Genomic DNA, 57,901 nt, shown 5'->3' with positions numbered 1-57,901 from the left:
ATAAAGATACAAAAAAAACATCTTAGCACCCCCCTAATAAAAATTGTATGGTTAATTTGCTTAACGACGTGTGCTGGGTATCATCCAAACCATTTATGGAATAGTTCAATGATTTGAGTTATCGTTCGTTTATGGTTATTTTTTATTAGGGCCCTCGCAGGCAATTTGTATCTGAATTGGAAATAAGGCTGGCGCACAATGTATAAGTTTCCGGTTTTTTTTTTACAGATAATGCATGGGCTAACTGTCAAAAAACCTGAAAACTTATCCATTGTGCGCCGGCCTATACTCGAAATGGTTGTCAAAACAAATCCAACGTTCAGGACCAACCAGCGTTGCCAGATTGTTTTAAAGCATATCGGTATCGAAGGTATTAAAAAATCGGTATTTATCGGTATTTACTATTTAATTAATCTTATATGTTTGCCGTTTTTGAAAGCAAAATTTTCAACAATGGTGACGACTCGGACTTGAGGGAAATTGCTGTGTTTATTGGCTTTCTCAGCCTTAAAACACTCTTAATTTTTTTAATTTTTTTTTTTGATTATTGTTGTCCTTAAATGGTGATCGAAATTGTGATCAAGTTGTTTTTTTTCAATTAAATATCATTAAATGAAAATAAAATATGGAAAATCAGCCACAATAACGACTAAACTATTGACAATAACAACAAACAATATTTTCCCTTGAAAAAAGATACAACTCATGGCCGGGCAGTTATATCGTAGAAATTTCAGGGAGAATTAATTGATCTTCCTGGAGAAGACGAAACAAACTTCCTGTAGACGCTGGCAGAAACTTCCTAATGTAGATTGGAAGAAACATCTGAAGAAAGTCGGAAGCCAGAGTGCTTACGAAACAGTCGAAAGAAACAAGGACATAATTCCGGAAGAAAAAGATTCCTGGGGGATGTTCAAATGATCCAAAAAAAAATCCTGATATATGTATAAAACATCCCTGAAGACTTCGCAATTTCCCTGAATTTTTCGGAACATTCCTGAAAAGCACTTAGGAATATTCTATAATTCCTCGAAATTCCTTAAAAGTTCTTGTAATTTTTTCTGAAATGAGGGGCTGTTTTAGAGTTCTCTGGTCATCCTCGAAGCGCTCGGAATTTCCCTAATTATAATGAGAATACCGGAATATCTCATCCATCGGAGGCATCGTGTTCGGAGTGTTAAAAACCCATAGAACTTCCCATAAAATGTTCTCACAATGATCTAATGTTCATGTAACTTCAATTACGTTTCCTAAATTTTGCATGAGCCCTTCAGGACATTGCTAAAGTTTTCGGAAATTGCCTGAGTTTCTCGGAACTGCTTTATAATTTCAGCAATTTCATTGAAATTCATTGATCTGTCCTGATGTGCTCTGAGCTTCACTAAAGTTCCTGAAAACCATTAAATTTCCCTGAAGTTCTTTGAACTTGTAAACTTTCCAAAATATTTATGATGTTTCCTTAAGTTCACTGGAGTTCGCTGGACTTTTCTGAAATGTCCGGGTTTTCGAATTTCAACAGAAATTTATGAAATCTTTAATTAATGGAAACTTACACAAAAGTCTGGACTTTCCTGAAGCTTCAGAACTTCTTAAATGTTCCTGCAGCTAGTGTGGATCCGCAATAAAAATCTGATAGCATCCTTAAAGTTTCGGGAAAGTTGAAAAAACTGGCGGGAGAAGATAAAAGAATCATTCGAGCGAAGGTTGAAGAAGCTTCCAAGGTAAGGGGGAAGAAAATTCCAGGGAAAGTTGAATGAAGCTTCAGGAAGTTAAAAAATGAATTTAAACGTCCGGAAGCTAAATAATGTTTGAAAAATATTTCTCGATTCCCTAGATAAAGGGTGATACGGTCAAAATTTGGTCAAGGGAAAACGCGTGTAAATCGGTGAAATCGTTTATTTAAAAAATCAAATTAAATTTCTTTTTCAAGTTCAATTAGTATAAAATTCAGGAAAAATATTCAGTTAGGCTTCCGCTTTTCCAAATCCGAATTGCCGGGCCTTACGCTTGACCCCTGCCATCAGATTTTGTACAGCCACCTTGTCCACCTTCTTCGCCGCAGAAAACCAGTTTGCCTTGAACTGCTGCTCGCCCTTAGCAGTTTTTTTGGTCTTCTTTAGGTTCCGCTTGACAATAGTCCAGTATTTCTCAATTGGGCGGAGCTCTGGCGTGTTGGGAGGGTTCTTGTCCTTGGGAACCACCTGCACGTTGTTGGCGGCGTATCACTCCATGGCCTTTTTACCGTAATGGCAAGATGCCAAATCCGGCCAAAACAGTACGGAACAACCGTGTTTCTTCAGGAAAGGCAGCAGACGTTTATTCAAACACTCTTTCACGTAAATTTCTTGGTTGACAGTCCCGGAAGCTATGAAAATGCTGCTTTTCAAGCCACAGGTACAGATGGCTTGCCAAACCAGATATTTCTTTGCGAACTTTGACAGTTTCATGTGCTTGAAAACATCTGCTACCTTTCCCCTTCCTTTTGCCGTATAAAACTCCTGTCCCGGAAGCTGCTTGTAGTCGGCTTTGACGTAGGTTTCGTCGTCCATTACCACGCAGTCAAACTTCGTCAGCATCGTCGTGTACAGCCTCCGGGATCGCGCTTTGGCCGTCGTATTTTGTTTATAATCGCGATTTGGAGTCACTACCTTCTTGTAAGCCGATAGTCCGGCTCGTTTTTTGGCTCGATGCACGGTTGTAGACGATACACCCAGCTTATTTGCGGCATCTCGGAGAGAGAGGTTAGGGTTTCGCTTGAAACTACCGGCAACTCTCTTTGTCGTCTCAGCGGCTTCCGGTTTTCGATTTCCCCCCGATCCAGACTTCCTGGCTGTCGACAACCGTTCCCCAAACACTTTAATTACATTTGTAACGGTTGATTTGGCAACTTTTAGCGATTTTGCCAACTTTGCGTGCGAGTAGCTCGGATTTTCGCGATGCGCGAGCAAAATTTTGATACGCTGCTCTTCTTGCTTGGACGGCATTTTGACAACTGAAGAGTGAATTCCAAAATCAAAATAGGAGCAACATTCTACACACACACACCTTCAAAATGAGGGGTGTTCAGGTTTTTTAAATGCAAAATTGAAAGAAATACGTCAAGTTGATATTGACCAAATTTTGACCGTATCACCCTTTAGTACCGGAAAGAGCCATCGACTTTTTCTCGATTGATGGGTAACCAATGAAAAAGAGGAAATGTTAGTCGAAAGAGTATCAAGCATAAAGCATATTTGGAGATGATTTTTTAGAATTTTGAAGGCTCAAAAAATATGAGGTATTCAAAAAGATACTAGTCGCTCACAAAAATTTTCTCCAAAATTCGAGCGCGGGCAGGCCATAATAATTTTGATTATGTAAAAAAAAATCGGTATAAATCGTATAAAATCTTAAAAATCGGTATTCTGAGGAACCTTATCTGTATATCGGTATCTAGTTCGGGATCTCATTTTTGCTCTGAAAATAACAAAATCAAAGTCAAGAAATTTTATATATTTTCAAGCAAAATAAATTGTTAATTAAAAGTGATCGACTCCGCACCACTCAGCATTGTATAAAAAGAGCTGTTGACTAAAAGATTTAGGTTGTGTACCATTCGAGGTACCATTTGGTGAATTTTTACTTAAATTTGAAACTTCGAAAATAAATTTTAATGTTCGAAAATCCCTCTGTTGTTGATCTTCCGATTTTCGTGAAGGTTTTTGACAAAATTGATTCCTGGTCTGTCAGAAATAAGTCTGGCACAATAGCAGGTTTATTTGAAAAAAAAAAAACATCTGTCAAATTTAAGTAAAAATTGACCAAACGGAACACAGCCTTATTGCAACAAATTATAAATTTAAATATCGGTACGTTTCTCAAAATCCAACAACCCAATTCATGTAAGCACATAAATTGTAATGTGAAATTCTGATAATTTAATTAATTTTTGGATGAAAATTTTCTCTAATAAAAAAATACCATACTCGAACAGTAACCCGAATGATAGAACCATAGAGGTAACTCTAATACCAGAAGGTCCCGAAGAAACGTGTTCAACTTTTTGGCTCAGCTCTAGCATAGAGGTAACTCTAAGACCACTGGGTCCCGAAGAAAATCATTATTATTTTTGGCTCACTCAGTACCAGAACAACGGTCCCAAGCAGTCCCAAGCTATTTCACTCACCCCTGCATGTTCTGCATGAATCCACACACCCCTGATGTTATCTGTCAAACTTTCATAGCGAACCAAAACAAACATAGTGTAGTAATAGAATTTCGACTAGAATAGGGTACGTTAATCGTTTGCTTGGGACCAATAGGCTACTAAAGTGGTGAGCCAATTTAAAATCGTTAGTTTCGTATTGATTGTTGGCTCTAGTACGCTCTTCGGTCCCAAGCTAATCGATGCTCCCCTCGAAACATAGGAAAATCCACGAACCCCTCATTTTATCTGTCAAACTTTCATAGCGAATCAAAACAAACATAGTGTAGTACTATAATTTCGACTAGAATGGGATACGTTAATCGTTTGCTTGGGACCAATAGGCTAGTCAAGTAATGAGCCAATTTAAAATCGTTAGTTTCCACCGGGTGATAGAACTATCGCAAAAATGGTTGCATATGTTTATAGTACGTTCAGGCTACAGAGTTCTAACAACAATCAATACGAAACTAACGATTTTAAATTGGCTCACTACTTGACTAGCCTATTGGTCCCAAGCAAACGATTAACGTATCCCATTCTAGTTAAAATTGCCTTGTTCAGACTACAGAGTTATAACATGTTATAGCGCTATCTTGATGGTGGTTTATGTGTTGCAATTAGTTGACAACCGTTATAACTTGTTATAACTCTCCAGTCTGGACAACGTTTTAGCAACCGGTGGAAACTAACGATTTTAAATTGGCTCACTACTTGACTAGCCTATTGGTCCCAAGCAAATCGATTAACGTACCCCATTCTAATTCGTGGGGTTCATGGATTTTCCTATGTTTCGAGGGTTGCATCGATTAGCTTGGGACCGAAGATAGTACCAGAGCTGAGCCAAAAAGTTGAGCACGTTTCTTCGGGACCTACTAGTCTTAGAGTTACCTCTATGGTTTTAGAGTTACCTCTATCACGGATACGAATTTTGTTCATTTAAAACAAAAATATAAATGTTTATACTCTAAACATATGAATTATTCAAAGTAAACTGAAAGCATGTTTAAAACTAAAATATTTATGTTTGAATTAAATTCAAAAGCATGTTTATTTCAACAATATAGGATTTGGGTAAACGGTTTTTAGCGTGTCATGCCTTTTTATTTCCTTCTTGTTACATTCGGAAAAAGTTGCCCCAGCTTTGCTCAACCTCAACAGAAAACGGTCATCCATTCCGAATCCATTCCGGATCCTCCTCCGATATCGAACACGGAAAGAAACCGGTTGAGGACCAGTGGCAGAAACCGAGGCAGAAACCAGAAACGGCAAAACACAAATACAATAACACAAATTTGCACCGGTTCCACTGAACTGGAACCCCCGGACACCCACCCCGACGGGTCCTCGCATCTCGGACCAGGACCCCAATACCCACAGATCACCCTTAATCGCACCCGAAAAGAGCAGGAATTAAGATGCCCTGCCCTCGGCCCTGCCCGAAGATCTTTTTTTTTTCTTCATTTCTTTCCGTTTTATTTTGCTTTACCCTGCACTGAACTACTCAAATAATTCCAAAATATGTATGTTTATTGTAAACATGAGAAGCATGTTTAAAATAAACATATTTATTATTGTTCGCATAGCTGTAACAGAAATAAATACGTTTATTTTCAACACGAATATTTTTGAAATAAACGTAACATCATTTTTATTTTAAACATTGATTTCACATGACTTCAAACATGCAATACGTTTGAAATCAACCTAATTTATGTTTGTGGCCAGAACAAACTGAGTTTACGTTTAAATTTACCTCAAATATTTTTGTTACGACGATAGTTTTTTCTGCGTGATGGTTATAACATGTTATAGCGCTATCTTGATGGTGGTTTCTGTGTTGCAATTATTTGACAACCGTTATAACATTTTATAACTCTGCAGTCTGGACAGCGTTTTAACACAAACGAAGTGACAGACGGAGCGGCTCGAAAACTTTGGTGACGCACGTGCTATTGCAATTTTTCAGTGTACCACATGGCAACACCACTACTACTGGATTGCACCACATGGAAACACTACTAATGGATTGTACCACATGGCAACACTAAATGTACTAGAATATTTTGGTTCTATCTCTTTCACTCTACTCTAAACTGAAATGCATAAAAAAATGACAAAATGATACACTCTTTGCACACTGTCAAAGATCATATTGCACACAAAATCAACTATGTTCAAATCAAAACAAAAATACTAGCCCATCTGGTGGCTGATGGCACAAGCTTCTAACAAAATTCTATTACAGCGAACCACATTATTTTAATTGATGTCTTCGCCAGTTAGGCGTCTGTCACTTCGTTTATGGTTTTAGAGTGTATGAAAGACTTGATGAAAGACGATTACGCGCAAAAACTGAAGCCAAAAGAACCAAACGAACCGTCAAACCACAGACAAACAGACGTAACTCTTCATTGTGTATCTTCGTTCATGCATTTAACGGTTGATTTGAATATTATCAGTTCCGCGAACTACTCGCCGCAGCGCTGGCATCGGATTACTTTGACATTTCTATATATTATATAGAAATTTTATGCAATATTGTTTACGAGTTAGCGAGCAAGCTTGTTTTCCGCGAGAAGCCAGATAGATGTCGTTACTGAGGTTATATGTTTTGATATACTATGTTTTCAAGAACAAGTTTTTCAAAGAGTTACGTCTGTTTGTCTGTGGTCAAACGCTGAACCAAACGATAAATGTAAATAAACATTATTGTTCACAGAGCCGATGATCTTTACAGTTGCGAAACGGAACTGGAATTCTACTACCAGTTCCAATGTGGATGTGTACCAAATGGTACTATTATTGGGTTTTTGCACAATCTTGACGGGCTAGGTAACTGAGGCTATGTTCCATTTGGTGAATTTTCCCTTAAATTTAACACTTCGAAAATAAATTATAATGTTCGAAAATCCCTCTGTTGTTAATTGACCGATTTTCGAGAAGGTGTTTGTCAAAATTAATTCCTGGTCGGTCAAAATTAAGTCTGGTAGAATAGCTTAGTTTATTTGAAAAAAAAATAAAATTCAATCTGTCAAATTTATGTGAAAATTCATCAAATGGTGGTAATGAAAACTCGGTGTTCTATTTTACTGAGTTTTAGTCATTCACCATAATGCTGTTAAGTTACCGTAAATCCAGTAATTGACCACTTTGTCAAGCAGTTTTGGTGTGACATTTTACCAGCGGTTTCACAAAACTGGACCAACTATTTTTTTTATGAAACGCTCAAATGTTGACTACTTTTCTTGTGGTTCTAGAAGACAAAATCTCAAAACAATGTTTTATTTCAAAGTTCGAGTGGTAGTAAACGTCATTTTAACTGCTCGAATGAAGTAGTTAATTGCTATAACCGCATTCAGTAGTTTGTCGCAAAAGCTACTGAACATCAGTAGTTTTATTGAAAACAGCTGAATATTTGGTAGTTTTTATGATTTGCAGTTCAAAAACTGTAAATAAAATTACCGAACAGAGAAACCGTGATTAAATGTGTACATCTTCGAAATGCTTTAGTTTGGGGAATTTTTACTTAAATTTGACATAAAGCAAATTTTCATATAGTCCTGCTATCAGACTTATTTAGGACAGGCAAGCAATCAATTTTGACAAACACCTTCTCGAAAATCGGACGATCAACAATAGTGGGATTTTCTAACATTATATATTTTTTAAGTTTAAAATTTAAGTGACAATTTACCAAATGAAACACAGTTTAAGTACTTAAGCTTGAACTTTAAATCCGACATATTGATCCTGGGTACGTCGTGTTCTTCACAGCAAGGTACGGGAGAGAAGTTCTGAGTCCAGCTCAAGGTTCGAGTCCAGCCTACCTATTTTGAAATACTTTTTACTCAACCGGAGCTTCCACCCCACCTGCGCTTTCATCATACTGGCACTCGCACCCCAATGACGCTCCTGCTCACCCAAAACTCATGCTCCTTAGCCACTTTCGCCCACTGCCACTTGAAAGAGCTACTGCTCATGTTTAAAAGATGTAAAAGTACTCGATGAAATATTCCTTCACTCATAAAATTCGACACATTTTTATTGGTAAAATTCCACATGATTTTCATGTGTCCACACATAAACAGAATCCACTCAGATGTACATATGAAATTTATATGTCAAATTTATAGTATGTGTAGTTACACGTGAAGTTTATGTGTACACATATCATTTACATATCATTTGTTGGTCACATTGCAAATAATCATGTGTACCTATAAAAACAATCTTTGAAATTTTATCAGTGTAAGAAATAATCAGGAAAAAAATACTCCAAGTACCAGGAAAAAAGTACTCCACTCCATAAGAATAATATCATTCGAAAATTATGCTTCACTTTATTTATTCATAGATTTTGTGTCAAGCAATGCATTAGGTAAAGGAAAAACGTCACGATACACTGATAAAATTTCAAAGATTGTTTTTATGTGTCCCATACATGATTTTTTGCAATGCGATCACATACTTGATATGTGTACACATAAAAGCCATGTGTAACCATACATACTATTCATTATTTGGTACAAGCAATGTAAATATTTACCTTATTTGACAAAAACCCAGGTAATCATGACAGCAGTACACAGCAAACAAAAATGTAATATCGATCAATGTAATTCAAGCTGGTGTATGAAATAATGATGTAATAGCAAAAAGCAGGTACAATATTACATCAATGGATGTAATTTTGTTCGCAAAATCTATGTACATCGTACATCGTGTTATATTACACAACCGATGGATTGACCTGGTTGCAGCAGTTTGGATGTAATATTCAACAACTTTTTTTTTCTGTGTAGGTCTCTTTTCTTCATTCAAATTGTTTTCAATAATCAAACGTCATGATTACCTGGGTTTTGTCAAATAAGGTAAATATTTACATTGCTTGTACCAAAAAATTTGACTCATAAATTTCATGTGTGCTTCTGGGTGGATCGAAGGGGGGATTCTGTTTATGTGTGGTCACATGAAAATCATGTGGAATTTTACATGGAAATTCGTCAGTAAATTTCTCCTCGATTTAGCGTGACATAATTAATGCTTGTGATTTTGAAAACAATTTGAATTAAGAAAAGATACCCACTGCTGTCATCATTACCTGGGATTTATCAAATAATGTAAATAATTACACTGTGTTTGTTTTCTCGATTGTGTACGACGGTCGAAACATCTTCTCCGTAAGCGGGGGCTCATTTCGCAAGTCGAAATAACAAACTTTTTCATATAAGCGTTTTATGCGTCGTTTCAACTTGCGCAATGAGGCCTCAGTTCATTTAAAATTTTCAGGGAAATTTCCTTCGTTCAACTTCCATAATGAGATCACTGTTTTAAAATTACCTTTTCAGCACTTTTTTGGGTTGAATTTAATTCATTTCCATGGTGGTAGCAAATTAAAATAATTAATTACCTGTTTAGATTGAATTTGAAATTTTTTGATACTTTGAAGTCCATAGTGCGAACGTCAATTGATTTATAATATGCAAGATATTTAAAAAAATCGCGAACAAATTTTTTATTCTTTTCGGGAATAAATTATGACTGATCAGTAAATAAATTCACAGCCGGCTGAGGTCTCTTCCCGTTTTTGTCAATGCTGGTACAATTGCAGCGGCACGCTTGTTGTCCTCATCCAAAATGGCGCATTTTCTCTCCACGGCCGAACGGGAGCGCCACTGACTTTTCGATCGAATCCTAGGTTGGATTTCTCGCGTAACATTTGAAAAGGGCCTATGATCAAAATGTAAACAAACCGATTTTTGATACCATTCTGTAGCACTGGTAATTAGCTACCAGTCGTATAGGAATGTTCCGCATTATCGATAAAAATCATTAAAAATAACTTGATTTTAAAAACGGCCGATCCACGAAATTTTTCCAATCATTCATGCTAAAACGGCCTAACCTCGGGCCTAACATATATTTTTTTTCGTTCGATGAGGTTCCATTCATAAGCCTAGCGACGTAGAAGGGCCGATGATTGAAAAATTTCAAATCAAAGCTAGGCCCTACTGCTTGAGGCAGGGCCGATGATTTATTTGACGTTAAGAAAAGGCTTAGCAAAGGGCCTATAATTTATGATGACAAGCACAACGGCTTAACAAAAAGGGCCTAACCATTTAAGGATTCACAAAAAGGCTTATTACTGTGATATTAAATTTTTATCGATTTTCATGTATTTTTGAAAACGTTTCGCATGTTTTGGATGTTGTGTACTGAGATATAGTTACTATTGTTATTGTGAACAATATAAATGCTTAAAATACTTCAATTTATTTATATAGGAATTAAATACTGGCGGAAAAATTTACAATTCATTTTCTGGATTGTTTACATTTTGGACATAGGCCCTTTTCAAATGTTACGCGAGATTTCAGCTCATGGGCGCCATCTTGTATTTTGAAATGCGACTTCGAAACATAAAGGTTTCCACGGTAAGGTACCTACGCTTTACCTGAGTTTAAATGTAGTGGTGAGTATCCAGTGACGTCCGTGTAGAGTTTTCGTACTAAATGAATACGGTGACGTCAATTAGAATAGTTGTGTTGGAGTGTATGGATGAAATATGCCGTCAAATACGTCTGCACCTTGCACGGTAGAACTTCAATCGCTCAAAAAGGGACTAATCGGATTCGGCATCGGGCAGACTGTACGTTTGTGTGTTATTATGAAGCAAATTGACAAGATTGGACGCGTCAGTTTCGAGTAAAATTTTCAATTTCTGGCTGCTGATGCAATTTAAAATCAGTTTGGATAATCGAAAAAGGTGCACTCCGACGACCGGCAAGTGAAATTGTAGCGGAAAACATCTTGCCCTCCAGGGATTGTCCGAGGGAATCCGAGGAAAAAATCTTCGCACTTTGAAGTAGACCAAGCGCTTGGGAAAGCGAAGCGGCGGCTGTGGTGGTGTGAACGAGAAAGTTGAGAGCGCGGGAACTGGCAGAGCCTGCTGTCGTCGTCGTCAATCGTAACAAAAACATTCACCTCGCAATCGCATCAAGCGTCAAGCCGGGAACGAGAAACGACAAAAGTCAGTCGCTGTGACGAGATAAACAAAAACAATTCCAAAGTGTGAAAGTGCGATTTTCCAGCTTTTGGTTGCGGTATTGCTGCACGTAGTTCTACCTAGAAGTGAGTATACGGATTGAGTTTTAATGGTCTTGTCCTTTTCCATGCCTTTAGCAGGAGTGCTAGCTTGCAATCTTTTAGCCTCAGGTCGAGTCGAGTTGAAAATTTGTAAATTCCAATGTAAGTTCCATCCAACCATTTGTGCTTCTGAAAACAAAGCTGTATCAACATTTTAAAGGGACGTAATTGCTTTTGTAAACAATGGCTTTGTTTAGTTCAGTTTGTTATCTCATGTATCCTGCATACCTCATATGGTCAACGTGGAAGATTTACATCCTGGGCGGTTGCACTCTTTTGGGCCCTGGTCAGATTCCTGTTCATGTTGAGGCTTCGCCGTCATGAGCCCCAGGGTCTGCCTCTGATGCGATGTCCAGTCGGGTACCAATCCAGCGCTGGTTTGCAGATTTCGTATGTGGTCGACCCACCTCCACGTACGTGCTCGAATTTCTGTTGATATCGGCTTCTGATGACATCGACGAAGGAGCCAGCATTTGAGATCCAGTTGTGAGGCCACCAGGCACGAATTGCATACCGCATGTATCGGTTGATGTAGGCCTGCAGCTTTTGAGTGTTCTCATCAATCGCTGGTGTATAACAACACAGATTTCTCGTTTGAATGGAGAATCTGGATTTTGGTGCTTTGAAAAATCTGGTTAGATCTAGATTTCCTAAACTCGCGCTCTTGGTCCCGCTGGCTGCCAAGATATTTCAAACTTTCGATTTTCTCCACTGATAAAACGATTTGGTCTTGTTGACGATGATAGAACCGCCGCAGAGGAGTGTTCCGCTAGGTCATTGAGCTTACTCTGCATACCCTACGCCGTTGTGCTAATAAAGCAAAATCATCAGCCAAATCGAAGTCGTTGAGATGCTCTATAGTGATAGGTTGCCAAAGCGGTGATAGTATACATTAGACTGATACATTTTTTTTAAATTTCGCTCCACAGTGCTTGAACGGTTCCAAATCAGGTCCTGTTTAGCCTCCCAAAAATTGAACTCGTTTGGTTAGAAACTGACTGTGCACAGACCATTTGAAATTTGTATGGGAATTACTATGGGAAATCCAAACTTGTTGTTCATTGCCTTCTAGGGAGCATGCATATAGTATGTCACTCTAAATTTAGGCAAAATCAAACCCCTCTTCGGTCTGTCGTCACGTTTTTCCTATACTCAATACATTGCTTATCACAGATTTGTAACCCATGTTGCACTGAGAGAAAGTTTGATGGATATTCTTGTAGGAAATTTTCTCAGCTATAACTTTCAGCGATCAAGGGTTCCATTCACCGCTCACTAAAAAATAAACTTAAAATAGACATTACGACAGGCGAATGTGAAATTAAACTCTAATAGGTACTACCTCAATAACATACAAACCTTATACCACAGACAAACAGACATAACACATTGAATATTTCTCACTGTAAAACATCGTCGATAAAACATTACCGCCATCTGTTGAGTACACTGTGGTGGGTAGTACGCTGAACAGATGGCGATAGTGTATAAACGTCAAACGCAAGGGAACTGACTATGCGCGCCACAGGTGGCGGTACTACCAACTACGATACTTTTAAATTGACCGTTAAATGCTTGTTCGATGAACAATTTGCTAGTGTTATGTCTGTTTGTCTGTGCTTATACGGTAAACGCTCTTATAGTTGCGATACGTTAGAAGCGTTATGTTCCTTTAGTTGTGTGTGGAGACTCCGTTTTACACCTACAGGAACCTAACGATTCTAACGTATCGCAACTATAGGAGCGTTTACCCTAGTATGTTGAATGGTTAGAAAAGGCAGAAGTTTCAAAAACTCAATATTTGCACTACGACATGAGCGGTGAATAGAATCCTTATTTACATATTCAAAATTAATTTAGACAGCATTTTTTGGATGCTTTATTTTCCACATTCTTAAGTTACCAGCATAAAAAGCGAGAGAAGGATTAGTCATTTCCATTTAATTCACTTACCTTAGATACCAATCTTCAAATGGGGACGGCCCCGACGTAGTGGTTAGCATCCATACCTCTCAGGCCAAACTTATGAAGAGGATAGAATTTGGTAGTTCTGTTAGAGTACGACAGTGCGAAATTTTCGTTAGAAGTTGAAATTGAGCGACGGTCATTTGAATGACATTTGTTCGACTCAAGCAGGCACTCTATTGCCAAACTCGCTAGTTGGCACTGACAACAGAAGTGCACGCTTGATTGCTCATATTGCTGGATATTGCTGTTTGTCTACATTATTTTTGATGTGTATGACGGAAATGAGTTCCATATACCGAAGTAGTGCTACACCCTATATGGTGTGTCAGCCAATAGTGGTGGAACTAAGACAATTAATTTATTAAAAATCAACCAAACGATCTGCATGCAGTTTTTATACTTCAATCTATAGTTGTCAACCTATATTTTGGTAAAAAAAATATTACATTGTGATAAGGCTGTATTTTTTTTTTAAATTCGTCCTCTGGAACACTGTTTCAATAGTTGTTGCTAATTTTGGTTCCTATAATAGTGGAACGTATTGGTTTCTAATGAATTCCACTATTATAGGAACACTAGACGGTTTTTTAGGATTCTTGCCTATGCTTCTCTGCATAGACAATTTTCCATTTTTTTTAAATTTGTGAGCCGTGGATAGTTGTCAACCCCCCCTAAACTGTCTACGTAGTTTATGAACAGCCCCTAAGCAACATTTATTTTTCGTCGTAATTTTCGGGCTAATTTCAAGTTCAAGAAAAATGAAAATTGTTTTTTTTCTGGTTTTCCACCATTATTTAGGGGTAAGCCCCAACTATCGGTGCACCGCCACCGCTATTACTGGAATACCTAACTATTCTACCAACAAAAAATAATTATACTAATGTTTTTAACATTATTTTCTCTATAGTGAGCGGTGAACGAGCACCACACGGTATAGGCGAATGAATAAAAAGTAAGAGTAGTTTGTGAACTGTTCTCTCTATATGTGCAACATATGATTTGTTTACATTTTGGCTTCTCCGCCCCTTTTAAAATGTTAGTCTAGATCAGCGTTGCCCAACGTGCGGCCCGAGGCGGCCTGCGGTTTTAAGTGTCAAACACAAACTTTATAACCTCTTCTTGTAACATACAAGCACCGACAAACCGACATGAATGACCATAGCAAAAACAATAAAATTTCTAACCAAAGCACACTCCGTGTTCGCGGGAAATATTACGTATGAGCTCCATAAGATATGCTTATGAAATTTCGACAAAAGAAAAAACTTTGAAATTCATAAGAAGTTCTTATGAAATGACGTCAGTGGCGTTGATGTTCTTTTTCATACTATGGTCTAGAATGTTTCATAAGATAATCTTATGAGCGGACATCTAATCTATTTTATGGATTTCATAAGACACTCTAATGGAATTAAGTTTATGATTACATGGAGCATGTTTAACATTCATAATACCGAACCTGCAATACATTTTGGTGGCTCGGTGTAACAAATGTTAACTTATTATTGAAGTTCATATAAAAGACAACATATTCTATTTATCAAAAATACATTTATTTCTATACAAGAACTTATTACTTATCTCGTGTACTCTGAAAGGAGCCCATCTATGGTTGGGGATTGCTGTTTTATTTGAGCGTTTAGATACGGAGAAGCTTGAAGACTCTCTACCTCCTGCGATTTCTGATCTGGCGTATCGTCAATGTAAACAATTTCTACGTTTTCCAGACCCTGCAGTGACGAATCTTCATTAATGTTGACAACTATACATTATTTATCCTAATACTTACGTTACGTACATGCCAATCTTTGACTAGCTTCCAAATATGGTCAAAATTCCAATTTACATCGGCTTGGGATAAAGCTTCCTGGAATTGGTTTTCGCTGTACGTTATCAGTTGCACCGTTCCTATTCCACAATCTGTGTGAAAAATTATTTTGAATTATCGATTATTAACTATTTCAAACAATAAATTACCTTTAAATGTGTTTAAAACGGAAGAAGTAATCGGTAGGTCTGACAACAAATTACTTTCGGTCGCCATTTTTCTTTTTCTCACGAAGCACTTATGATTTTTCACACTGATGTGACATACGGATTTCATAAGAGCGCTTATGAAATGGATGTGCGGAACGTATGGAAATTAATGTTGTGTCGTCTAAATTTCGCTCAGATCGTGTGAATTACATAAGAATCTTATGAAAGCACAAAAAATAATAAAAACTCGCTTCATACGGTGGATCTTATGAAAATGATTTGCTATTTTTGCCTGAGTTTAATAATAATTTTAGCTAAGCCATGAACCCGCATGCAAAAGTTATGAATTGGTTCGTGTCTGATCTATTCTGGATGAATTATTTTTATCTAGATCGAAAAATCCTATGGTTTTGACAGTTCGGATCACTGCACATTTAAATTGGCCGTTTACGATTTTCGGGCATAAGTCAGAATTAAGTGTCATGTCGGTTTGTCGGTGTTACAAGTTCCAATTTTTATTATCATTACAACGTCTAATGATTTCATAATTCCGAAAAACAGTTTTTTTTTATAGCAAGTGAGTGGAAGCAACCCTGCTTTTGATGCACCATCAATGTAGAGTGCGCTTTGCGATTTTTAGAGAAAATTACTCAAACCGTTTGTTCACACCATAATGACGATTTTCAAACTCCAAATAATGCATATTTTATTGCACATATTGCAAATTTCCATCCATCCAGTGGTCTTATTTTACGATTTTCTACAGATCTGAACTGATGTAGAGTTCAAATAATCTCACATTAGTAATCCGGAAGATCATAACCGCTGGGGCAGTTTTATAAATGTTTTCTCATCAAATATATGGTGTAGCGCCAGCCGAATCACTGCGAAATCGATACAGAAAACAAAATATTCCTTGTGGATGACGATTTCAAGCACCTGCGATGGATACATTAATAAGGAAAGGTGAACATATTTTCCTCTTCCTATTGACCTTTCTGACGTTTATAACACGCATACTTGCGTAATCCCATTTTCAAGTGCATAGTTTGTTATCCTCACTGTCGCTTAAGCCAAAAAATTTGGTTTGTTATACGCCTTTTTAATGCACCACCGATGTAGAGTGCGCCAGGCGAGTTGGAGGGGAAACGTCAACCAAACCGTTTGTTTACATCAGAATAAGAATTTTTTACAATGCAAATTGAAGCATTTTTCCATCAGTACAGATCTGAACTGATTTGCACCTTAACTATTCAGACATAAGAAGTCCGGAAAATCATAACCACTAAAAGACACTATTATCACCGACAAACCGACATGAAACTTAAGCTCAACTCTTGATCGAGAAGCGGCGGATTCAAATGTGCAGCGATCCCATTTGTCAAAACCATACACATTTGTTATCTAGATGAAAATAATTTGCTCGGAATAGATTAGACACGGACCAACTCATACATTTTGTATGCGTGTTCGTGACTAGGGTACACATTTTTCGCGAACACGGCGGCAGATGTCAGTTTTGTTTTTTGATCAGAAATTTGATGGTACTTTGTATGGGTCATTCATGTCGGTTTGTCGGTGCTAAAACGATCGCTTTTTTTTTCTCTGTTCGGGACATAAAACCACACTCAAAAAATTTATGACATATCTAATGGATGAAAACCATGTGAATTTCACATAGCTTTCATGTGATCACATAGCTAAAAATCCCACCACAAAATCACATGAATATTATGAGGCCGATGAAATTCATATGAAAAATCATATAAAATTAACGTGATCGCATAAATGTAATGTGAAATTCAGATGAATTCCATTAATTTTGTTTATGGATGAAAACCATTTGCGTTTCCAATTGAAGCTACATGAAAACTATTTCCGGTGCAGGCTTGATGGAGCCTTGCTCGCGAGTTTGAAATGAGCCGAGCGTCGTATTTTTCTGAGGTGTAGAATGCCTACTGCCAAATCATTCCACTGAGTTTCAGAGTTTGTGAGCGAGGGGGGATAAAATGAGAGTGAGATTTGCTGCCATTCATGTTCATGTTTTCTATCACATGCACATTATTCTCACTCTGGATGAACTCTGAGCTTTTTGCGTCGAACAAAAAAGTTCTAGATAAATATTTCAAAAGGACCTATCTGAATTGATCGATTCTCTTCATCGACTTTCTCTTTCGTCAATAATTCAGCTGAAAATCCTTCACCTGTTGTATTTGACGTTTTGGACGCTAGATAAGAACCTCCTTTATCAAACTATGTGGTAGAATTAGCGCGAAATCTGTTTGGTTATCGCATTGGTTATGAAAAGAGAAAGTCGATGAAGAAAATCGATCAAAGCATATAGGACCATTTGAAATGTTCATCGAGAGTTATCCGGAGTCTCGAAAAGTGCACCTCACGTCAAATCATCCTCTCGCTGAACTTCACTCTCCCTCTCTCTCTCGAGGAGTTTTTGCTTACTTCTTCTATATTCCTGCCGCCACTCACTCGCAGGACAAGAGTCAGGGTGGCCAGCAAACCGGGAAAACCGGGTGTACCGGGAAATATCCGGGAATTTGAAAAGTAAACCAGAAAACCGGGAAAACCCCGGGAATTCGGTGAGAGAACCGGGAAAAATAAATTAACCATACCATAGGAACAAGTTTTAACAACAGAATTTCAGAATAAACAATTAAAACATATTAATCCTTTACCAAATGAATGTCTTGCTCTATTTGCTGAATAATTTTCTTCAGTTTACCTTCTTATTGTTTATAGAATTTAATCACTCAGCAATATTGTAAATTGATATTTGTCGTTTCAATTTCAGATGTAAAGTGCTTGGTCCTTAAAATAAAATATTGAAGATGCTGGACTTTGGAAACAAACATTTGTAAAAACCGAAACTGAATTATTGTTTTGCACGGTTTAATTTTTTCGTTGTTCTAAATTCTCAAGATATGAATTCCAGAATTAACGGAATTCTGCTCTGAATTATCTTGACATTGTTCTGAAATAAGCCAGAAAAACACCCTGCGAAATAATTACCAGTGAATTCTTCTTGGAATTTCCTTGAAACTCCTTCTAATAATTTAATTGGAATCCTTCTTTAAATACGCCCTTTTAATAGAAACTAAACGATCGATTCAACCTCTGGTGGTAAATAGGAGGACGTTAAGAAGAGTGCTGTGAGCAGAAATGTTTGTCGTGAGACATAAGAAGCGGAACACTTTTACTTTTCCTGATAAATTGATTCATCTGAAATGCTCCAAAACTTGATCTACAGTTTATAAATTTAATTCTGTATCGTTTTTGCAAGGATCCTGCTAGTGTCCAGGAATATTTTTGGTGGGAAAAAAGGAAAATTATAAAAGTGCCTTAGTGGTTATTATATTCTGGATTTGTATATCAATAGTTCAAGTGCAAATCAGTTCAGATCTGTTAAAAATCGTAAAGTATGGCAATTACTGATGAAAATTGGGGCGACCCCGGCGTAGTGGTTAGCATCCATACCTCTCACGCCAAAGTCACGAGCTCAAATATCACCCCGGACAAGTCACGAATGATCCAAGAGCGTTAAAGTGACTATAATAAACAATAAGTAAGAATTGGCAAGATGTTGAATGAAAAATGCTATAATTTGCGTTGTGAAAAATCCTCATTCTGATGTAAACAAATGGTTTGGCTGACGTTCCTCTCGAATTCGCTTGGCGCACTCTACATTGGTAGTGCATTAAAAATACCTATTTTCTTTAGCCTATCTGGACATTTCGATTCCTTTGAAAATCTTTTAACTCTATTCAAAACAGCAAAACTCTTTCGAAATTTTTATTTAGAAACCCTTGGGAGTATTTTAAAGAAATTCTTTCTAATTGTCAGCATTTTTTTTTGCAATCAATTTTGTTGGAGTTCTGTGATGAATCTTTCCGCACTAGGGTTGAAATTATTGCCAGAACATTCTTAGAACTCTGTTTCTTGTTGAATTCTGATCATAATTCTCTTGGAATACTTCTTAAACTTCATCTGTCATTTTCCTCACGATCCCCATACAAATCTCCTCAGAATCACGTAGGAATTTTCCGCAAAGTTTTGTTTTTCACAACTCCTTTTGAAATCTTCTAAAATTACATAACAATTTAATTTAGAACATTCATTCTTCTCCACAGAAATCCCTCCAAATACATCTAAAAATTTCTAAGGATTTCATGTCACAATAATTCTGGTATTCTGCTCAGAACTTCTCATTCGAAAGCTGTGTGGGAATCCTTCTCAATATTTGTTTGAAATCAACACATTGAATTCTTTCAAATTTTTGTTCACTAGATTCTAAAGATTGTTCTGTAATTTGTTATAACCCTTAAAATGCCCCTTCAAATATGTGATCTTGAATTTTTTCAAAATCTCACAAATTTTCGCCAAATCTTGTATCACGAAAGTTATTATTAATCACAGATTTTGAAAAAAAAAAGTTCTAGTTTCAAACTCTACACAAATTTAAAGCCCCACGATCTTGGGAATCTTCTTAAATCACATTTCAGTAAATTCCTTTCAGCACGTTCTTAAAAATGCGTAAAATTTCGTTTTTGTTTTTTTTTTGTTGAATATTAACAACCGGGAAATTTTTAAAGATTTAAACCGGGAAAAAACCGGGAATTTCAAAATGAAAATTCACTGGCCACCCTGAAGAGTATTTTAAAACTTCCAGCGAGTTTGGGGTATTCCAGCAAGCCTGCATAAAACCGAAGACAACAAATCAATAAGACTGGCAACTCTTCCATTTTCTCATACGAACGCTATGAGACAGGTACAATCGCGTCATCTGCCGCGCAAAGGTAAATGCTTCGAACGAATTTAATAGCAAAGATTACATCCTCTATGCGTTGCTTATATCTTCACTCAAGCACAGCGCCATTGTATCTGTCGCTTGGATTCTGGCAAAGTTGCCAGTCTTCTTGATTTGTTGTCTTCGATAAAACACTGCGTTCAGTAATTTGATCTATTGTCGTATATCCCGTGTCCTTGGTTTAGTGAATGCAGGGCTGGTAGCAGGTCACTTTTTAGTGACTTGGTCACTATTTTCAAGTCAGTCACTAAAAAAAAGTCACTTTTTTCATCAAAAAGTAACTAAAGTCACTATTCCTTAAAATTTAGTCACTTTTTTACGACCAATGTTGAGAGAATTTGAGTTTAACAACTCAGAGTAAAGTCTGACAAGAAAAGCTGCGAACATATGGAAACGTTAACTGTTGACGGAATCTAGTATTTTATTTATTTTTATCTTGAAATTGTCATAGACCTATCATACATCTTCAGAAATTTCGAAAAAAGTTCTAGACCCAATATTCTGGATATTTTACATTATGATCTTGAAAATTGTCCAAGCCTACACTGCAACACAAAAAGGTAGGTAAAATTCACCTGAAAAGGTACGTAGATATTTTCCATCGCATTTTTCAGGTGAATAATACTTTTTTTTTGAGGGAGAGATTACATTTGAGTGATTCACATAGAAATCAATTGATTTTCACGTTAATTTTATCTTCAAATTGGCATCACTTAAAAGCTACGCGAATTAGCAAGTAAATGTTACTGGATTTTGTAGTAATGATAAAGTAAATTGGTGATAGACTATAGATATATATTTCGCTTTAATTGAGTAATCTTATGATTGCATTCTAGGAAAAAACACTAATTTACATTATTGAATAATTGTCACTGATGATCTCATTCGTCAATTGATCATTTTGTCAAGCTTCTGCATTCATGTTCCATCAGATGTCACTGCTGTTGTAGGCGGTGACATCTATCGAAACTAGACAAATCTGTTTTCCTATAATTGTTCACAGAGGACACTGCAGTGCAAAACATGTCTGGTACCTCTATATATGCATTTATATTATTATTCGAAGTCCCTCCTTTTTTACACATTCTGCACACAAAATAGCTCACCCCTCACAGAATTTCCCGCCGAATTTTATGTATGCGGGGCATAAAGTATCTTTTGCGCAGAATATGTAAAAAAGGAGGGACTTCAAATGTTAAAGCAAATGCATATATAGAAGTACCAGACATGTTTTGTAGTGTCAGGTACTCTATTTTGTAATATGTGAAAGGGAAATCACAAATCGATTGTCAACAAAATACATGGCATGTTGAGAGATTGAGGTCGTGAGAGCAAATTTTCTCTCTCAAATTTGAATTTTTTGGCTCTCTAGGAGCTGGTAGTAAAACAGGTAAAACTGTATGGGGAAAAATCATTTTTATTTAATTGTAGCTTGTTTAACAATAATTTCCGGAAAAAAAACTGAACTACGAAGTCCCTGATTCATTTCTTTAGGTTGTCGGTCACTTTGTTTGACCTGAATATGCACCGAAAGCGAATTATTCCCACTTCTCTCAATTTCTATATGGGGATTTTTATCACTTCCTACCAGCGGAACAGCGCCATCTCTGTGGAAAATGGTCGAACAAAATGATTAATTGTTGATTGTTAGCACCTCGAACCATCCGTTCCCGTATTCTGCAATTTCATTTTTAATTTATAAATGAGTGTTAATTTATAAAAATTATAAAACTTACTTACTTACTTCATGTTTTCAAATGAAGAAACCTGGGAATTCCAACTCGTCCAACAACGACGAAAGGGCACTTTCTTCTATCGCCCTTTTTGAATTTCGAATACGACAAGAAATTGTTCATACCATGCAATGTAATCACGAAAAATTTACTTGAATTTCACTTAACCTTTACCAGCATGACATGTGGACTGGTCCAGTGAATCCAGTGGAATTCATTACCATGTCATTGCATTTTATGTCCGGCACGTGAACCTTATTGTATTCCTATTTTGAAGAAGTTACCTGAATTTTCAGGTAAAAATTACCTTTACCGTTGGTTCAATGTATAATGTCAAAACATGGTCTAGGAAAATTTTCAAGCTTCAAAAGCCAGACATTTGAAAAATATTTGACCCCCGGTAGCTTCAGTATTTGTCCAAACATCGAGGAAAAAAATCATGTCACAGATTCTTGAGTTCCTTTTTAAGTCCATTAAATTGTATTGTATTTTTTCCATACTAATATTCCGGTAATACAAAAACAAAATTCTGAAATGTATTCCTAAATCTCTAATTTTTCCCGATCGAGATTTAAAATCCTAGACGCATTCAATTTTGTTTTATGTCCGTGATCATTGCATCTGGGAAAATTTTACTCGTGCCATAATAATTAGTTTTTTTTTCTTAAACTGCGATCTAGAAAAGATGTCTTGATCCCAGAGTTATGATTCTTTTTCTATGTTTGAGGTGTTACAGAAGATTATATTCTTGGGAGGAATGGAGCAAAGTGAAAAGACGACCAGTTCTTTATAGCGACTACAAAGAAGAGAAGGATCTTTTATTAATATGCTCATGGCTAACTTAGATCTATATACATTTAATTCTAGACTGCAGTACTTTATGTTGCTAAATGCATCTAAAGGATATGTATGATTCTAGATCTTCAAAAATTGTTGTCCTAAAATTGTAAAAAATTGTCTAAAATCGGTACTTTGAACATTTTTCTCTGTGCCTCAATTTCGCGATCTAATAACAAATTCGTGATCTGCAGAGTGAGGAAATGGAGGTTAGAATTGGACTGTGCTCTTGCTTATTTAATTCGTACTTATTTTTTTATAACAAATTTATGTGATCCTCAAATCAAACTCAAATTTGTTTTATTTTTAAAAGTATGAAAAATATCGGAATAACTGAACCACAGACAAACAGACATAACACTCGCAAGTTGTTCATCGATCAAGCATTTAACGGACAATTTAAAAGTATCGTAGTTGGTAGTACCGCTACCTGTGGCGCGCATAGTCAATTCCCTTGTGTTTGATTTTACACACTACCACCATCTGTTCAGTGTAGTGCCCACCACAGTGTACTCAACAGATGGTGGTAATGTTTTAGCAACGATGTTTTACAGTGAGAAATATTCAATGAGTTATGTCTGTTTGTCTGTGACTGAACCATAACTTTCCGATCAATAAATGTCACTATTGGTCACTTTTTTAATGGTTGAAAGGTCACTATTTGGTCACTATTTTCGTGATTTTAGTCTCTAAAGTCACTACTATTACATCACATACCCACTACCAGCCCTGTGAATGTCGTATTACTCCATCACTATTAGGGGCTGTTCATTAACTACGTAGACAGTTTTTTGGGATTCACGACCCCCACTCCCCCTGTGTAGACAATTGTCCATACATTTTTTTAAAATTTATATGGGCCGTGGATAATTCTCAACCGACCTGTGGCCACCTTCGCGGATAGTTGTCCTTTCTTTTCTCGGTCTAAAACCCTTTTGATGGTCCACCGGGATACTCCCACAGCGATTGAAATGTCTTTTTGCGACATTTGCGCGTGGGACAAATCACGAATACGCTGCCACTTCGTCATGGTGCAACTGTCAAACTAAGTAAATCATTTTCTTTTATACACAGCCTACCAGCCCAGTGGCAGGCGCGTAGGCAACTGGGGAGGGACGTGCTGTCAAATCAGCCTACTGATCATTCTTGTATGAAATTGGTTCCAAACGTAAACAAACCCTGTAGGTTTCTTTTGGCTTGTTTACGTTTGGAACCAGTTATGCGAGGTAGGCGACGATTGTTCGTGTTTGACAGCCACCTCCCCCCCTTGGTAGGCAACATATTATACCGTGACAGCGGGCCCAGCACAGCAAAATAAACGATTTGAGCCCGGGACATGCTGCCTACTGTCAAACGCTGCTGTTGGTATAGGCCTTGTCACTGGCCTGCAGCCTACGGACGAGTGCACCGATGGATTTGAGTTCACTCACTCGAGAAAAAGTAAAAGAATAATAAACATTTATGGCGGTAAGCTCCAACTCGGATTAACTTTTAATACCGTCCCTGTTTGTATGATCTGAAAAATGTTTGCTCAGAATTATGTTGATTAACTCTGATGTCGACATCAAACCAGCCGGACATTCTTGATCGGGATTTAATCCGAGGATAATACCGGTTGGAGCTTACCACCATTAGTGTTCATGATTAGTAAACATTGCCCGCAGCTTGTGTCACTTTTTCTCAAGTGAGTGAACTCAAATTCATCGGTGCACTCGTCCAGTACGGTATGAACTATAGGTTAGGGGCTGTTCATTAACTACGTAGACAGTTTTTTGGGATTCTTAACCCCCCCCCCCCCCTGCGTAGACAGCTGTCCATACAAATTTTTTAAAATTTGTATGGACCGTGGATAATTGGCAACCCCCCTAACCTGTCTACGTAGTTTATGAACAGCACCTTACGTGCATGCAAAGAAAACCAAGGCATTGGGGGAACCTTATTTCTAGATAGAGCCGGAATTAGGGCGTAATAGCTTTTGTAAACAATGACTTCTCTCGATGATTTCAAGGAATTCAAGGCACGACCACGGAAACCAACATAACCATGGGTAGGGGAAGTCTTCTCCGAAAAGATGGTGATGTAGATTTGACGGAACGAGCCTTGAATTTCTATAAATCATCTAGAGAAGTCATTGTTTGCAAAAGCTGTTACGCCCTAATTCCAGCTCTATCTAGATTTGTACGATGGTGGATGGTGCAAACATTATCACGCATACGGTAGTCTTCTCCAGCTGCATATGTATTGTATAGAGATTGCTAAAGTATGATTGTGTCAGTGATTTGTTTTCATCGGGAAAATTTTCCGCTATGAAGTTTTTTTTCGATGAAAACATTTTGCGTATACGTATACGTGACGTAGTGTGCGTACGGTAAACGTCAGCAATCTCTATAAAAATTACAGATGCATTACTGTGAGAACTGTCAAAACCCTATGATTTTACACGCTAGTGTTCGTGAGATTCTGCTTGGCGAACTGAATTTGGATGATTTTGGACCGTCCCTGAGTTGAAGTGGGATTCAAAGGGGCGGTAAAAATCTATTTACATCTTTGAGTAGAGCTATACATTGTTGGGGTTGTGACAAAATTTATGCTCCAAGTGGTTTAGCGCGTTCTGGGTGGCGCTGTGTTTAGTTCGGTCCAACAAAAATTAAACCTCAGAAAATGGGTTGGAGCGTCTTTTTGTAAGTGCAAGAATGGCAAAAAGTTAAGAGATATATTTCTGAATACTAGTAGTTCTAGTTCAGCATTGTGTGCTTAAGAGCCGGATAAATTCAGACATTAAGCTATCCAATGAAATTTTAGAATTATGATCCTGCTTGGATGGACGGATTTTTTGATTGCTTGAAGCAGCGGATTATTATTAAATATTGTACTCAGGGTCACATGGACCAAAATTTCTAATTTTGTGAAAGCACAACTCTGAATATTAAATTTTCGATTATGTTGATGGAAAGAAAGGGGGGGGGGCAACCCCAAGTAATTAACAAGCCTGGTTAATAATAATCCGACTAATAATTTGCCGAAGGCCTTTATGAGTCGTACGCTAGCTTTATATAGCAATCCAAATTAGCGGACTTATTGGTTACCTGTAAAGTAATAAATTGGGTTTTATGAAGATTCTGTAAACTATGATATAGACTTGTAAAATGCTTTAAAACCTCAAAAAACGTGCAATCTTACTTGGGCTGGGACAAGGGGCAAGACAGCTTCTAATCATGAGCAATTTCAGAGTTGCTTTGGAGGCACCTCGAGTAAATCACACTGTCATTTGCCTTCTCACTTTTCGCATCACAGCAACATTTGGAGGTGCGAAGCCGAAAAGATGCTGTCAAACAAAACAAAAACAAAGGAAACATCCCGCGTGATGTGATAGAAAAACTCAATCCGCCTGACCAAATACTTCAGATTCTGCAAATTATATGTACCCCGTACGTCATCTGATACTAGTCGAAGCGACAACATGCCACTGGCTGACACTGTGAACCGAGCTTTGGATTTCTACGACGCCGTTCTGCTGCCAGCGGGAAACCTCCCACCTCTGGTGCTACTACTGTGCCTTGTCCGGTTTCTGCGATACACCACCGAGATTCTTCTGTGGACGTTGACGGAAGACTTCGTGGAAGTTGAACATCATTACGTACGTGCGGTAGCTGACGTGCGTATACTTATGACCAAGCGATGTAAAGCCAGAGAGGATATTTCTTTCAGAAGAAAATGAGTTCTTTTCCGTAATTTGATTATGTAATGGCTCTAATGTTGGCCTATGGATCTAAGATTGGATCCATCGCTAAAAATCTGCTATTTATCAATTGTATCTAGATGAACGCGTCATTGGGACGGTACTAATGGATATTTTTGTTCGCTATTGATAATTTAGTCGATTGCTGAATTTTTGTATGGGCCCAAATTAGGGACATTTAGGCCGACATTACATCCATTTCCCCTATTTTTCTATTATTTATTATATTCGGAGCATGTTTTGTTCTTCGGTTTCTTGACGGCAAACTCCATAGCGATGATCCTGTACTTGGTCTAATCGGATTTACTGTTGCTAATCTTCAGATCACCAAGACCTCTTTCCTTCCACGCTTTCTGAAAACTCTGCAGAATATTTGTTCTTCGTCTTCCTCACCGGTTTTCACTTCGATTTCTTCCGGTACATCGTTGATGGGATTAAGGTCCGGACCGGACGATGATCAATGATCGTAACCACCGGTTTCGGCAGTGGCGGCTGAACTGTATACTCTGACTGAACATTGCGGGGGTAATGGTTCGAAGCGTTGCCTTCGGAACTTGAATTGGGAATTGGGTGTTAATCGGTTGTTGCCTCTTATATACGGGTGATTTCCCGCAACGATTGCACGTTCTCCTCGGTTGGGATTCCCTTGGTTATTTTACGAGAACAAATAGCCTACCTTCACACACTTAAAAATTTTCGCAAAGATTCCAACAGCCGAGTAATTCCGGAGTGATTTGAGATTTGGGCGTAATTGATTTTGTAAATAAACGCTTCACTTGACGATTTCTTGCGAATAAAAGCTCAGTCTAGAAAATTAACAACACAAACAGGTAAAGGAATGATTCATCTAGCATGTGGTGTAATTTGATTCCGAGATTTGGCTTTTATTCCCGAGAAATTGGCGACTGACATGTTTGTTTACAACAGCAATTACACCCAACCGAAATGGAAATAAATACTCTCAAAGTTCTCCGGAATTCTGCAATTTATTTTGCTGAGCTTCAGTAAAACAATTGCCGAGACTCAGCTAACAAATAACATTTAGCTGAGATATCAGCTAATAAACAGATATTTTGCAGAGATATCAGCAAAAGTAAATGCCGAGTTAATCGGCTGTTGGAGATTTTACCGAGCTAGATTAAGTGTGCAGTTAATTCACATAAAACTTTTCGAGACGAAGGAGTACGAACAAACAGTACTTCCAAAATAGTTACAGCAGCAGCACCTGGCAATCACCACAGAGAATCAGATGAAATTCCATGCCAATGCACTGGTGACGTTGGCCCCTTTTGGAAGCTTTCCCAGTATCGTTCGAGCCATTTTCCGGACAAACGCCTATTGATCCAAGTGGTACTGGCATCCACATCGTTTCAATAGCCGATCTGATCAATTTTACTATGTTTACAAAAAAACTGACGTCTAATATGAGACGCATATTTACAAAGGTAGTAAACAGAGTAAGCAGAGAGAAAAATTAATAAACGTCGAGTACATTAAATTACTCGTGAGTTACTCGCTGTAAAAAAGCAGCTCAGAGTAAAGTTGTCTAACCCCTTAGGCTGGGATGTGCAATACGTGCTTGTGAACGATTTCCCACCGGAGGTATCCTGCTGCGATCAAGCGTTTGGTTTAACGTGTTATCCATAACATGGTGTGGCGATAATGGCATGCGGGTCAATAACATAAAGTGCAAAGTTATTACCTTCGGTCGCTGCAATAATCCCATTCTTCATCAATACAGAATGGAAGCTGCATCATTGGAACGTGTGTCGTCCATATGTGACCTTGGCGTTACCATCGATTCGAGGCTCAGATTCAACGAACACGTGAGCATTACCACTGCCAAAGCTTTTTCTGTGCTGGGATTCATCCGTCGCCACACTTCCGAGTTTACCGACATCCACGCTTCAAAAACTCTCTATTGCTCGTTGGTTCGTAGCGTTCTGGAGTACGCTGCTCCGGTTTGGTCCCCTTATTATGTAGCTCATGTTCTCACGATTGAACGGGTGCAGAAAAGGTTCTTACGGTTTGCACTGAGACACCTTCTTTGGAACGATCCAACCAATCTTCCTCCTTATTCTGACCGATGCAAGCTCATAGGATTGGAACCACTATCTGTCAGACGAGTAACGATGCAGCGGCTATTTATTGTCGATGTCATTGGAGGATCTATAGATTGCCCTGAACTTCTCGCACAGATCCCGCTCAACATTCCTCCTCGACGGTTTCGGAGCTCAGCTTTAATAGCAGTCCCATACCACAGAACAAACTACGGCTACAACAACCCTTTCGATTCGTGTCTTCGCTTGTTCAATGTTGTCTGTGACGAATTCGATTTTAACTTGACTAAAAACGTTTTTAGAAATAGGATTAGTAGTAATTTCTAGTTTATAAGTAAAAATAGTTCAGTCTGTACGACTAGTCGAAGACGGTGATAAATAAATAAAATAAATGTTCAACGGAGCTGAGATGGGCATTGAAGTGTGCACGGGGAATATATTTTATAGCGGGGGAATAAAGACAAATGTTTCATACGCGGACAGTCCAGAAACAGTCTGAAAAAGAACTAATAAGGGTGAGGAAATTGACATGTCAAGGAGAGGGAATGGAGTAAGTTGAGGAAAAATAAGGGGATCATAAACTTGTGGAACACATTCTGGCGATCAAGCTAGTGATGAAAATGCATGTTATTGGGATTAAGCCGATCGGCTTATGATTAAGATTATTAAGTTCTTGTAGATTGAAAGATAGCAAGCTGATTGATATAAAAAGGATTGCAGTTTCATTTGAGGTTTCATTCAGGTTTCATTCGGTTACTGCTTTAGTTGATGTGAATGATTATTTATACCTGAAAAAAGACTGGAAAATCAGGGAATATCAAAGAATTTAGTTTTCTTCGTTAAGTCCGGAATGATTTGGATAATCCAGTAATGCTATTTTTTAAACACAATTAATAATTTTAAATGCTGTTATGAGACTCCGTGAAGCATACAATGCTCAAAAATTCTGAGTGGACATCGATCAAGATTCGATTAACCTGTAAAATATCGCCAGGATAATTTTGAGAATGATAAATATTTTGGTAACACATCTTTGTATTGCACAAAATGTTATTTGGCTTATAGAACTTTAAGATCATGGAAGGAGGGGGTTATCTGCCCCATTCACAAGAAAGGCGACCATTTGGAATGTGAGAACTTCAGAGCGATCACCATTTTGAATGCCGCCTACAATGATCATTTTCCGTCGTCTATCACCTAAAATGACCGAGCTCGTGGGAAGTTATCAAGCCGGCTTCATCGACAACGGACCAGATATTCACCGTACGGCAAATCCTCCAGAAATGCCGTGAATACCAGGTCCCAACGCATCATTTGTTCATCGACTTTAAGGCGGCATACGACAGTATCGACCGCACAGAGCTATGGAAAATCATGGACGAGAACGGCTTTCCTGGGAAGCTGATCAGACTGAGCAAAGCAACGATGGGCGGTGTGTAAAACTGCGTAAGGGTTTCGGGTGAACTATCCAGTTCATTCGAATCTCGCCGGGGACTGCGACAAGGTGACGGACTCTTCTGCCTTCTCTTCAACATCGCTCTAGAAGGTGTAATGCGACGAGCCGGGGTACGATTTTCACGAAATCCGGTCAATTTGTGTGCTTTGCGGACGACATCAACATAATGATGTTGTACAAATAAATGTATGTAACTTTAAGATCGTAACTCCAGGAAGATTTGAAGGACTTTTTTATCTCTGCGTTTCTCCTGCTCAGATCTTGCTTTTTCCGACATACCAAAACATAATTTGGGATCATTTTTGCAGTGAAACTCTTTGATTTTATACGAATTCATGATTCCATGAGATTTTGGAGATATAGATCATCAACATATTAATGCAAATCTCATCTCATATTTTTTCATCAAAGTAGACGTACTGTAGAGCAATTCTGCTGAAAAAAAGCTTATCTCTAAACGGTAATTTTTGGACGCCATTTTTGTTTAAGGTTTAAATTAAGCAATGACACCGACAATGACCATACATAGAACCCCAGAACCCTTCAAACTAGAGAACAACGAATAGGAGATTAGGAATCACATAGATGAAGGCTAACTAACTCATTTTTTCCTTGTTTCAAGATCATCCTCGGTGAACAAAGCCGAGTCTTGTCACCAGCAACGAGGCATAAAAAGTAACAAGGACTTGATGTGTTCCTTTGATTACTGAAAAACCCTGTTCCCCTAGTTTGAAGTAGTCAGGACTAGGAATCGGTGGTCCAACCACGTTACGGGGCATCACTCGGGCAACGATCGTTTAGTTTCTATAAAATTTGGCCATTGGAAAAATGCTTAGTAATTTCGCCAGCGATCATATTGTGCGTGCTACAATCTCGATCCATCAACATAGATTCATTCCCGGCAGGCCCGTAGCTACTAATTTGATGGATCTAACTACCACCTGTTTTACAGCTATGGAAGAAACAGAATCGATCACAAAATGTTACTCAGCAAATTATCACGATTGGGAGCCTCGAATAGACTGGTGTCATGGTTTTCATCGTACCTGACTGGCACGTCCGGCGTCCCACAAGGAAGCGATTTGGGGCCGTAAATTATCGGGTCTTTGGAACGATGGAAGGTCATTACGTGACATTTCGCGATGCTGATGGCAAGTATATTCGAGCAACACCAGTGCACAAACATGTTGAGCAATATTTGCAGGTGATGACAATCCTCGTAGATCTTAAGATCAACAGCATATATGAGCATGCACCTATAGCCAAGTGAAGATGCAACGTCATTGCAAAATATGTCAAATAGTAATTTGACATATTTTGCAATGTAATATATATAGTAATTTGACATATTTTGCAATGACGTTGCATCTTCACTTGGCTATAGGTGCATGCTCATATATGCTGTTGATCTTAAGATCTACGAGGATTGTCATCACCTGCAAATATTGCTCAACATGTTTGTGCACTGGTGTTGCTCGAATATACTTGCCATCAGCATCGCGAAATGTCACGTAATGACCTTCCATCGTTCCAAAGACCCGATAATTTATGAATATGCGTCGATTATTTCCAAGGCAAACCGTCAACTTGGCTTTATCTCCAAAATTACCAAGGATTTCACGGATCCACAATGCCTAAAAGCGCTATGTTGTTCCCTTGTGAAATTGAACCTAAGAATCGTGCGAGTCCAAAAAAAGGTTCATACAGTTTGCCCTCAGGAATCTAACCATCCTGCGTATCCCGATAGATGCCGTCTGCTTGGTCTTGAAACGCTTGATCGAAGCCGACAGTTACAACAAACTACGGAATGGAATTTGTGACTCTTTAAACACTAGGTCGAAAATTAGACCTAAATCTTGAACCCAAATATTCGATGCATCTCCTAATACTGACCACATTATTTAAGATTTTTTTTTTTTTGAAAACTTCGTGAAATTAGGGACTTAGATGCGTGAAATTATGGCACTTTATACATTGTTCGTTTCTTCTTTCAGAATAAAATCGCATCCACAGTGTAAACGCCTTCAACTAAGATGCCTCGGATGAAGAAAAAGGAAGAGCCCTCTCCACCGGCTGAGGCGTCAATAACCCTGACGGCTGGTCGTTCGCGGCGCACCATCAAACCCAATCGTAAGTATCTGAACGACAGCGTGGTGCTGGCCACGACTTCCACGCGCTCGAGCAGCCCGGACAGCGACGCCAGCGAAGATGACTACAACCAGGAGGAGGACGACGATGACGAGGTCATGCCACCGAAGTGGGCTGTCGGTAGGAGGAGTACCGGGGTAGCTGCGGCGAAGAAACCAGCACCAGCAGCCACCTCGACAGGAAGGCCACGGGGACGGCCACCGAAGGGGCTTACAAAGACGGAGCCAGTTAAAAATTTGAGGAAAGAAGTTTTGAAAAAGATGGATTTGAGCATGCTGAACATGGGCAAGGCTCGGGTCGTGCTGACGCCCATCAACAAGGATATCAAGAGGAAGCTTGACTTGGATACATCGCTTGTGAAAGGTTTGATTTTATGTCGTTTTTATGGAAGTCATTTGCTACATTTCAGTTTGTTCTTTTCTATTTAGATAAAACACCGATTAGGGGTAAACCACCGGTAAAGCAACCGGAGAAGCAACCAGAAAAACATCCTGAAAAGCCGAAACTAAGAATGTTGGGTAAGGCTAAAGAACCCGAAAAGCCGGAAAAGGAAAAACTCGCTCCGATGAAAGTAACGGAAGAGAAAGAGAAACCCAGAAACCTACTATTCAGGAGGAAGCAACCGGAGGAATCATCTCCCAAACAGGATTCGGTCATTCCCAAGAAGTTTATCAATCCGGTTGCTATGCAGAAGCAAAAAGTGGAGAAGTCAATCCTGGATAAACGATACAAAAAACCGGAAGATTCGCCGCAGTTTCCAACGGACGACGACGACGATGATGATGATGATGATGATGATGATGTTCAGATTGTCGGGGTCAGTCGTGAGACGGGTCCGAATGTCGGTAGGAAATCCCTGCGGAAGAGTCCTTTGATTGCTAAACAAATCTCGCCTCTTGCTAGAAAAGTAGGCAAAGCAGTAGTTGCCAGCAGGCCTACCCCACCACCGGTTGTCACTGCCGGACCGAAGCGTAAAGTCGCTGCAGATTCCAGCGCAGAAGATAGTGGACATAAAGCGCAGCCAGCTAAAAGGGGGCGTCCTCCAAAGGAAGCCAAACTTTCCATCACATTGGATTCCAATGATGATGACACAGATAGCGAGGATGAGCCGGTCCGTAGAAACACTCGGTCCAGTTTGCTCTCCGATAAGGGTTCAGCTGCTTCATCTCCGCAGAACACGTCTGTAAAAGCAAAAGATTCGTCTGCTCCTACCAAGCTAGCGAAGGATTCGTCGGAGGTAAGCAAAGGTACTATGAGCAAGTCGATTAGTTTACCGGCTCTGGACAAAGCGAAGACAAGTGGCCGGCCTCTTGGTTTGAAGCCAATACAAACACCAGCCTCCAAAGTGTTGCCGAAGCCGATTGCCCAGTCAACACCAAAACCGACTATCGGAGCTCTGGGGGAGAAGAAGAGCAAATCCGAAGTGAATCTCGTCGATCCAATCCGCTCTCCGGAAAATGATCGCAAAGGATCTGGTAAAAGCACGGCCGATAAAGCAACTATCCGGATCGTGAGCATTGGCGATATCTTGAAGAAAAAGGCTGCCAGTACGCCCGATGTACGGAAAGTAGGAATCAGCCGTAAAAGTCCCCAAGAAGACGATTATTCATCTTCCGATAGTGACTCTTCGGACGATTATCTCGTCCCGAAGGCAAGCTCTGCGGAAAAACCCAAGACCAACAACCAATTAGTGGCAACGATTTTGGAACGGAAACGACCGATCAATTTGGATCATCTTCGGATAAACCGACCTTCCAAGAAAGGACGACTTAGTTTAACCGCAAAGCAGCCTCTAGGGGAAAAGTCTGTTTCAAAAGCGTCGGTTATCAACCTGACGAACGATGACGAAGTCGACTTTGAAGACATGTTGCAAACCAACATTGTGACCGCTAACAAAGTTCAGAAGATTGTAGCCGGCCCTACCGTGATGCGAGGTCGTGGAAGACCTCCTGCTAATTCGGATGAAAATTCTACCCGTTCCGAAACGAAAACGGTACCGGTGAACAAGAGCCCGGCGGCCACGGGCGTCAAAACTCTGGCCTCGAACAACAACAACAACAACAACGTGTACAAACAATACAACAATGGCCGACTTGCTACGTCCAGTACCCTGAACCGATCTGGTTCGACAAGTCCTCAGAAGAATCCTCCTCGAATTCTTAACTCAACTATGAAACTGGGCGACAGTCGTCCCTTTGCTAAGTTGGTTGCAAACAGCGGCAACAAGCACTACTCGATTGATTTGACGGATCCGGATAACAACGTGAAACTGATAGTAACGCCTGATTCTCCACCATCATCACCGGTGAAACGTTCACCGGTCAAGACTGTTCCGCGGCCGATTGTTGCATCGACCGGTCTACGGAATACGTCGAATGCCTTGAATAAACCGATCGGCGGAGCAGTTCAAAGATCAATCTCTGCGCTAACCAGTTCCTCTGGTAGTAGTCCCAAGATGAAGAAGATCACATGCTATGAAACATGGTATGTAGCCTATGCCCTCTTTTTACCCGAGAAGGATGTTCAGCGCTAATTCATTCAAACCATTTAACCTCTCCCGCCAGGTACGTCATCAATATCCCAAACACTGAGAACAAACCGGAACGGCCATCGTTTGCCATGTCCATGATTGGGCTTGGCAATGAGGCAGCCAACATTCAGCTTCCCTCATCGGAGTGGTCCCACAAGATCATTCTAACCAAGCGGAAAGTGCTCCCGGCCGATGACGAGGAAGTATTCAGTGGCGACGTGGAAGACCGCGCCATTTCCGAAGAGGAGAAACGCAACTACGAACCCTGCAACATCATGTTCCGACGGCGGACGGCTACGCCGGGCAAGTTCAATCTGCAGTATGACCGGGCGGTCATTTTCAAGAACGATACATTCTTTATCAATGTCGACGGGAAGAACTGCCAGCTGGTGGGAGCACCCTGCAAGCTGAACGGTAGCCAGGACATTGAAACTCTATTGGCCGTGGTAGATTTTGTCAATCTGAAAAACTCCTGTGTGGAACTGTCGGCTTCCTAATTCGGCAGCAGCGTGCAGTAAAGTGGCATGTAAATAGCTTTATTTGTTTTATCAAGCAACATCTGAACCGCCCACAACACGCATACACCCAGTCTGAGTAGAGAGAAAGCCGTACACATGTTGACGGATGGTGAAATCCGAGTTTGATTTATCGTGAGACGATTGACTGGTTCGCAACGGTGTCGAAAAGAGTTTATCCATTCAAAGGTAAATATCGTTGATTTAACAGACATTATTTTTTAAATTTGATGGCGTACATTTGATGGGACTTACTATTATGTTTCCAAATTTTTACTTTGCTCTAATGCTAGAGCAACGAAACAAACAGTACTCGTTATTTATTAGCATGTCTAATAGGAGATAAAGTTAGGTCTTTGCTTTGTCGATTATAAATCTAAGCGTACAATAAATATAAAATACATTTTATTAGAATACAGTGTGGCGTTACAAATCGAATACATTACCTACTGCACTTCGTGAGTCTTCCTCGAGTTTTTGCTTTGTGTCTTTTAAATTTATGTCCAGAGGATAAGTTGCATTTTGCTTAAATAGTCAGCATAGGTTGTTTACGGAAGCTGTTTCTCTCACAATTTGTTTCAATAGTTATTTTCTCGGTACACAACTGATGATCTAGTTAATGTTCGAAGCTGACAATGCTACTCAGTGTTAGAGAAGCAAGCAGCGATTCAAATTTTCAGATCTGCATGCTCTTCAATCCATCGACTAGTGCTTAAAGTTACGTGAGTTTCCCGCAATGAACATACCGAAAATCGATTCTACCACTGAAAATGGAAACGTCTTACCCCATCACCTTCTGATCTAGGAGATACCGGCGATGGGAGGAGAAACTTGGTCGGTGATTCGACTAGAAGATCCAGCAGTGAAGAGGTCGTTCCTTGAAGGACCCACGCAGCGGCAGTGGATTACAATAATGGACGGCCATCGAGAATGCTTTGATCGTGACGAGCGAGAATAATCTAGTTGAGCAGCATCGCTTTCAGTGAAAAGAGTGGACCACTATCTAAACTTTAATAAAGATTGTAAGGCATATGCTGCGATAGAGCGGACGATAACTATACTCTTAGACGTATAGAGAAGCAAGTTAAGTGCTCTTACGGATGGGAGTACTACGTGACCGACAAAGGCTATTTCCGTCTCTACGATATCTCACAACGCGTGAGTGGAACAAGGATGAACATAAAGATGGATGTGAAAGACGCTGACCCCAGTGACTTGCTGAAACGGTGGTTTGAACACTTTGAAACCATCAATTTTCATCAACCAACTGGGGCACCACGACTTTTCCGACCGAATGTATGCAGGGAGTTCTTGTGAAGATGTTTGAAAAGGAAGATCTGACTGTGTGTGAGAATTGGCGAGGCATGTACTTATTGTACTGCAGGATTTCGTGCCGGAAGTTCTTGTGTGGGCCATTATTTTATATCCAGGAGCAGGTCTTAATATTCTGTTAGGCGTTTGACCACTACAAAGGTCGTGTGAAGTTTTGACGGAATATTCCAATACACAAAGAGAGATCAAACCAGATTAGTATAAAATCCGAACATTGAATTAATTTTTTTGATTTGAATTTTAATTTTCGGTACAAACTTATTTACGAAATTGAACTTAAGAGAGTGGCATGATTTCTGAGCAATGCAGATTTCAACTTTATCCTTTTATGTTTTACAATTAGTTTCCAACCAATTTCAAATCGAAAATTATTTTTTTAGATTAATTAGATTATTTTTTGGTAATGCCATATTAAAACTAGGAGTGGTAACATGTTATGTTATAAGTTGTTTATAAGACATCAGAACAATGGTGATACATTATTCTTGTATTTGTTTAGTCTAAACATGATGCACATGTAATCCAATTTTCATCATAAATTTAAAGGTATTGTTTTTAGTGTTCTGTTCTTCAACATTGCGAGCAGAAAGAAAAACTGCTCTTTTGACACGGTATGTCAAAAAATATCAATTTATCATATTCAGAATTAGGTGTTTCATGCTGAATTTGACAGCACTCTCTACCAGAGGGCAAGCAGCCTTCAATCGTTTGGGCTGTTGGAAAATGTATGGCGAACTTAACTTTTAATTAAACACATCAATAATGGAGCAATTTGTCCGATATATTATTTCTACATAATGCTACTATTACTAAAAAGAACAAAATGTAGAAATTTTCTCACCGTTAGAAGCAAGGGTTGAAGAGAAATCGACGATTTTTCGAAAATCTTCATTCCGCAAAACTAGTTTATCCACCACTGGCGGGGCGTCATCTGTATTTATTACTTTGAAATTCTCCTTAAACTTGCCAGTAAATTCCCTAAGAGAATTCCTCGTAATTGTTTTGGAATTCACTAGAAATTATCCCAAAAATTATCTTAGAATTCTTCTTAAAATTCACTTGAAGCTATATATTTTAATAATTAAATTCCCTTGACATCCTTCGAAACATTTTTTTTTAACTCAAAACGATCCTCAGAAATTCTCTGGAATTTGCCTCAGAAATATGCTTTTGAATTTTTGCTGGAACTTTCCTAACAATTTCATTTAAATTGTGCTCCTTTTTTGGGATTTGGCTGATGTCCTTCCGATATTTTTTTTCGGAATTCTCTTGAAGTTATATTTTGAGACTTAATCAGCACTCCTTTGAAATTATCATTCTCTTAATAAATCACTTTAAATTATCCGTAAAATTCATCTGGTATCGTGCTCATGATTCAAATACAAGTCTCTTCAGAATAACCTAGGAATTCAGAACTTTCTTTCTTCTCCTCAAATATACATTGGAATTCACCTCAGAATTGCCTAGGACTATATCTTAAAAATTTCTTGGAATTCTGAACAGAGTACCATTCGTAGTCTAATACTCTAAACTTCAACCAATCTTGGTAATCTAATAACTCTAACATATAACACATAAACCAATCTTAATTCCCAAATTTACTGAATACTTTCGTTACTTTCTGAATACGCCGGGAACACCGAGAATTTTGACAAAAAGCACAGAATTATAGCACTTTACGGTAGTCGCTTCGACACATTTTGCAGGGTTGAAAATTCTCAGGGGAGAATCACTCGGGTGCGAGAGATATCATTCTCTGGGGTGAATCTCTGCTTGTCTCCTCGGAGATTTATCCTGGCACCACTGGAGAGACTGTTGCTTCACCGGTTTACAGTTACTGGCCAATAGCACTTCAGTTTTGTGGTGGGCTATCTGCAGCTTCGCTTCTTGCATCCAGTTACTAATTATGTCGATCACCTCGGTCGCCAACACTTCCACCTCTTCCAGCGTCTCGCCTGTTACCGTCAAGACGACGTCGTCCGCAAATCCAACGATCTCAACGCATTTGGGCAGCTTCAGCGTTAGCACGCCGTTGTACATTCCGTTCCAGAGCGTTGGACCAAAGATGGAGCCTTGTGGAACTCCCGCTGTGATCCTAATCGATCTCTGTCCCATGTCTGTCTGTCGACTAAACTGAAGCAAAAATTTCAATAATGATGCGCTGATGCACTTCCCGTATTCGCAGTTCCAAAATGTGTACATTATTATTTTACCAAATTTTAAAACAATTGACTACATACTGTTGTACGTTAATAGAAAAAGTAACCTTTAAAAAATCTTTGTATGCAGCAAGCTAACAACCAAAATCTTCACCGCGCACCGGGGTGGTTCTCCCCGGTGAAGCAAACGAACTCTCTACACGGCGAATGAGAACGACTCAAATTTGAGTTTAGTTCACTCATAATCGCCAAAAGTGCAGGAACTCAGCGATGAGTAAAATTTGTCCCATGGTTTCCTGTGGAAAACCTTAAAAATCTGCCGGAAAATGAGGAAACTTTCCTGACGTGATTCAGTTCATCCTGAAATAATTCCAAACTTTCTTGATGTGATTGAATACTTTCTTTACTTGATTCAGTAGTTTCCAAAGTGCAAAGTGAACTATCTCATGTTCTATGCAATCCTTATGGACCGTAGGACACATATGCCTATAACAGCTGTTCAATGCTTTCCGAAGTGATTTCAAACTTTCTTGCAGTGATTCAGTGCTTTCCAATGTGATTCCGAACTTCTCTAAAGTGATTCAGTATTTTCCGAAGTTGTTCCGAGAACTACATTTTCTGTTTTTATCACTCCGAGCGAGTTGAGACGTGGATGAGCGAATGACAAATTAACCGTACCGTGCAAGCACCATAAGTTGAACTGTGTCTAAATAATTATAAAATAGCTTTTTCTAACAGATAATCATGTTCGTAATTGCCGATTAAAGAGTATATTGTATATACATCAAACAGTATATAAAGACTTTGAAAAGCTAAGCAGAATACATAGTTAGTACAACCACAGACAAACAGACATAAGACTCACAATTTGTTCATCGAACACGCATTTAACGGTCAATTTAAATGATTTTTAGTTGATAGTACCGCCACGCGCATAGTCAATTATCTTGCGTTTGACGTTTACACACTATCGCCATCTGTTCAGCGTACTGCCCATCACAGTATACTCAACAGATGGCGATAATGTTTTAACGACGATGTCTTATACTGAAAAATATTCAATGTTTGTCTGTGGTACAACTATACAATTTCAACTGAATATTGTAATATTTACATAAACGTCAACGTTTGTACGTAATGCTCGTTTTCTTTTTCGTTGGAATGCCAAAAGAAAAATGAGAGTTTGATACTATGAGTGTACACTCAAAGAATAAATCACATGTCCAATGGAAAATATTCATTAGAATTTCACATAACTTTCATGTGATATCATAATTGGGAATTAATCATTTTGTTCGACCATTTTCCACAGAGATGGCGCTGTTCCGCTGGTAGGAAGTGATAAAAATCCCCACATAGAAATTGAGAGAAGTGCGAATAATTCGCCTCCGGTGCATATTCAGGTCAAAAAAAGTGAACGACAACCTAAAGAAATTAGTCAGGGGCTTTGTCGTTCAGTTTTTTCCCGGAAATTAATGCTCAACAAGCTACAATTAAATAAAAATGATTTTTCCCCATACAATTTTACCTGCTTTACTACCAGTCCCCAGAGAGCCAAAAAAATTCAAATTTGAGAGAGAAACTCTCTCTCACGAGCTCAATCTCTCAACATGCCATGTATTTTGTTGACAATCGATTTGTGATTTCCCTTTCACATATTACAAAATAGAGTACCTGACACTACAAAACATGTCTGGTACATCTATGTATGCATTTGCTTTAACATTTGAAGTCCCTCCTTTTTTACATATTTTGCACAAAAGATACTTTATGCCCCGCCCCATCCATAAAATTCGGCGGGAAATTCTGTGAGGGGTGAGCTATTTTGTGTGCAGAATGTGTAAAAAAGGAGGGACTTCGAACAATAATCTAAATGCATATATAGAGGTACCAGACATGGTTTGCACTGCAGTGTCCTCTGTGAACAATTATAGGAAAACAGATTGTGCCTAGTTTCCGACAGATGTCACCGCAAACAACAGCTGTGACATCTGATGGAACATGAATGCAGAAGCTTGACAAAATGGTCAATTGCACCACAAATCACATGAAGCTTATGTGTCAAATGAAATTTAAGTGATTTATCATATAGAACTCATGTGATCACATGAATGTTATGTGGAATTCAGATAAATATCATTGGTTTTGTTAATGGAAAAATGTTATGTGCATTCTCAATGGAAACTACATGAAAACTTTTTTACGGCAGGGCATGAGAAGTAGATGGGTGAGACATAAGCGAGTGATAAGTGATTCAGTTTGTAGTGCAAAGTGAGTTAGCATATTAATGCATCAAATTGTCGGCGCCGGTGGTGTAGTGGTAAGCGTGACTGCTTTCTCACCCCAATGGGTCTGGGTTCAATCCCAGCCGAGGTCGGTGGGATTTTTCTGAGGCATAAAAATCTCTGGTCACGTCTTCCTTCGGAAGGGAAGTAAAGCCGTTGGTCCCGGCCCATGTGTGTTGAAAGGGTGCGATATCCTACGCAGGTGTGGAAGCTGCCTTCCTGCACATTCGATTGCCGTCAATGGATGGCAATCGATGTCCGTCGGTGATTGGCACTAGATTGCGGAACAGAGGCCGACGTTAAATAAAGGAAAAAAGAAGAAGAAGTAATGCATCAAATTTCTCAAGCAACGCCGGGTGTGTAATAAACATCAAACTGACCAACATTAGGCGCTGTTTAACTTATGATGCTTGCACGGCACAAGGAGAAAGGATTAAATTGAAGAGGCTGAATCCAAATAGTGGCGGTGACACGTCCAAATATCGACTATCTGTTAGTCTTGTAAAATGTTATTCAAATCGAGCAGACAACCTGTCAAATGGATGGCATATCGCCTCTTTACCAAATTCAGTTTCTTTAGTTTAAATGATTCCTCCTGTTGGGGAGTACCCCATTTGGCATAATGCCGATTTCACATAACGACGTTTGGCATAATACCAATTTGGCATATCGGCACTATATCGAGACTTGCCTGGTAATTCAGAACGAGAGAGAGAGAGAGAGTCACTTTTACTCAGATGAAAGATAAATTTCCAAAACGTAATCGCGCTGAGTGACCTGCGTTTTTAGAACCATCCTGATTTGTCATAAAAACAACCCCTCTCGTCCCTCCCTCTCGCTCATCACTTTCAAAATTGGAAGAAAATACCTATCTTGATAAATCCTGATTTTTAATCACTAGTTCCTGATATTTCCAAAAAAAAATACGTGGCAACCATGCTTCTAACCCTGTTGTTAAGAAGTGGAGAAAGTTTGCATATAATCAAATATATTATATTAACAATATGATACACTCTTTCGCTTAGCTGGCGAACCGAATTTTTAGCGATGAAAGCACCATTGTATTTTTTATCGTCACGAGGGGTAAACCAAATGAAAATTTGTTTAATATTTCAAATGAATGTATTTCAGCATATTATTTTATTTGATGACAACAGTGACATGTCAGACAAATTTTAAAGTAATATACACAATGTAATTAATGAAAATAATTTGACTCTTGCTTTTGTAATAAGTCCTATATTCGCACTCCTCGATTGTAATTGAATGATTGTTGCTGACCTTTTTCAACGCTAGATGGTGCGTGAAGCAATATTTTGTGGGTCGCCATTGCAACATTTGGAAAAGGCATAAATGGATCCGATAATGGATCATATTGTTAATATGATATATTTGATATAATTTCATGTGTGTGTCACGGATAAATGGAGTATGGATTGTTTTTGGGAGTTGAGAAAGAAAACTACAAGAGGTAGGTATTTTTTAAACTTCGGATAGATTTTAGAACTAACGAAAGTCATACTCAGCATCATAACAGATCAGTGCACGGTAAGATTTAACCTCACTTTGTTGACAGTTCATGGAGCTTGTTAACAACACTAATAGAATTCCACACATTTCTATTGACGAATTTCCATGTAAAATTCCACATGATTTTCATGTGATCACACATAAACAGAATCCATCCAGAAACACACATGAAATTCATGAGTCAAATAAATAGTATGTGTTGTTGCACATGGCTTTTATGTGTACACATATTAAGTATGTGTCCGACACATAGATATCATTTGTTGATCACATTGCCAAAAATCATGTGTGGGACACATAAAAACAATCTTTGAAATTTTATCAGTGAAGGTGTCAGAATTTGAAACTAAAAAAAGTGAAATTCGCGTTGTCGGTTTTCAGAATATGTTCCAAACGATTTTATAGCTCTTGTTAAATTCACGCTAGTCGATATACTCAGGCGGTAACACTTCAATCAAAGATCGTTCGTTCTGATCTGATCGTTTTGAGAGCATCCAATAATCATACACTAAGAAAATTCCAAAGATTGTTTTTATGTGTCTCACACATGAATTTTTGCAATGTGATCAACAAATGATATCTAAGTGTCGGACACATACCTAATATGTGTATACATAAAATCCATCCCTAATAAACAAATACCATAAACGAACTGTATCCCGGATGGGTAAACCATCCCACAAATGGTTTGGATGATACCCCGAACACGTCGTTAAGCTCTCTTTTATGCTTATATTTATTAGGGATGTGTGACCACACATACTATTCATTTGACTCATAAATTTCATGTGTTCTTCTGAGTTGATTCTGTATATGTGTGGCCACATGAAATCATGTGGAATCTCACATGGAAACTCGTCAATAAAAATGTGTGGAATTTTGTGAGTGTAGCGATGCCACCGACAAAAGGTTAAGTCCATGTGTACAACGGAAACTTGCATATGTGTTGATGACGTCATCGTGCAATGATCTATCAATCGGGTGTTTAACAAGTCCATTCGAAAATGTTTTGCATCAGCTGCAATTATAAGAAATACTCGAATTCCATTTTGGTGGATTCTAGCTATGTTTGAGTAGTTTTATAATAGCGTGAGTACAAAAACTACAGTATCTCCCGATAATCCGGCTCATCTTAATCCGACAACTCGATAATCCGACATCACGGTCTCTTACACGCTAACTTGAAAGTACCCATTAATGGTTAAAAAAGACTCATCTTGAAGAAAAGTGGCTTAAATTATTTCATGAGTAAATTATTTACTCATTAATGGGTAGCCAGTATTCAAAATGGGTATTTTTTACCCATTAATCGGTACTTTCAAGTTAGCGTGTAAGCAGCTTTATTTACATTGTTAGGTTGGTAACATTGATTTGTATGAATTTGACAGTCGGATTATCAGATCACTCCGCTAATCCAGAGTTAATGTTATAATAAGAGCACAGACAAACAGACATAACACATTGAATATTTCTCACTGTAAAACATCGTTGCTAAAACATTACCGCTATCTGTTGAGTACACTGTGGTGTGTAAACGTCAAACTCTAGGGAAATGACTATGCGCGCCACAGGTGGCGGTACTACCAACTACGATACTTTTAAATTGACCGTTAAATGCTTGTTCGATGAACAACTTGCGAGTTATATGTCTGTTTGTCTGTGATAAGAGTCCCGCCAAGAGTGAAGCCAGAAGCGAGGCCAGAAGTACCAATCGAACTGTCAAGTGGGGTATCAAACATCAAACAAGCAAAGTAAATAAACATTATTGTTCCACAGCCAGCATTCATTACTGACAATATTTTAGTAATTTTAGATGAAAAATATTACTTCGCTTTATTTAGTACTTGTTTGAGCATTTTTCAGGTTCTATAATTGTTTTTGTCTCCCAGAAGCTCCATTATCGACATGACATTTTTCACTTCTGAATGAAAGTTATCCGATGCTAATGCAAAAAATCTGGTTGCCGTTTGCTCTAACGAAAAATAAATCACAAACAGTGCTGATTGTTCGCAATATTTTCTCGATTCTTATTATAACATCGACTTTGTGCTAATCCGGCCACAAATTAGTACTGGATAGTATAAAACATTAATTCAAAACAACCCAAATTAGGAACTGAACCTACTCAAAAAATTATAAACTATATTGGGAGTTATCAAGTTGACAAATGGACAACGTTGACCTGAATCAATAGAGCTAATAACTATATGCCTTTGAAACTAAGCGATCGTCTGTCTGGCGTCAGGAGCACGTCAAAAAGAGTGTTGTGAGCAAAATTTTTTGCCGTGAGACTTTTTAACGTGATTCATCTGAGATGCCCAAAACTTCTACAGTTGAAAAATCTAATTCTATATCGTTTTCGCGAGGATCCTGCTTGGGTTCAGCAATATTTTTGTTGAGAAAAATGGAAAATTAGAATAGTAACTTATAGTACGTTCAGACTACAGAGTTATAACATGTTATAGCGCTATCTTGATGGTGGTTTCTGTGTTGCAATTAGTTGACAACCGTTATAACATGTTATAACTGCTCAGTCTGGACAGCGCTTTATAGTACGTTCAGACTACAGAGTTATAACATGTTATAGCGCTATCTTGATGGTGGTTTCTGTGTTGCAATTATTTGACAACCGTTATAACATGTTATAACTCTCCAGTCTGGACAGCGTTTTAGTGGTTATGATCTTCCGGATTTCTTGTGTGTGAATAGTTGAGGTACAAATCAGTTCAGATCTGTGGAAAATCGTAAAATAAGACAATTGCCGATAGAAACTGGCAAGTTATTCAATGAAAAATGCTTTAGTTTGCGGTGCGAGAAATTCTTATTCTGATGTAAACAAATGGTTTCGTTGACGTTTGCATTCGAAGTCACCAGGGCATCCTCTCCATTGGTGGTGCATTGGAAAAGCCTATTGAAAGCAAGTAAAAGGTGTTTCAACAGCGACGGTAGGCAGCGCTATTCTTTCTCTATATTTTACTAGCTCTATTTCTGAATCCGATCGATGTTGTTCATTAGTCAACTTGTAACTCCCAACTTTAGCGTGCCCATTTTTCGGTAGGTTTAGTTTTGACCGATCTGGGTGGATTCTACCCAAATTATAGTAGTTTTGAAAAGCGTATTGACAAAGGGCGCATGTTAATAGTGGCTTCACCATATTGACATTCGCCCTTTAGTCGACATCGCATGGTATACCCCTCGTTAAGACAACTTATCCACCTTTGATACACCATCGTTTTGTTGTTGTAAATTACCCCCCGTTCGAACAAGACAACCTGCGACAGATCGAAAAAAAAACTATGGTATTTGGGTTACGACTAGCGGTGACGTTCTTTCGGCTGTCGGTAATTCAGTCCGAACCCTAAAAGTGCCGACAGTGAGGGGTTCAGCATTAAACCGAAATTGCGCTACACCGTTATTTTAGTTTATCATGCATTTTTAAATGATTTTTTTATATGCGTTATTGTTATTCCTTTTTTTTACTTTCAGGGTTCCAGATGCATCGTTTGAAAACATTTAATCCGCGTAATATACTTCTTCAACGTTTAATTTAAGGATAGTGTGTAGTTGTCAAATATATATTGTACCAAGTAGGAAATACTTGAAATATTGCATTAAAAAATACACATGATTTGTAGTTTGTAAATACGATAATGATTTTTCTTCATATTCAAAACTGTTATGTTTTATTTGAGAACATCATATGAATCTAAATAGTAAGTTTGAAAATTGGAAAATAAAAATAATATAGTAATGTAAACTGTAATAACATGAAAACCTTTATTCAGTTATCAATAAAAGCATAGATTAAAAATGTGAACAAGCTTCATATGTATTCCCATTCACATTGGCTAGATGACAGCACCATGGGTAGCCCCGTATCCTCAAATCGAGGGAAACTCGTCTGCGTACCGGGTTTTTGAACTGAAAGCGCGGCTACTAGGTTTGCAGCCGCAATGCAGTGGGTCATCTCGGCGGAAGGATCGGTTGCGATGAAATGTGCCAGTGCTCCAATGAAGGCATCGCCGGCTCCCTGGGGGTGAGAAATAGACAACATGTTTTATGCCAAGGAGGTCGTATGGGACTCCACACTAATCTACCGTCGTGTCCACCACTTTATCAACTTTGTGTGGTTTCACGTGCACAACTTTTGCACAATCCTTCAAGCCAAAAATTGCCCCTTTCTCCCCAAGAGTGATGATGATCGTTCCACAACCCATGTCACGGAGTTTGAATAGAGCCGATTTTGCTTGCCTGAAAATCATAGTTTCCATTAAGAAGACATCTCTCAAAGGTATTCCAATTCCATACATAACCGTCTCAACTGCCATCCCGGTTATGAGCGCCGTTTCGGATTCGTTTACACAAAATATAGAGCAACATTTGAGCAGATCTAGCGGAATATTTTCCAAGCCCGGAGCGGCGTTCATGATTGATGTACCGTTAAAGGTCTTCAACGCCTCAATCGTGGCTTGGGCTGGAGTTTCCAGTTGACAAATCAAAACCTTCGCATTGTTAAGTACATTAGCACTTGCCCGAACATCATCCTGGTGTAGACTATTGTTTGCACCCACGACAATCACTATCTGATTATCCCCGTTATTGGCAACATTGATTTGCGCTATTCCGGTACTCTGACCGTCCAGTATGGTAACATGATCCACATTGACACCCTCCGACTGCAGAGCATTGAAGTAATTTTTACCCCATGGATCGTTTCCCAACTTTCCTACCATTGCCGTCCGGCTGCCAAGTCGTGCCGCCGCGACACATTGATTTGCCCCTTTGCCTCCGAAACCAGTTGCAAATTTGGTCCCGTGCAGTGTCTCACCCACCTTCGGCAATCGTGGAACATAGCTATATACATTCGATACAGTTCAATTTTCAATTAACTGACCATCATTAATTTGCTCACTTATCGCACCTAATTTACCTTATAAAGTCCACGATTAATGATCCAAATACGACCACATCAAATTGCTCGGACATTCTTTATTCGATAATGTCAGAAATTTCGAACAATTCCTTCACAAATTTCACACTGCAGCAAGTGTTATTCACCTTTTTTATCACTATGGATTTCAGTGCAAATTTAATCTTAATCAATGTACAGCGTGAGCAAGCAATGACGCAGTCGTTCTGATAAGAAGAGTTTGGGGCTAGCGCTCCGCTGTTTGTCTGTAGGTACACAAAGCTCCACCTTCGACTGAACCCTCCTGTTCTCTCTTTTTAGACTAAACAAATCCATGCCAACATAAATAACATACGCATCACGGTGAAAACTCCATTATAGGGCATTTGGTTAGTGAGTTGTCTTTCTTTCATGTAGTCACAAATTGGATACATTTATTAGAAGTAAAACGTTTAATTAAGAATTAACAATTTGGATAATGACATAAAAGCACTCAATCAATAAATAATTTCAACCAGGTTGACTACAGAAAAAAAGCATCAATATCAAATGATGACGATGATCATGATGATGCGTCAGATTAAAAGTGTGGTGATTGAAAATTGCGAAAATCACTCATGTCGAAGATATGTTAAGTCGTCGTCAATGTTGTCGGCATAACAAGAGAGCCATTTTTCGTATGCGCTCTGTAAAAACAATTAAACTATTTAAAGTTAATATGTTGCTATTTATTATGCATTGATCTTGACGTCTTTTTATTGTTTTTTTTTATAAGTATATTCACTATTCTCATTTGATTTGTTTGCTGAAAAACATTCCCCGGGATCTTTCTTGATATTCATGAAATTGTTGTATGGAATTATTTAAGTTTTTATTAATTTCCAGAGACAATGTGTGAATAATGTTGAAACATTTTTCGTGCATTTGGAAGATTGTCTTTTCCAAACATTGCATGCGGAAATACCTCCTGTAAAACCAATAATTGATGTTAATTTGGCAAATCCAATTTGGAGATATTTACTAAGTTTACTGAGCATTTAAACTACCCTCACATATAAGCGCCCAAATACTCCAATAAGAAATTATTTCCGAATCTAGTTTCCGTGCTAGATTAACGTACAAGGATATAAAACAGCAAAAAATGGTTATCTTCCATTTAATTCCACTTGATTAGTTTTGGTATCCATGTAAGATACCTACGTATTTCGATTACAATGTGCAGTCTTCATCAGTGTCATTCCCTCGGTCATTCCCACTAAAGACTAAAAACTCAAAATCTAATCCCTTAATACCCCGGACAGACTATGGCTTATATCAAGAGCAAATTTTCATTATGTCGTAAGTAACATTCGCACCAATCCGAGAAAAATAAAGTTTTGTTTTGATGACCGAAAAGTTATTCCTATTTTCAAGTAAACACATATAATCTCATAGTGATAGCAATGTTTAACATATTTAGCAGGGTTTTAATCATACAAATGCAAATCGCTAGCTTTCATGCTAAAAAATACTGGTTTTTGAGTAAAAAGTTATTATACGTCGTTTGGTGGCCCCTATTGTTACTTAAGTCAAAGTGTATTTACCAGGATATTCGGGAGAATTATCAATTACGTCTCCTTACGTGCAGCCCATTCATCATTTTAGGACCACCGAAATCATCTTAGCAACAAACAGTTCGATTTATTCACTTTAATAATGGGAAAGCGAAACGACGAAAGCACACTTTTCACGGGTTTCTCAGCGCTGTTACTTAAGTCAAACGGCATCTCCATAGAAATTGGGTGACTTAAGTAACATCGAAAACTATTTTGATCGGAAGGTGATTACGTCAAAAAGCAATTTGACTGGTAAATAAATTTAAAAATGGGATTTGATCCTATATTCGGACAGTATATATACCTTACCTCTATGGTATAAGGCTGTGAACCATTTGCCGAGTTAAATTTAACTCGTAGTTAAAAGTGACATTTCGAAAGTTATTTCTTATCTAGTTTCTTATGTTCGAAAATCCCCGTGCTGTCGATCAACCGGTTTTCGAGCCACGGTCGTCAAAATTTAACTTCTTGTCTGTCAGAAATAACCACGCTCGGATAGCAGGGTTAATCGATAACTTTCCATCTGTCAAATTTTAACCAAAAGTTAAAATAATCCACCAAATGGTTCAGAGCCTAAGTACTCATCCCCTAGGTAAAAATGCCAAACGGTCTTTATCGGGCTATTAACGGGCTTGGCGGTTACTTTGGAAGTGAAATTCTAAACTCTTCATAAACCTTTACCTTTTTTGCACAGACTCATATAATGGGGTTGGAGTTATGAATTAAACTGAAGGATGGTAATGTTGTAATTTTGAAAGATTGAGTTTTTGTTTGCGAGAAACCGACGATAGAAAAGGTGAACTGCGGATAATCAAGTCCGACCTGTAATGTGTTAGGGGTGAATGAAGTTAATTCGGTTAAATCACCTGAACAATATTTAATAAAGTTCACAAGCTGGACATCGCATTAGGTCCTAAGTAACATTGACAGATTCTCTTCGTCGACTTTCTCTTGGTATCCCCATGGTCATGTAAAGATGCCTTTACATGACCATGGGGATCAGGTATTATCAGCACACAGATCGACAAAAGAATCTTTTATCTAACATCTAATACGACAAACACAACAAGAAACGGTTATGAGCTCAAGGCTGTTCATTAACTACGTAGACAGTTTTTAAGGATTCCTGACACCCCCCCTCCCCCTGCGTAGACAATTGTCCATACAATTTTTAATTTGAATGGGCCGTGGATAATTGCCAAGCCCTAAACTGCCTACGTACTTTATGGACGGCCGAAAGAGAAAGTCGATAAAATTTTACCGAGTTTTTGAACAGTTGAAAAAAAAATCAGTAAATTCAAATGAAATCACAGACAAACAGACATAACACATTGAATGTTTTTCAATATAAAACATCGTCGCTAAAACACTTCCGCCATCTGTTGAGTATACTGTGGTGGGCAGTACGCTGAACAGATGGCGGTATAAACGTCAAACGCAAGGGAATAGACTATGTCAGAGTCAATGTTATTAAAAGAGTCCCGCCAAGAGTGAAGCCAGAAGTACCAATCTGAAGCTGTGCTGAGGCTGTGTTCCATTTGGTGAATTTTTACTTATATGTTACAGATGGAAAATTTTAAAATAAACCTGCTACCCCAGCAGACTTATTTCTGACCGACAAGGAATAAATTTTGACAGACGCTTTCTTGAGAATCGGCCGATCAACAACAGAGGGATTTTCGAACATCTTAATTTATTTTCGAAGAGTCAAATCTAAGTGAAAATTTTCCAAATGAAACACAGCCTGATTGTTTGCAACCAGAGGTGGCAACAGTACATTTTTTGAAAAACCATCGTCCAGAGCGAAACAAAACAGCCAGCACACGGGCGACCGTGTATAACTACATTCCAAGCGAACAGCGGAGATAGAGAATAAATAAAATCTCGCAGCCTGATTTTTCCAAACAGTTTATTGTAATGAAATTTTAGCTGCAGGCTTGCGTGTGACAGTAAATTACCAACTCCCTAATTTATGCATAATTTTAACATCAATGCTTATGAGTGGTTAGTCTTCATTCTTATCTTTTAATTCCATGCAATCAACATCAAATAAATGCAGTAATTAGCCAGAAATCAGCAAAATTCTACACGACATAAATTTATGTCGCGCGCGCCGCCGGTCTTGTCTGCTTCTTTGTGCGAAAATGTTCTGTCGCTGGCAGAAAACAGTTTAGAAATGTCATGACATTTTTGCCGCTTGCCAGTTTGTTTTTGTGTGTCGTCACAATGGTTATCGCAAAATGTATCAAATGTTATGGAAAAAATGTTAAACTCCAGGACTCGTGTCACCACTGCGAAGCAATTTTTTTTCTGTTATTTCACATAACTCGAAAACAGTAGGCTGTGAAGTTTTAACGTATTAAGAAAAGTTGTTTATTTTATCAAGATAACCAACTTTGACAAAGTCGTGAAGTCTTCGAAACACAAATTCAATACATTAAAAAAAGTTATAGAAAAAAAAAACATGTTCCACTAAAATGAAGAAATCTACAAAACACCAAAATATACCTCTCTCAAATTTTGATATTTTGTTTATCGAGTATTGCTTAATTTTTGCTGAAAATGTCAAAATTGTGTTTTTTTTCTCGTTTTTTCAACAATGTCTTTGAAATTTGAAGCTTAATCCAGTATGTTTCTTCACAAAAGCTATTTATTTAATGTATTTTCATAAGAGAAAAATATAACATTATAAAGCTGTAAGCAGAAAAACCGAAACAGAAAAAAACCATATTTTCGAGATTTTTTTCTTTAACTCCATATAACTTGGAACCAGTAGACTGTGGAAATTTTGCGTCTTTGAAAGACCTGTTCATTTTGTCAAGATAAACAACTTTGCCCAAGACATCAAGTTTCCAAAACGTCAGAGAAAGAAGTTAGATTGTGACACCATCTTTGCGGAAGAGTTTTGAACTATTTGTTTATGTCAATAGATGGTCCTTATTATGACGAGAAATTTTGCCGAAGACACCAAGTCGCGGAAATGCTTCGTTTCGGAGTTATTAATTTTGCTCCGCTAGGTTGCATTCCTGACCCAGTATGCAATGTAAGCATTAGACATTTTAAGAAATTGCAACATTTCCTCATGGCGGGATTCTTACACTGATAAAATTCAACACATTTTTAATGGCGAATTTCCATGTAAAATTCCACATGATTTTCATGTGTCCACACATAAACAGAATCCACTCAGAAGCGAGCTCAGAAGTACACATGAAATTTACGAGTCAAATGAATGGTATGTGTGGTTACACATGAATTGTATGTGTGCACATAAGAACTATGTGTCCGAAACATATATATCATTTTTTTATCACATTGCAAAAATTCATGTGTGGGACACATAAAAATAATCATTGAATTTTTATTAGTGTATTATATCATCGACTCTGGTACTACCAACTATTAACATTTATATTGATCGTTAAATGCGTGTTCGATGAACAACTTGCGATTGTTGTGTCTGTTTATCTGTGCTTTAATTTTTGTAATTAAATGGATATACCAATACGAAACTATCGATATATGTCCCAAGAAAATAGATTAACGTACTCCATTCTAGACGAAATTCTTATACTACACTTATGTTTGTTTTGATTCGCTTTGAAAGTTTGACAGATAAACTGAGGGGTTCATGGATTTTCCTATATTTCGAAGGGTGCATCGATTAGCTTGGGACCGAAGATAGTACCAGAGCTTGGCCAAAAAGTTGAGTACGTTTCTTCGGGACCTTCTGGTCTTAAAGTTACCTCTATGGATATACTGAACAAAGTCTGAACAAGTTCAGAATAAATTTTCTTATTTCTGAATTTTTCACTGACTTTTACCGAACAGCTCCTGATATAAAATTACCGAACAGGGCGCTCAAAAGATTTGTCACATAAATTTCCCTGGAAAAAAATACGGTTACATATAAATCTCAATTCTAGATGCTCAGAAAATCTCACACTAGCGAATCAATCTTCGGAAAATCTTCTCTCATTTCTCGCATCTACTAGCATCGCGCATTATCTTTTTGCAGGAAATCTTTAGAATCATAATCAATTTTCTTTCCATCTGTTCAGCATGCGCGCAGCTAACCACAGCAAAACAAAATCTTTCCTGCATCGTAGATAGAGTCAATCCCCTCGACGTTACCTTCAGATATTAAAAATTAACCACTTCATTCGAGCAGATAAAATGACGTTTACTACCACTCAAACTTTGAAATGAAACATTATTTTGAGATTTTTTCTAGAACCTCGAAAAAAATAGCCAACATTTGTGCGTTTCACAAAAAAATAGAAATTAGTTCGTCCAGTTTTGTGAAATCGCTGGTAGAAAGTCACGCCAAAACTGCTTGACAAAGTGGTCAATTGAATTAAAAAAAAACCTTTCTGAGGCATAAAATCTCTCCGGTTCATGAGTTGATGGGTCGATAGGTAGGGTCCAGGTGTGGAAGCGGCCTTCCTGGCGTCGAGAGCATTGGTACTGAAAATAAAGTGGAATTTACTTCCAAAGCCTATATACTACCTATTAGAGTTGTATGTGGATTGAAATTAGAACTTTGAAACCGATATACATATGAAAAACGTAAAATTTACGTGAAAAACTAGATGGAAAAAAAATCTATGTTTGTTTTCATGTAACATCTAAGTGAAAAAAAATTCTGAGTGTGGAGGTGCTGGTCATTTTGACGCCAAAAATTTCACCGAATGGGTTTATCCGCCGAAGAACGTATCGCCATCGGTCATTTCACCCTAAGAGGAAGAGGTGACAGTTGGCTTCTTTCTCTTTTATTTCTATCTCTATCTCTATCTCTATCTATCTCTATCTCTATCTTACGCACATGAAATCGGCCAATCAGGAGCTGGTTCACGTTTGACAGAAAAGTTGTTCATTTTCGCCCCCGTATTGTCACCTCTTCTCTTAGATTTCACCGAAGATCATTTCGTCGGTAATAATCCTTCTGGCACAATCATTCCGAGATTTGCAATTCTCGTAATCAAACTCGTGTTTTCTTAAATTTAACGCAAACAAATTCAATAATTTTTAAAATTGTTTTCCTTCTTTTAAACATGAGATATACCAAGTGACCATCAACTCCACTGATGCAAATAATGCTGGTATAAGGATAATATAAAAATTTAAAGTCGTATATCAGCCTTATATTGCAGAAAAGGCCCTTATTTCGCTATTAACGGGCTTGGTGGTTACTTGGTTACTTGGGTCTTTAAAAGCTGTTCGCTTTTTCCCTCAAAACATATTGCGTCTTAATTTAATGGTTTTAGGGAATGATTATTTTTTTAAGATAAGCAGTTCTGTCTACACTGACACAAATGTTTTAGAATAAACAAACAGCATTTTTGATACAGATTGTAAGTATAAATTCTTCGAATACAAATGTAAATAAAAGTCAACGATATTAGATCAATTGCCATAATTCTAAGACTAAGATATTGCAAGCATCCTAGACAGTCATATCAACAATCAATACGAAACTAACGATTTTAAATTGACTCACTACTTGACTAGCCTATTGGTCCCAAGCAAACGATTAACGTATCCCATTCTAGTCGAAATTCTAGTACTACGCAATGTTTGTTTTGATTCGCTATGAAAGTTTGACAGATAAAATAAGGGGTTATTGGTTTTTCCTCAGTTTTGAGGGGTGAACCGATTAGCATGGGACCGAAGAGAGTACCAGAGCTGAGCCAAAAAGTTGAGCACGTTATTTCGACACCTTCTAGTCTTAGAGTTACCTCTATGGTCATATCATAGAGGTAACTCTAAGGCCAGAAGGTCCCGAAGAAACATACTCAACTTTTGGCTCAGCTCTGGTACTCTCTTCGGTCCCAAGCTAATCGATTCACCCCCCGAAACATAGGAAAATCCACTAGCCCCTCATTTTATCTGTAAAACTTTCATAGTGAATCAAAACAAACATTGTGTAGTAGTAGATTTTCGACTAGAATGGAGTACGTTAATCGTTTGCTTGGGACCACATCACTTTTGCCAGACCCCCTTCACTCTTTGGAATTTATAGAGACCGATAACAGCGCCGAAGATCCCGAAATAACGTGCTCAACTTTTTGGCTCAGCTCTGGTACTCTCTTCGGTCCCAAGCTAATCGATTCACCCCCCGAAACATAGGAAAATCCACTAGCCCCTCATTTTATCTGTAAAACTTTCATAGTGAATCAAAACAAACATTGTGTAGTAGTAGATTTTCGACTAGAATGGAGTACGTTAATCGTTTGCTTGGGACCAATAGGCTAGTCAAGTAGTGAGCCAATGTAAAATCGTTAATTTCGTATTGATTGTTGGTTGAACTGCAGCGTTGGAAGAAAACACGCACACTATACATGAACGAACCCACATAACTAAGCGGACAGTACAGCGCAAATCAAAACACGAAGTGGTGTCATCACTCATCGTCATCATTCAGCTTCGGCTACTTCCGTTTGCGTTTGCTTTCACCGGCGTTGACAAATACTTTCTACGTTATAAAATAGGAAAGTATTGATTATTCCAACGTTATTTTGACGTAGGACTACGTCTTTGATTTCTATATGGGGGTACACTTTGTGAAAACCGAAAATGGAACATGTAACAAATTAAGAAAGATTTTGATCGTTAATAACTCAGCTGCCCATGGTCCAATTTCAATAATTTTATCACCAATCGATCAGAAATATGGCTACGCATCGATAACAATGCTTTCGAATGTTGATTTTCAACAAGAAACTATTGAAAATTTGGTAAATGTCCAGCATTGCCCAAAAGCGTGGAATTAACTAACAAATCCACCAATTACCTACATGCGTATGCTGCTTCCCCAGCACAGTCGTCAGAGAGTAGTAAGTAGACGAAACAGGTCGAAGTGGCATTCGCCTCCGATCCTCGGGCGCGTGCGAATAGGGAGGATGGGGAATTGCGTAATATTTTGCCCACTCATCGCCATATTCAGAACCAAACGCCGTCTGGCTCGCCGTGGTGGTGTCTGACGTATATCCGATCTGATTTACGAGGTGTGCTGAAGGTGTTCCTGAAAAATGAGATCCGTGATGCTGTCACCTACACTAAACACGCCAAGCGTAAGCGGCCATGGATGTCATCTACGTTTTAAAGTGACAGAGACGCACTCTGTTTGGTTTCGAAGGTTAAATCTTCTTTGGCAACAAAACGGCTCTTTTCAGGGCCACCAAGCTTATTACAGTAAAGAGTAGGAATAGAATTCATCTGCCTGTTTGTCCATATTCAGAACCAACGACCACACAAAATGCTCATGTAATCAAACTGGAAGCAGGGGTACAAATTATTTGGATCATCCTTGATCAACTTTGAATCGCCACGGCCGGATATTTTCGACGGAAGAAGCAACAATCTAGCATCTAATTCGACGAAGACGACAGGAAACATTTGTGAAGCCGAGTTATTTACGAAAGAGAGTGTCGATGAAGAGAATCGATCAATGTAGATAGGACTTATTGAGTGTTTTCCGTACTGAGCTCCAATGCTACCGACGCCAGGGAGGCAGCTCCCACACCTGGACCCTACACATCGACCCATCAACTCATGAACAGGGGACCAACGGCTTTACTTCCCGAAGGAAGGTGGGATCAGATATGTTATGCCTCAGAACATGCCGGTGCGACTGAGATTGAACCCAGCCTTGCTGGGATTAGAGGTAATCACGCTAACCACCGGCGCCGGTATCTTTCAAGGTGATATCACGGCGAATGAGAACGACCCAAATTTGAGTTTAGTTATCTCAAAAATAAGAAATAAAGTGCAGGAACTCAGCGATGAGTAAATTTGCCTCGTGTTTTTTTCCAGGTTTTTCCAGGGAAAAATTTCCGAATTTGAGAAAAGTACGGATTGGATTCACTCAGTCTATGGGTACTACTCCGAGACTGAATAAATTTTTTGTCAATTTCCTAATTTTCTGGCAGATTTTTTTGGTTTTCCACAGGAAACCATGAGACAAATTTACTCATCGCTGAGTTCCTGCACTTTTGGCGATTATGAGTGAACTAATCTCAAATTTGGGTCGTTCTTATTCGCCGTGTACGCAAAAGGAAAAGAGCCAGTGTCGCTACTTGATAGCAAACTACTCATAGCTTTTATACCACTTGGTTGCACATCATTCTGCTTTAACCTGAAAAGATATAAAAGAGCGCTGCTGTATGGAATTAGCTCATTTTCGATTATTACAGTAAAAAGTTAGAATAGAATTTATCTGCCTGTTGGTCCATATTCAGAATCACATGCCCCCAACGACCACACAAAATGCTCTCCAGAGTTGTAATCTTGTAACCAAACTTGGAAGCAGGGGTGCAAGTGATTTTGATTGATTCTATTAATCAACTTTCTCTTTGAAAAAAATTACTACAAATTTGGTACAAATACGGAAAAAGTTGAGGTAATAGATAGTTATTGATCAATTTATTAAAAGAACTAAATGCTCTTCACATTTATTCCGTCCACTAGCGGTCCTACGTCAAGCTTCCGTTCGTGCCCCTAGGCACAGACCCTTCTACTTTTTTAATAGAATGCGTGCTGCGTTGACCAAAGAAGACGGCATATTTTATTACAGCAAAAAATGTTATACGTATACGTAGATACGTATTTCGACTACAATGTGCAGTCTCCATCAGTGTCATTCCCACTAAAGAACTTATCAAAATCTAACCCCCTTAAGTACTCATCCCCTAGGTAAAAAAGTCAAGATCATAGGTATAAAAATGAAACTACAATGTGTTGAATCGGAACCTACCTAACTAATAAAAACCAAAGATTTAAGTAAGGCTTGGTAGCCATCATAATGAAGTAATGAAATTGGGTTGTTAGCGGAATGCTAAATAAAACAGCAAAAAAAGGTTATCTTAAGGGGGTTAGATTTTGATAAGTTCTTCAGTGGGAATGACACTGATGAAGACTGCACATTGTAGTCGAAATACGTATCTGTCATGGATACCAACATTAATTATAAGTG

General features: G+C 38.4%; 2 protein-coding genes across 3 annotated transcripts; one reads left to right on the top strand and one right to left on the bottom strand.

Annotated features, from left to right (window-relative positions):
- Positions 1-10,795: 10,795 nt before the first annotated feature.
- LOC135706479 (nucleolar protein dao-5) lies at positions 10,796-46,002 on the top strand. 2 transcript variants are annotated; one of them, XR_010518172.1, is made up of 5 exons: positions 10,796-11,317; positions 31,919-32,435; positions 32,501-34,556; positions 34,637-35,306; positions 45,910-46,002. XR_010518172.1 is itself a non-coding variant. In XM_065228096.1 (4 exons), the coding sequence occupies exons 2-4, from the start codon at positions 31,958-31,960 to the stop codon at positions 35,097-35,099; spliced, it is 2,997 nt and encodes a 998-aa protein (XP_065084168.1). In that variant the 5' UTR covers positions 10,796-11,317; positions 31,919-31,957; the 3' UTR covers positions 35,100-35,546. The 2 variants fall into 2 exon arrangements, 1 of the variants encoding a protein (XP_065084168.1); XM_065228096.1 differs by lacking the exon at positions 45,910-46,002 and having other exon boundaries at positions 34,637-35,546.
- Positions 46,003-46,176: 174 nt separating this feature from the next.
- LOC135706484 (ribokinase) lies at positions 46,177-47,479 on the bottom strand. The gene is made up of 4 exons (XM_065228105.1): positions 47,354-47,479; positions 46,732-47,277; positions 46,521-46,674; positions 46,177-46,453 (listed from the first exon to the last, which is right to left on the bottom strand). Exons 1-4 carry the CDS (start codon positions 47,407-47,409, stop codon positions 46,247-46,249), a joined length of 963 nt encoding a protein of 320 aa, XP_065084177.1. The 5' UTR covers positions 47,410-47,479; the 3' UTR covers positions 46,177-46,246.
- Positions 47,480-57,901: the final 10,422 nt, after the last annotated feature.

This window comes from Ochlerotatus camptorhynchus, unplaced genomic scaffold, assembly GCF_037179485.1.
Source record: "Ochlerotatus camptorhynchus isolate MF236.1 unplaced genomic scaffold, CSIRO-AGI_Acam_v1.1 ptg000282l, whole genome shotgun sequence".
In the NCBI taxonomy this organism is placed as follows: Eukaryota; Metazoa; Arthropoda; class Insecta; order Diptera; family Culicidae; genus Ochlerotatus; species Ochlerotatus camptorhynchus.
This window is presented reverse-complemented; position numbering and strand designations above follow the sequence as displayed.

What these genes read in the sequence shown, in the direction of transcription:
- LOC135706479 (XM_065228096.1), top strand. Translation starts at nt 31,958, where the DNA reads ATGCCTCGGATGAAGAAAAAGGAAGAGCCCTCTCCACCGGCTGAGGCG. An exon ending in GGATACATCGCTTGTGAAAG is followed by an intron (nt 32,436 to 32,500) that starts GTTTGATTTTAT and finishes TTTTCTATTTAG; the next exon opens with ATAAAACACCGATTAGGGGT. An exon ending in ATCACATGCTATGAAACATG is followed by an intron (nt 34,557 to 34,636) that starts GTATGTAGCCTA and finishes CTCTCCCGCCAG; the next exon opens with GTACGTCATCAATATCCCAA.
- LOC135706484 (XM_065228105.1), bottom strand. Translation starts at nt 47,409, where the DNA reads ATGTCCGAGCAATTTGATGTGGTCGTATTTGGATCATTAATCGTGGAC. An exon ending in TTAATCGTGGACTTTATAAG is followed by an intron (nt 47,278 to 47,353) that starts GTAAATTAGGTG and finishes GAATGTATATAG; the next exon opens with CTATGTTCCACGATTGCCGA. An exon ending in ATAAAGTGGTGGACACGACG is followed by an intron (nt 46,454 to 46,520) that starts GTAGATTAGTGT and finishes TCTCACCCCCAG; the next exon opens with GGAGCCGGCGATGCCTTCAT.